The sequence below is a fragment of the Panthera tigris genome, chromosome A2, assembly GCF_018350195.1.
Source record: "Panthera tigris isolate Pti1 chromosome A2, P.tigris_Pti1_mat1.1, whole genome shotgun sequence".
NCBI lineage: Eukaryota > Metazoa > Chordata > Mammalia > Carnivora > Felidae > Panthera > Panthera tigris.
Genome location: NC_056661.1, coordinates 84,136,024 through 84,208,112, shown reverse-complemented (window position 1 = coordinate 84,208,112; position 72,089 = coordinate 84,136,024). Strand labels below are relative to the sequence as shown.

The 72,089-nt window shown below is 34.7% G+C and overlaps 1 protein-coding gene and 1 long non-coding RNA gene across 3 annotated transcripts; one reads left to right on the top strand and one right to left on the bottom strand.

Annotated features, from left to right (window-relative positions):
* Positions 1-14,209: 14,209 nt before the first annotated feature.
* CD36 (CD36 molecule) lies at positions 14,210-67,398 on the bottom strand. 2 transcript variants are annotated; one of them, XM_007076785.3, is made up of 15 exons: positions 67,319-67,398; positions 44,851-44,944; positions 44,159-44,364; positions 34,489-34,649; positions 29,927-30,074; positions 29,308-29,487; positions 27,899-27,990; positions 25,541-25,587; positions 22,837-22,906; positions 21,273-21,460; positions 18,617-18,735; positions 17,528-17,601; positions 16,885-16,939; positions 15,916-16,080; positions 14,210-15,064 (listed from the first exon to the last, which is right to left on the bottom strand). In XM_007076785.3, exons 3-14 carry the CDS (start codon positions 44,276-44,278, stop codon positions 15,916-15,918), a joined length of 1,419 nt encoding a protein of 472 aa, XP_007076847.1. In that variant the 5' UTR covers positions 44,279-44,364; positions 44,851-44,944; positions 67,319-67,398; the 3' UTR covers positions 14,210-15,064. The 2 variants fall into 2 exon arrangements, with proteins under 2 accessions (XP_007076847.1, XP_007076846.1); XM_007076784.2 differs by lacking the exon at positions 67,319-67,398 and adding an exon at positions 52,471-52,845.
* LOC122233289 lies at positions 19,093-34,490 on the top strand. The gene is made up of 3 exons (XR_006210837.1): positions 19,093-19,326; positions 19,417-19,568; positions 34,339-34,490. It is a non-coding gene; the product is annotated as an uncharacterized LOC122233289 (long non-coding RNA).
* Positions 67,399-72,089: the final 4,691 nt, after the last annotated feature.

Genomic DNA, 72,089 nt, shown 5'->3' with positions numbered 1-72,089 from the left:
AAGGACTTTTTTCCCCTTGCTGATTTTATGATTCTTTTCTTGCCTGAGTATTTTGTGAATTTGACTCTGATATGTCTTGTTGATGGTTTCTGTTGAATCTAATGGGAGTTCTCTGTGCTTCCTGGATTGTGATGTCTGTGTTTTCACCAGGTTAGGAAAGTTTTCTGCTATGAATTGCTCACATAAACCTTCTATCCCTTTTTCTGTCTCTTCATCTTCTGGGAACCCTATGATTCAGATGTTATTTCTTTTTAATGAGTCACTGAGTTCTTTCATTCTTATGCTCTTTTGCCTGAGTTTCTCTCTTTTATTCTGCTTCATTATTCTCCATAAGTTTGTCCTCTATATTGCTGATTTGCTGCTCTGCTTTATCCCTTCTTGCCGCCATGACATCCATTTGAAATTTGCAGCTCAGTTATAGCATTTTTAATTTCGTCCTGACTAGATTTTACTTCTTTTATCTCTGCAGATAGGGGTTCTATGCTTTTTTCAACCCTAGTTAGTATTCTTATTATTGTGATTCTAATTTGTGGTTCAGTCATCTTGCCTGTATCTGTTTGATTAATTCCCTGGCTGTCATTTCTTCCTGTTCTTTCATTTGGGGTGAATTCCTTCATTTTGTGATTTTGAAGGAAGAGAAAGTATTAATAAAATAAAAATAATAATTAAAATGAAATTAAAAATAACACAAAAAATCAAATAAAGGATGCTAGCTCCTAGGTGTGTTTTTGTCTGGTTGTTGAAGAAGCTTGATAGAATAGAGAGAGAAAAAAAGGTCAGGGGGAGAAGATAGGAAAAGAAAAGGGAAGGAAAGGAAAGGAAAGAAAAAAATAGAAAGAAAAAGAAAAATGTGTGAAAATTTAAAAAAATGAATACAATAAAATAGAATAAGATGAATAAATAAAATAGGGTTTAAAAAATTACCATAAAGTAAAAATATAGTAGAAAAAATCAAAGTCTTTTTTATAAAAATTGAAAATGATAATGAATTTTTTCTTTCTGTATTCAAGAATAAAAAAAGAAAAAGAAAAAAATTGGATTGATGGACCAGCAAAAAGAATGAAATATGATTGAAAGTACATCCAATTTCCCCTAGTAGTCAAACTATGAAGCACTTTATAGTCCTTATACTAAGCAGGTGAAGAGATTTGTGTGTTCCAGTAGAGCATGGTGGCCCAGTTGGGAAGGTCTTGGTGTAGTGGCTCCATTCTCCAGTAGATAGTGCTACTTAGTTTACCGGGGTGGATTGTTGTGGCATGTGTAGGCATGTGTGTGCATGTGCAGGAGGGGTGATAATGGCTTCACACAGCCACCCAGTCTCTAGTATCAGAACTCTGTGCTCTTGCCCACTGGCAATCAAGCGCCCCTCCTTTTTCTCCTGCTTCCGTCTACTCCCTGCTTCTACACTGTCCATGACCAAGCCATCAGCCTGCCAGGCTGCACTTCCCTCCAGAGTTTTATCTTAGACGGGGCTTTGTTTCCAAACCCCTCATTTCTGAGTGCCCTGTAGCTTTGGCCCACTCAAACCCTCTGGGGAGCATCTCTCTGAGCAATGGCTGGGTGCCAGCCTCCCCCCTGGAATGTTCATTTGGCTGTGCTGCTCTAGATGCACAGAGACTGTGGCCGGTGGAAGCCCACCCCAGAAAAATTTCGTGCAATTGTGTAGCAGCTGTGGTTCAGGGATTATGTAAATCACAACACCATCTAACTCAAGGCTTCAGTGAACCGTTAATGTCCTTGTTCCAACCCCAGAGAATGTGGCTGTTCTCCGGGGTCTGCTGAGACCTCTGCCTGGGGGAAGGCCGCTCGGCCCCTACCACATGTCCTCCCAGCAGGGAAACCACCTCTCCTTGTGTGTTCTAAGAACCCCTTGGATCTCACTGTCTGCTCCTGGGGATTCACCCTTCCCACCAGTGGTCCACCAGGTATTGAGCTGCCAAGTTTCAGACTCTGAGCTCTCCTGTTTATAGCATCTTAATGGAATTTAAACCTTCTCCTTTCTCCTTTATCCCTTTTTTGTTCAGTCCCTTGAAGTCCCTTTCTCCTTTTCCCTTTTTTGTTCAGTCACTCTTTCTCTTTCTCTCTGGCTGCTTTTGGCGGGGGGTGGGGGGTGGGGGGAGGGAGAATGCTTTTCCTATACTCTCCCCCAGTCTCAGTCCTCTCTCAGTAAGTGAACCAGCTCCCTAAACTCTGTGGCTTCTCTCTCCTCCAGTTCACCTCTCTGTGCCAAGTACCTGCCAAGTTCTGTGGTTCAAGTTGTGCAGGTTGTTGTGTTAATCCTCAAATTAGTTTTCTAGGTGTGCAAGATGGTTTGGTGGTATTCTAGCTGCATTTCAGGGCTGAGAAAGGCAAAAAAAAAAAAAAGTTCCACGCTGCTCTGCCTTCTTGGCCCCTCCCTCCTGAGCCCACCCATTTTTAACACTCCTGAATATTTTCTTCTTATTTTGCATGCTAAGTTACTCTAAACAAACAAAGTTGTTTGTTGTGTGTTGGGCTTTTTGTTTGGTTTTTGTTTTTGTTTTTGTTTTCATATTACAAGAACTCTAGTGTGTAGGAAATGATCTTGATGCAATAGTTTCTTCTGAGTATACATCCAGGGGCAGTGCCACAGGTCTTAAAACAGAAAGTCTCAGAAAATCTTAGCTTATCAAATAACCTAATTTATCTATTTAAAAATACACAGTGAGAAGTTAGGAGAAAGTGAGTGAGTACGTTTACAAACTTAGGACAGAGTGGAAGCCCTACTATTCCTGAATCATATTGCCTCTCATTTTGTTGCAATAGCTTTCCCTGTTGATGGTAAAGATAGTAAGACCAGAGCTGGGGTTTGAGCAAGGGGGTCCAAAGTACAGAGGATGCTTGGTATCAAAATCTTCCCTTGTTGTATTGGAGAGTCACAGAGGAAAGTATGTCTAGCTACAGCTGTGGAGAACCAGTGACCTGATAGATAGCCAGGCCTTTGGTTTTTGTTTTTTTCTGCATGCTATTGGCAGGGGAAAATGGGATACTGCTACGTCTCATATAAATGTATTACACATATGTAGGGACTCATATGTGCCTTCCTATTTTGGCAATTTTGTACCTTTCTGTTTTGTACCTTCCTATTTTCACCAAATTCTCTAGTTTTTGTCTAACATGTCACACAAACTACTTCCTTCCTTAACACTTAGTTTCTCTCCCTGTTATCTCTCTTATAAGCAAAGCTGAATATTCTTTTTTGTTAATTGAAGTATAATTGACATATATCATTACATTCGTTTTAGGATTACAACATATTTGTACATACTGTACTTTAAAATAAGTCTAGTTCACATCGGTCACTGACATAGTTACAAAACTTTTTTCTTAGATAAGAGTTTATAAATTTATATTCATATCAGCTTTAAAATATGAAGTACCATAACATTAACTCTAGTCACCATCTTGTACATTACATCCCCATGACTTAAGCATTTTATAACTGGAAGATTGTACCCTTAAACCTCCTTCAGCCATTTCAATAACACCCCCCATACACAACCCACCTCTGGCAATCAGCAATCTTTATATCTGTGAGATGGGCATTCATTCATTCATTCATTCCACGTATAAATGAATCCTACATTGTTTATCTTTCTCTGACTTACTTATTTCACTGAGCATAATGCCCTAAAGGTCTATCCAGGTCACAAATGCAAGATTTAATCTTTTATGATTGAAAAATATTCTATTATATGTGTATATATCTTCTTTGTTCATTCATCCATTGATGGACACTTAGGTTGTTTCTACATCTTGGCTATTGAAAGTAATGCAGTAAACATAGGGGTTCAGATATTTCTCATTAGTATTTTTATTTTCTTCAGAAAATATCCAGTAGTGGAATAGGATCATGTGGTAGTTCTATTTTTAATTTTTTGAGGTAACTCCATACTATTTTTCATAGTGGTGGCACCACTACCAACACAGTACAAGAGTTCCCTTTTATACACATCTCTCCAACACTTATTATTTCTTGTCTTTTCGATTTTTGGGTTCTGACAGGTGTGAGGTGGTATCTCACTGTGGTTTTGGTTTGCATTTCCCTGATGGTTATGGATGTTGAGAACTTGTTATGTACTTGTTGGCCAGCTGTATGTCTTCTTTATCAAAATGTCTATTCAGATCTGTCCATTTTTAAATTGGATTCTTCATTTTGTTCATGTAGTTGTTGTGTTATTTATTTATTTATTTCAAATTTGTATGTAAATTCTATTTAGGTAACATATACTATAATATTGGTTTCTGGAGTAGAATTTAGTGATTCATCACTTACATAGAACACCCACTGTTCAACATAACAAGTGCCTTCTTTAATGCCCGCACCCATTTAGCTCATGGGTGGTGGTGTCCCCCCCCACCAACGCCCCCCTTTAGCAACCCTCATTTTATTCTGTATAGTTAAGAGTCTCTTGGAGCACCTGGGTGGCTCAGTTGGTTAAGCATCTGACTCTCAATTTCAACTCATGATCTTGTGGTTCATGAGTTTGAGTTCCATGTCAGGCTCTGTGCTAACAAGGAGCCTGCTTGGGATTCTCTCTCTCCCTCTCTCTCTGCCCCTCTTCTGATTGCTCACTCTCTCTCAAAATAAATAAAGAAACATTAAAAAAAACGAGTTTCTTATGGTTTGTCTCCATCCTTTTTCCCCCTTCCCCTATGTTCATCTGTTTTGCTCATTAAATTCCATGTCTGATTGAAATCATATGGTATTTGTATTTTTCTGAAGAGCTTATTTTGCTTAGTATAATAGACTCTAGTTCAATCCATATCATTGCAAAAGGCAAAATTTCACTCTTTTTGGTGGCCAATATTCCATTGTGTGTGTGTGTGTATGTGTGTGTGTGTGTGTGTGTACACACACATACATACATGTATACTACATCTTCTTTACCTTTTCATCAGTCAGTGGACTTTTGGGCTCTTTCCATAATCAGGCTACTGTTCATAATGTTGCTATAAACATTGGGGTGCATATGCCCCTTCAAATCTGTACTTTTGTATCCATTGATAAATACCTAATAGTGCAATTGCTGGACAATAAGGTAGTTCTATTTTTAACTTTTCAAGGAACCTCGATACTGTTTTCCAGAATGGCTGTACCAGTTTTCATTCTTATCAACAGTATAAAAGGGTTCCCCTTTCTCCACCCTGGCCAACTTCTATTCTTTCCTGTGTTGTTAATTTCAGCCATTCTGACATGTGTGAGGTGGTACCTCATCATGGGTTTGATTTGTATTTCCCTGATGATGAATGATGTTGAGCATAATTTCATGAGCGTATTGGCCATCTGGATGTCTTCTTAGGGAAAATGTCTATTCATGCCTTCTTCCCATTTCTTAACTGGATTATTTGGTTTTTTGGGGTGTTGAGCTTGATAAATTCTTTATAGATTATTGGCACTAACTCTTTATCAGATATGTCATTTGCAAACATCTTCTCCCATTCCATAGGCTGCCTTTTAGTTTTGTTGATTTTTTCTTCACTGGGAAGAAGGTTTTTATCTTGATCAAGTCCCAATAGTTCCTTTTTGCTTTTGTTTCCCTTTCCTGTGGAGACTTGTCTAGTAAGAAGTTGCTGCAGCCAAGGTCAAAGAGGTTGGTGCCTGTGTTCTCCTCTAGAATTTTCATGGTTTCCTTTCTCATATTTAGGTGTTTTATCCATTTTGAATTTATTTTTGTGTGTGGTATAAGAAAGTAGTCCAGTTTCATTCTCCTGAATGATGCTGTTCAATTTTCCCAACACCATTTTTTGGAGAGACTATTTTTTCCATTGGATATTTTTTCCTGCTTTCTGGAAGATTAGTTGACCATATAGTTGGGGGTCCATTTCTGGGCTTTCTTTTCTCTTCCATTGATGTATGTGCCTGTTTTTGTGCCAGTATCATACTGTCTTGATGACTACAGCTTTGTAATATAGCTTGAAGTTTGGAATTGTGATGCCTCCAGTTTTGTTTTTCTTTTTCAAGATTGCTTTGGATACTTGGGGTCTTTAGATGTTCCATACACATTTTAGGATGGTTTGTTCTAGCTCTATCTGTTGGTATTTTGATAGGGATTGCATTAAATATGTAGATTACTTTGAATGATATAGACATGTTTGCAATATTTGTTCTTCCAATCCATGAGCATGGAATGTTTTTCCATTTCTTTGTGTCATCTTCAGTTTCTTTCATAAGTGTCCTATAGTTTTCAGAGTACAGATCTTTTACCTCTTTGGTTAGTTTATTCCTAGATATCTTATGGTATTTGGTGCAGTTGTAAATGGGATAGATTCCTTGATTTATCTTTCTGCTGCTTCATTATTAATGTAGAGAAATGTAACAAATTTCTATATGTTGATTTTATATCCTGCAACTTTGCTGAATTTGTGTAGCAGTTTGAGCAATATTTTTGGTGAAGTCATTCAGGTTGTCTTTAAAAAAATTTTTTTAATGTTTATTTTTTAGAGAGAGAAAGAAAGTGTGTGTGTGAACAGAGGAGGGGCAGAGTGAGAGGGAGACAGAGGATCCTAAACAGGCTCTGTGCTGACATCAGAGATCCTGATGTGGGCTTGAACTCACAAACCACAAGATTGTGACATGAGCTAAAATCAGATGTTTAACTGATTGAGCCACCCAGATGCCCCATTTAGGTTTTCTATATACAGTATCATGTCATCTGCAAATAGTGAAAGTTTGACTTCTTCTTTTTCAATTTGGATGCCTTTTATTTCTTTATGTTGTCTGATGGCTGAGGCTAGAACTTCTAGTACTGTGTGTTAAATAACAGTGTTGAGAGTGAACGTAGGTGTCTTGTTCCTGAATATAGAGGAAAAGCACTCAGTTTTTCCCCATTAAGGATATTAGCAGTGGGTCATCCCTATATGGCCTTTTTGATGTTGAGGTATGTTCCATCTATCCCTACTTAGTTGAGGGTTTTTATCAAAATGGATGCTCTATTTTATCATATGCTTTTTCTGCATCTATTGAGAGGATCATATGCTTCTTATCCTTTTTGTATTAACGTGGTATATCACCTTGATTGATTTGTGAATACTGAACCAGCCCTGTAGCCCAGGAATAAATCCCACTTGATCATGGTGAATAATTCTTTTAATGTTCTGTTGGATTCTATTTGTTAGGATCTTGTTGAGAATTTTTGCATCTGTGTGAATTAGGGATATTGGCCTACTTCTCCTTTTTTAGTGAGGTCTTTGGTTTTGGAATCAAGATAATGCTGGCCTTGTAGAATGAGTTTGTAAGTTTTCCTTTCATTTCTATTTGTTGGAACAGTTTGAGAATAGTAGGTATTAACTCTTCTTTAAATGTCTGGTAGAATTCCCCTGGGAAGTGCTTTGTTTGTTTGTTTGTTGCTTGATTTGTATGAGTTCTTTATATATTTGGATATTAATCCCTTATCAGATAAATGATTTGCAAATATTTTCTCCCTTTCTATAGGCTGCCTTTTGATGGTTTCCTTTGATGTGCAGAAGGTTTTTAGTTTGATGTAGTTGACTTGTTTATTTTTGTTTTTATTGCCTTTACTGTTGATTTCAGATCCAAAAAAATCATTGTCAAGACTTATGTCATGGAGCTTTTTGTCTATGTTTTCATCTAAGAGTTTTATGGTTTTAGGTCTTACATTCAAATATTTAACCCATTTTGAGTTAATTTTCATGCATGTTTTAAGAAAGCAGTTCAGTCTCAATTCTTTTGCATGTGGTTATATATTTTTCTCAACACAGTTTCTCTTATAAAGAGACTATCCTTTCCTTTTGATCTCTATGTTTGTTTTTATGCCAATACCATACTGTTTTGGTTACTGTATCTTTGTAATATAGTTTGATATCAGGAAGTATGATGCCTTCAGTTTTGTTTTTATTTCTCAGTATTGCTTTGGCTATTCTCTGGTTCCACACAAATGTTAAGATTATTTATTCTATTTCTGTGAAAAATGCCATTGGAATTTTGATAGGTAATTCATTGAATCTATAGAATGCTTTAGGTACTATGAACGTTTTAACAATATTCTCCTAATCCATGAGCATGGAGTATCTTTCCCTTTGTGTTTCCTTCAATTTCTTTCATTAATATCAGATAGTTTTTACTGTACAGATCGTGCATCTCCTTGTTTAAATTTATTCCTAGGTATTTTACTTTTGTTGATGCAATTGTAAATAGGATTGTCTTCTTAATTTCTCTTTATGATAGTGAATGTTTTACTTCTTGCTTCTAATTTGGATGCCTTTTATTTTTTTTCTTGCCTAATTTTGTGGCCTGGACTTCCAATACTGTGTTGAATAAAATAGATGAGAGGGGACATTCTTGTATTGCTCTTGATCTTAGAGGAAAAGCTTTCAGCTTTTTACTGTTGAGTATAATGTTAGCTGTGCTGTTATCACATATAGCCTTTGTTATGTTGAGATATGTTCCCTTTGTGTCCACTTTGTTGAGTGTTTTAATCACTAATCAATGTTGCATTTTGTCGTGTCTATTGAGATGATCATATGATTATTATTCTTCATTTTGTTAATGTGCTATGGCATATCATATTGCTTGATTTGCAGATGTTGAATCATCCTTGAATTATTTAAATAAATCCCACTTGTTCATGCTGTATGATTCTTTTAATGTATTTTTGAATTCGGTTTGTTGAGGATTTTTGAATTTATGTTCATCAGACATTTGGGCCTATATTTTGTTTTCTTGTGGCATCCTTGTCTCGTTTTGGTATGAAGATAATTCTGGCTTTGTAAAATGAGGTTGGAAGTGTCCTTACTTCTTCTATTTTTTGGAAGAGTTTGAGAAGGATTAGTAATAATTCTTCTTGAAATGTTTGGTAGAATTTACCAGTGAAGCTGTCTTGTTCTGGAATTTTGTTTGTTGGGAGGTTTTTGATTACTGATTTACTCTTCTTACTAGTAACCAGTCTTTTTACACTTTGTATATCATCATGATTCAGTCCTGGTAGGTAGTATAGTACTAGGAATTCATCAATTTCTTCTAGGTTTGTCCAATTTGTTGACATATAATTGTTAATAATAGTCTCATGATCCTTTGTATTTCTGTGGCATCCGCTGTAAATTTTGTCTTTCATTCTCATTTTGAGTTCTCTTTTTTTAATTGGTTGATCTAGCTAAAAGTTTGTTAGTTTTTCTCTTTTCAGAGTACCAGTCCTTCCTATCATTGATTGTTTCTATTTTATTTTTTTTCTTTATTTCATTTATTTATGCTCTGGTCTTTGTTATTTTCTTTCTTCTGCTAATTTTTGGCTTTATTTATTCTTTTTTTAGTTAAGATGTAATTAGGTTTATATTTGAGATATTTGTCTCTTGATGTAGACATTGGTATGAACTTCCCTTCTAGAACTGCTCTAATTGCATCCCATACATTTGTGTTTGTTTTATTTCCATTTTCATTTGTTTCAAGGAAAATTTTTAAAAAATTTCTTTTGATGTCTTTGATCCATTGGTTGTTCAGTAGTATGTTGTTTAATTTCCACATGTTTGTAAGTTTTCTGGCTTTCTTCTTATAATTGATTTCTGGTTTTATACCACTGTGGTCAGAAAAGATATTGATATGATTTCTAAGTTTAAAATTTATCTACACTTGTTTTGTGGCCTAACATATGTCTATCCTGGAGAATATTCCATGTGCATTTGAGAAGAATATGTGTTGTATTTCTTTTGGATGGAATGTTCTGTATATAAAAATTAAGTTCCATCTGGTCTAAGGCCAATGTTTCTGTCTGGATGACCTATTCATTTAGGTAAATGGAGTATGAAAGTCTGCTACTTTATTATATTGGTGTCTATTTTTCTTTTTAGGTCTGTTAAAGTTTGTTTTGCATTTTTATATGTTCCTATATTGGGTGTATAAATATTTGTAAATGTTATATCCTTTTGTTGGATTGACCCCTTTATTATTATATGATGTCCTTCTTTGATGTTTATTATAGTCTTCATCTTAAATCTATTTTGTCTGTCTAGGGGTGCCTAGATGGCTCAGTTGGTTAAGCTTCTGACTTCAGCTCAGGTCATGATCTCACGATTCATGGGTTCAAGCCCTGCATTGGGCGGTGTGCTGACAGCTCCAAGTCTGGAGCCTGCTTAAGATTCTGTCTCCCTCTGTCTCTGCCCCTCCCCTGCTCATGCACGTGCTCGCTCTCTCTCTCTCAAAAATGAATAAACATTAAAAAAATTAAAAATAAAATCTTTTTGTCTGCTATAACTACTTCAGCTTTCTTTTGGTTTCCATTTGCATGATGTATCATTTTCCATCCCTTCATTTTTAGTCTCTGTGTGTCCTTATATCTGCAGTGAATTTTTTTGTAGGTAGCCTGTATCTTGGTCTTGTTTTTATTTTTTAAATCCACTCAGCCACTCTGTCTCATGGTTCTAAAATTTAGTCCATTTACATTTGAAGTATTTATTGATAGGTATGTACTCTTTGCCATTCTGTTCATTGTTTTCTGGCTATTTTATAGTTCTTCTCTGTACCTTTCTTCTCTTGCTCTCTTCTGTTGTAAATTGATGACTTTCAGAATGGTATGTTTAGATTTCTTACTCTTTATTTTAATGTGTGTCTACTAGAGGTTTTTGCTTTGTAGTTATCGTGATACTTACATATAAAAACTTCTATTTATAACAGCTTAAGTTGATAAGAACTTAAGTTTGAATGCATTTTTAAAGCTCCATATTTTTATGTTTTTTGGCATCATGTTTTACCTCTTTTTATCTTGTGTGCCCTTTAGTTATTATAGTTTTACTTTTGACTTTTAATCTTTATACTAGCTTTAATAGTGAATAATCAATTACCTTTACCATCCATACATTTATCTGTGTGGTTTATACTTTTATAAGTTTTCTTGTTACTAATTAGCACCCTTTCTTTTCATCTTAAAGTCCCTCTCAGATTTTTTATAAAGCCACTTTAGTAGCGATGAATTCCTTTAGCTTTTGTTTGTCTGGAAAATTCTGTATCTCATCTGAATGATAACTTTGATTTTAGGTAGAATATTCTTGGTTGGGATTTTTTTTCTTTGAGCATTTTGAATATATTGTGCTATTTCTTTTTGGTCTGCAAACTTCTGCTGAGAATTCTGATAACTTTATGGGGGGAGGGGACAGTTCCCTTATACATAACAAGTAGTTTTTATTTTGTGCCTTTAAGATTCTCTCCTTGTCTTAAACTTTTAACATTTAATTGTAATGTACCTTAGTGAGAATTTCCTTGAGTTCATCTTATTTGGAACTTTATGGGCTTCCTGGCTCTGGATGGCTATTCTTCCCTAGGTTAGGTTGGTTTTAAACCTATATATATATATCTTAAACTTATTTATTTTTGAGAGAGATGGAGTGAGCGGGGGATAGGTAGAGAAAGAGAAAGAAAATCGCAAGCAGCCTCTGCTCTGTCAGTGCACAGCTCAACATAGGGCTTGATCCCACAAACAATGAGATCATCACCTGAGCTGAAATAGAGAGTCAGATGCTCAACCAACTGAGCCACCCAGGTGCCCCTAAGCCTATATTTCTTTAAATAATTGTTTTCTGTACCTTCTCTTTTTCCTTTCCTCTGGGCCCCCTCTAATGCAAATATTAGCCTGCTTGATGTTGTCCCTTAAGTCCTTTAAGGTATCTTTCCTTGTTTTAATTTTTGTTTTTCCTTTTGCAGTTCTGATTAGGGTGAGTTCCTCTGCCCTGTCTTGGAGTTCATTGATCCTTTCTTCTACTCCATCTTATCTTCTAGTCTTCTGTTGAACCCTTCTCATGTACTTTCAGTACACTTACTTATTCTTTACTTCTGTAACTTCTGTTTGATACTTTTATCTTCTCTTTGTTGAAGTTCACTGTGTTCATCCATTTTTCTGGGTTTTTTGAGCATCTTTATGACAGTGTCTTTGACCTCTTTATCAGGTAAATTACTTATCTCCATTTTATTAAGGAATTTTTCCTGAAGTTGTATTTTTTAAAATTTGGAACATATTCTTTTGTTTCTTCATTTTGCTTGACTTTCTGTGACAGTTTCTATGCATTAGATGAAATAGCCACCTCTCTGATTTGAAGGAGTATCTTCCTGTAGATGACCCTTATTGTTCAACCCTGCCCCTAACTTTTGGTTATCTCTTAAATCTTTGTGATTTTCCAAGGAGCCTATTTTATTTTTTAATGACTCCCAGTAGATGAAGGTGTGCCAAGACATGTCAGTGTCAAAAAGGGGAGGATCTCAGTAGGCATCTGTATTCAGGCAGACTGGACCCAGATCCTCAGGCAGCAGCAGCTTTTAAGGTCTGGAAATATATACAGTCTTGTGGAACTGCAAATGTATACACTGCTGGCCCTGAAGCCAAGTACTCTAGGTATCAACTGGGCAGCAGCCAAAAAAAAATCTCCAGATGGATTTTAACATAGCACTAGTGGGCCTGCTACTCTCCAGGGAGAGAATCTGGTGGGTGCTATCTTCGTGTCCTCTGCCTTGCTCTAGTCAATAGGCATCAATTTCAACCTCCTTGCCATGCCTCTGAGTGCCAGTATCTCCCAGAGGGGAGCTTTTACACAAATCTAGTGCCCTGATTTCTGCAGCGCTGCCCAGGAAACACCCTTTGATTACCTGGCCTGGTGTCTGGGGCAGTTTATGTGCCTAGATTCCATAGGCCTGAAACAATCGGGAGACATTTGTTGACAGATTACCACTCCCAGAGCATTGGACAGACAACAGGCTGACATGTAGCCCAGTTTATCTGAGAAAGAGCTCAATTTGCTTGTCCAGGAGCTCTGGCCTGAGGGACAAGCTTTAGGTTTGGCACATATCTAGGAGCTTATGGAGGTATTCTCAAGGAACACGCCAATGAAGGTCAACTTTGAGTTCTCTCTGCCTTTCCTTTAATTACAAATAATGTTGTGTAGCTCAGACATTGACAATAGGTTAAAAGATTGACTGATTATTGCACTTGCACATATCAAACACAGACATCCAGTACTTTCACAGTGGATATTTAGGGATGACCAATTTGTCTGTAGCTTCATTTTTTTTCTCCCTAAATGATATCCCCTTTATCTTTTTGTTCCTGAGATAAAAGCTATAGAGATTTTATTTCTTCATGCACTTGTCTGCAACAATAAGCATTAACACATTTTTAGATGTTGTAGGTTGTCTAACTTATGTTAACACTTTTGCAGATGCTGTAGATTTTCAAATTTAGGGTATGAACAACCATGCTTTGTGTGGTGGTGAGGAAAGATAGTTTGGAATGAAAATGTATAATTATAAATATTAGAACACACATGCGTTTAAACAATATTAAAGACCCAGAAGTGAAAATATTTTCCTGATACCTAAATGTGGTGAGAGGGTATTCTTTATGAAGATTTTAAAGTCTGAATCATTGATTGGATATCCAGATCTTGTGTGAGGTGGCTACATATGTTTTTCATACAATTCTTTAGTCCTACTTTGTTCAAGAATTAATTTCCTTCCTATATCTCTTAGATCAACATGTCCACTTTTACATATAAGATGTCCAGAATCTAATCTTACATGTCACTAGCTTACAGGGATGCCTTCCACCCACCCCCCACCCCCCCCCCTTTCAATTAAATGTAAAGGCACTAAATCAGTACACTTTTGAGATTTTCTAATGATCCCTCCAAACTGGCAGTATCTTTGGATTTTCAGTATTTGCCCTGGAAGGTAATGTGAGGGAAACAAGTTACTTTTAATCAATGTTCATATCCAAACCAGTTACTACTACTTTGTCCTATAAACCACTGTGTATAAAACACAAGACAATGTGGTGCATCTTCCCTTTCTGTGAGGAACTTTTTCAGAGGACTAGTTCTCTCCAATAAGTGAACCCTTGCTGAAGAAAGCAGGATTACTTACCAGTATGTCTCCTCATAGAAAGGAAAAATCCTTCAGTTTAGAGCTCAAGTCCTGCTTCTGCAGAGGATGAAACAAAATATCTTTTTGTTTGTTTGTTTGTTTTTCCTCCTATTCGCTTAAAAATTTAGCCTAGGAGAAAGTTGTCATGATTGAATTCAGAAAGCATATGCCAGAAGGAAATAGAGATTCAGATGGAATATTAAATTAGGGTAAATGCTTTGTGTCACAAGAACCATGAAAAACACAGGAATTTAAGGAAGAACATATTTTAATGTTTGAGACCAGTCTTTCCGAGGTGACAAGGGAAATAAGAACTATTACAACAAATAACTATTAACACAATTCAATCCTTGATAATCTTTCGTATGATAATTCCTTTATTGTCATTTACATCTCTTAATGCTAGCACAAGATTCTGAAGTTGCCAAGCGTAAGTTGCATGTAACTGAGCAGAAAGATCACAATCTCCCCGTATTGCTAGAAGAGCTTCAGGATGTGGAAGATGACAAAGTTCTTAAACATGAAGAGCCAAAATGTGCTAAAAATAATGTCCATTTGCATAATTAGTGATAAAATATAAGCCCATTTGCTATAAAGTAAGAAAATGGTTACAATGCCTGCTGTTGCTGTACAAAGGATTCCACAGAGAAAGAAACTTAAGTAATATATAATGAATGGCTCTTAAGGCCAATCATTTACTTTCCATTCTTAAATGTCTTTCACAATTGGTGGCACTCATGAAATGTGATGTACTGACAGTCCTGGCGTCAGTCTATTGCAACGAATAGGGATGCTGATGTTTTCCCTTGATAAAGAAGACAAGCGTTCAGGGTCCAACATTTGTTGAGAATGTGCACTGTGCTGAATTTGCCACCAGGGAACCAGTTGGTGAATCAGTACCAAATAAAAACAATTGGTTCATGCTTGAGCCAGGTCCATAGAAACTGAAATCAGTTTGTGAACATGAAGAATTTTAAAAGGCTCCAGTTTTGTGTTCAAAGTATAAATTTTTAATAATATCTTAAAATCAGAAATATGCTGCTGCTTAGTGCAAAAATAATGCCACCATTTCTTCAACTAGAAGCTGTGTTTTGTAAAAATAAAGCATATTTAATCTTCATTTTGTAGGTCAATAGTAACAATGGCCCTGATGTAGCTGGTACATAAAGGTTGAAACTCATTTACTGCCTGGAAAATAGAAGAAATGTTATTAATCAGAAAGCAGTGGGAAAATCCCTTACGGATTTTAATCTCGGGGTGCCTGGGTGGCTCAGTTGGTTAAGCTTCCAACTCTTGATTGAGGCTCAGGTCATCAACTCACAGTTGGTGAGATGAAGCCCCGCATCTGACTCTGTGCTGTCAACACAGAGATCCTCTCTCTGCCTCTCCCCCACTCATGCTCAGGCTCTCTCTAAATAAATACATATTAAAAAAAATAATTTCAATCTCCCATAACCTGCCCTAGACAATAATGTATTAATTACTTGTGACTTTTTGTTATAATTAGCTAGAAATAATCAAGAAACAAAATGTCACTGGGGCACCTGGGTGACTCAGTTAAGCCTCTGACTTAGATCACGATCTCACAGGTTTGGGGTTCGAGCCCTGCATGGGGCTCTCTGCTGTCAGCAAAGAGTCTGCTTTGGATCCTCTGTCTTCTCTCTCCCTCTGCCCCTTGCCTGCTCACATTTTCTCTCACAAAAATAAACATTAAAAAAAAAATAAAAAAAATTAAAAGTCAGGATTTTGCACTAAAGCTATATTCGTACTTTCAAAGGTGATAATTTCATTTTTTTATTCCATTCCTCCCAGAACTTAAGATGCAATGTAGTAATCTGCTTGATGCAATGAGTAATCTGCTCATAGGCCTTATTTACTCATTCAGTCTTTGTGTTTTAATTTACATTAGCTATCTCAAAACTTGGAGGATATATTGAAAATGGTAGTTGGGTAGACAAATCTAAAAATGTTTGTAGGCTAATTTTATAACCCCTCTTTGGTAAAATGAATACAGGTAATAATTTTTGGTATATACTTACTTATTTTACTTTCTTTGATCTGCACGCACAGTATGAAATCATAAATGCAACAAACATCACCACGCCAACACTGAGTAAGGTAATTTCTACCAGGCCAAGAAGGTTGATTTTTCCAGTCACTCTTTTTCTAAACATTTCTGCCTTCTCATCACCAATGGTACCAGTCTGTAATAAAGTTAACGATTAACATGATTTGAATAGATGAGCAAAGCAAAAGACTTAAAACCTTCCACTTACATATCACTCTTTCCTCCAAATGCTTGCATAGGTGTTAGTCATCTGTATGTTTAAGATAAACTAGGATAATTCACTTTGCATGTCAAAGGCGGCAGTAAATGCCAAGGTAGAATACTTAGAGAGTGAAATATAATCCTTCCCCCACTTTGCACATGTTATATAGCACTATTGAACATGCTAGGCTTCACTGATCTTCAGAATGACCTTATAACATCCTTTCCAAAAGATGCTCCCTTTAACCAAGGGAAGTGGCAAGGTTTCAATAGTTTCAATCGCTCTGAAGTTTTATGTACTGCATTCCCCAATTCTGGGGCTAATTGATATCATGGTTTACACTAAAATTATGTCATCAGGGAATAGGATAGACTGCATACACCTATTCTAACCTGGCCTTTATAAGTTTGGTTGACTTTTATTACCAGTATAATATTCACTGAGTCTTGAGTTATTTGGAGTTACATGTATGTATGACTCTTTCTTAAAATAAGCACTATGCCAAGAAAAAGTGCCTAAAGATGCATTTTGAAAATAATCTAAAATGATAGAAATTGCTTTGATTTTCTAAAAGAAAAATACTGAAAACTGATACAACTATGTGATTGGGTTTTCTCAAATATATATATATATTCATCTATATGGGCAATGAAAACATATACAACTTCAAAAACTATACATATATATTTAATTTTGAAACACCAATGAAGTTTACTGTTTACTGATAAAAATACTAACCTCATTAAGCCAAAGAATAGGCACAATATAGTTCCGCTTAAGACCCTTTAATGCCCTGTAATATACATTAAAAGTAATTATGAAAATATATACTAATATATTACACATACACAACAGAAATTTCAACAAGTACTAGTGTAAATATATGTTCAGAAATTAGTTGCTTTTGCAACTTGGTTAAGTTCCTTGATTTCTGTTCCCTGTAACAAGTCATTTGAATGTTAATATAGCTGTTCCTCAGACATTTTCCATGCTTACAAATCTGTTTAATACAGATATATAATTAGATTAACTTTTTCTAAGCACAGATTTTCCCTTTCAACAAATTCTACCCAGGAAGGTAAAATATGAATTCTGGAAACTATGGTCATGGAAGTATCTGGACAGCTAGCAAAATGAGAGATACCACCAAATACTTAAATTAAAACATATCAAAATATGTGTAAATATCATTTCTATAAACACTAGGCATAATTATAAATTTAAAAAATTATCATAAGCATTTAATAATTATTTAATAACATTAAGCAAAGGGAAGTTGAAATTTTATATTCTTTCCACTTCTTATAAGAATGTGAGTTAAGTCTATGAAAAGAAAATACTACAAAAATCATGCAGTGATAACCTCACTTAAGAGACCTACTCAATTTTCTTTGCTGGTTTGACCAATATGTTGATTTGCAGCCGTTTTGCAAATCGTAAAGTGAATCCAGTTATCTAAAAAGAGAACAAACTAATTACCAACTTTAAACAAAAAGTTGCAATATCCAAACTTACTTTTATTATTATGTAAAATTTAATATGACGCTACTACTTGAAACTTGTGAAATTAATTGGACATATTAAATTATTACATATCTATAATTACATGTGTATATGCAGGCATATATATGTATGCGGGTATGTGCACACATAATAACTTTGTGCAACAAAATGTCAGGTCTTTAGTTAGATATGTGATATTTAACCAAATAGCTATCTATAATTACATGTGTATATGCAGGTATTGCATACACAATTTCTTTGCCCAACCAAATGTCAAGGCTTTAGTTAGATTCGTGATAGTTACCTAACATGATTTTGGTAATCAGCAATATGGAAACACAGAGCTCATATAATTAGATTCTTAAACTACACAAGGCCAGATATATATTCAGTAAAAATCCATGTATCCTCAGTGTAATTATACTAGTTGTATCATTATTTAAAGTGACACATGACTATTAAAATTTTGACATTTCATTTGACTTTTGAAGAGGAAAATATCAAAATCATTTAAAACTTTAAACTGTTGAGTTACAGGAATTTTTATTGATTTTTCTTGACCCTAAGTGAAATAGATCTTGCCCTGAATTCACATAATACCCATAAAATATCTTTTAATTCCTCATAATACACAGTATCTCTTCATATAAGCAGTATTTACAGTTATAAATTACTATTTGATGATTATTTTATACATCTCAAATTGTTTTAAGCCAATTAGAATCATTCCCATCATTGGTATTCCTGACCTATGAACCATTAGATAGGCATATAAATTTCCATATGCTGAGAAACTGAAGTTTAATTACCTTGACATTTCATAAGCAACAATAGAAAGAAATAATGTCATTTTGACTGAAATAATAGTAATATATCAAGATTGTGATTCAGTAACTGCAATTAACAAGGAGAGAATTTACTTTTTCCTTCAATTTAATGAAATCAGATCAATAATATGTTTGCTTACAGGTTCAACATCTAAGTATGTGCTATGTTCGTCTTCATTTGGATTTAAGCCTTCAATGGGTTCTGCAATATCAGGACTTGAATGTAGAAAATGAGGAAGTGAAATATACACAGGTTTTCCTGAAAACATTTTAAGAGATATTGGAGATAAATAATTTTTCTCATTTCGCATACCACCCAAAAAATATTTCCTTAAAAATAAAACAAACTTTTTTTAATGTTTATTCATTTTTGAAAGAGAGAGAGGGGCAGAGAGAGAGAGAGGAAGACACAGAATCAGAAGCTGGCTCCCGGCTCTGAGCTGTCAGCACAGGGCCCGACACAGGGCTCAAGCTCAGAAACCACAAGATCATGACCTGAAATTAAGTCGGATGCTTAACCAATTGAGCCACTCAGGCAGCCCAAATATAAAAATTTTAAATAAAAGAATGCATAACTAGGCTTGAACAATGATTGGGGAGTGAGGGTGGGGGAGAATTATATTACCTGATCACTATTGTACAAAAAGAAAATAAAAATTTATGCATCATCCTATTAAACAGTAAGTTAATGCCTGCTGTTCTTCCTTAGATGTCAATTTTCAATATGTAAAGATGAGCTGCTGAGCATAAAATTTCAATCATGTTCTTGTTTCAGGCAGTAATAAGTCTGTGAATGAGAATTAATTTAAGAGGTCTTCTTTTTTGCCTTCACATTGACTCCAATATGAAGGTGAGCTAAATAAGATTCCAAGTTTTGTTTTTAAGTCAATTCTTCTTTCAGAGACATATTGAAAACATATTTTTATATACCAATTTCTAGGGAAGAAAAATCTAGAAATATGGCAGATGGACAAGTTGGGATGTTCAAAGTACTCTAGGAATTATTCTTGTTTTACCATCTATTTGAAAGGAGCCCAGGAAACCAACAAAATGAAAAGTGTAACTGTGGAATGGATACAAGCCACATATTCAGTAAGTAGTTGATATAAAAAACATATAATGAATTCATAGAACTCAAAAAAAAAAAAAACCACCAGATAACAAAAAATGGGCTAAGGACCTAAATAGACATTGTCCAAAGTAGCAGGGAAATATCAGTATGGTTTTACCTAATAATAACTAAGTTTCACAACACTGGAACACAACTGGGACCTCAAAAACAAAACAAAAATCAAAGCAAAATTATTCTATTACCACGCTTCCTTAACTGTCTTCTTGCTTTCTCGCTTTAATTTTAAATTTTGGTTGAAAGGGATCTTGGGTAAAAGTTGCATTTTTTAAAAAATGTTTATTTATTTATTTTGAGAGAGAGTGTGTGCACAAGCAAGTGGTGAAGGGGCACAGACAGAGAGGGAGACAGAGAATCCTAAGCAGACTTTGTCAGCACATAGCCCCACGAGGAGATCGATCTCACAAACCTCAAGATCATGACCTTAGCCGAAATCAAGAGTCAGGTACTTAACTGACTGAGCCACCCAGGTGCCTCAAGGTTGCATTTTATTTTGTGTATTTTTTTCAGTGTTTATTAAAATTCTATTTATTTAACATGTAGTGTAAAACTGGTTTCAGGAGTAGAATTTAGTGATTCATCACTTACATGTAACATCCAGTGCTCATCAAAGTGCCCTCCTTAATACCCATCACCTATTTAACCCATCCGCCATCCACTTCCCCTCCAGCAACCCTCAGTTTATTCTCTGTACATAAGAGTCTTTTTGGTTTGCCTTCCTTTCTTTTCTTGTCCCTTCCCATATGTTCATATGTTTTGTGTCTTAAATTCCACATATGAGTGGAATGATATGGTATTTGTCTTTCCCTGATGAACTTATTTTGCTCTGCACAATACCCTCTAGCTCCATCCATAGCACTGCAAATGGCAAGATTTTACTCTTTCTGAAGGCCAACTAATATTCCATTGTATATATGTGTGTGCGTGTATGCATATATGTGTGTGTGTAAATGTCCATCTAATGATGAATGGATAAAGAAGTTGTGGTATATGATATATCTTTATCCATTCATCAGTCGATGGATATTTGGGCTCTTTGCATAGTTTGACTATTGTTGATAATGATGCTATACACACTGGGGTGCATGTGCCCCTTCAAATTTGTATTTTTATATCCTTTGGGTAAATACCTAGTAGTGCAATTGCTGGGCAATGGGGTAGTTCTATTTTTAACTTTTTTAAAAAAAGTTTTTTAATGTTTGTTTATTTTTGATAGAGAGAGAGAGAGAGAGAGAGAGTGAGAGAGGAGAGCATGCATGAGCAGGGGAGGGGCAGAGAGAGGGGGAGACACAGAATTCGAAGCAGGCTCTAGGCTGTCAGCACAGAGCCCGATGCGGGGCTCGAAACTCACGAACCATGAGATCATAATCTGAGTCAAAGTTGGATGCTTAACCAACTGGGTCACCCAAGGCGCCCCTATTTTTAACTTTTTGAAGAACCTCCAGACTGTTTTCCAGAGTGGCTGCACCAGTTTGTGTTCCCACCAACAGTGTAAGAGGGTTTCCCTTTCTCTGCATCCTCACCGACATCTGTTTCCTGTGTTGCTAATTTAGTCATTCTGATGAGTGTGAAGTGGTATCTCATGGTTTTGATTTGTATTTCCCTGATGATGCTCACTCATCAAGGCTTCAAATTATATCATGGACTGTGACACTGAGAACACTTACCTTCTTTGCATCTGCCAATGTCTAATACACCATATGATGTACAGTTATTGGAGATAACGGTTTCTGTGCAGAAACAATGGTTATCTGGATTTTGAAGTGGAGATGCAAAGGCCATGGATGGAAGAACAAATCTATAGACAGGGATTCCTTTCAGGTTAATTTCAGCTCCAAACACAGCATAGATTGACCTAAACACAGAGAAAAAAGAGCTTTATTCCAGGAACCTAAACTACATTCTAGAGATTATTTTTTCCGCTTATTTTTAGATTATATTCTTGCTTTAAATAAGAAAGATTAGATACTTGGGGCGCCTGGTTGGCTCAGTCAGTTAAGCAATTGACCTATGGCTCAGGTCAGCAAATGACCTATGGCTCAGGTCATGATCTCGCAGTTCGTGGGTTTGAGCCCCACATCAGGCTCTGTGCTGACAGCTCCAACCCTGGAGTCTGCTTCATATTCTGTGTCTCCCCCCCCCCCCCATGTCCCTCCTCTGCTCGTGCTCTCAGTCTCTCAAAAATAGATAAATGTTAAAAAAAATTAAAGATTGGATACTCTTGTTAGAATTTTAAATCCTCATTTAATTCACATGAAAAAAACTTTCTTGTGAAATTTTAAGGCATACCAGGACACAATACCTGAGCGTGAACTATTCTTTGTTCTCAAAAGCTTCCAAGAGCAATTTTTGCTTATGTATTACCATGGATTATTTACACTGAAGATGTTTCTCATAGTTCATTTCCTCGGTAGATTAAATATTTATATGACTTCCCTCAAATCCTTTATTTGTGCCCAGGTTACAGGAAATACAATTAAAATTTCTTTCTTTCAAAACTTAATCCTGGAGAGAAACACCACATACTCACTGAGGTACTTGCATGTGAGTTCTTGATATACATCTCATTATTTACTGAGTGTGCCTCCATCGTTTACTTAGTATTCACCAACACCTAGGCAATGTGCGGGGGCTCTATACCTATTTCTTCTAATCCCCACATAACCCTATATGAAGAAACACTGCTCTCTTCAATTTTACAGATAAGGAAAATACGGAGATATTTTAAATGTTTGCCCATAAACATATGATCTTTAGGAAAAGGGCTAAGAGTGAACTGGCGTGGGTTCCAATGCTTATGTGATATCTACTGGGTTCCACCGTTTTTAAAAGAGGCTGTTAATGTGACATTAACATAGTTCTGTGACAATGGCATCATCTTCTCTGGACAACATTAGAAAGATGGGGATGACCTTCTAGACATAATTGCTATTGAATATACTACTAGTTTAGTTTTTTTAAAAAAAATAGTTCACGCTTCAAAATGAGAATAAAATAATTTGCATTATGTAAAATATCCTCCTGCAGCCCTCAATTTTTAGAAAAGTTAATAAGCACATTATCAATTCCATATTGTATTTATCCTGAATAAATCAAGAAAAATTTCCCTATGTGTATTTTAGTCTTCTCAGAAAACATAATTATTAAGTATAAGCTTCTTGGTCTGTGCTTTGTCACTTGAGGAAAAAAAAATTCTAAGTTACAGAAATACATTGAGCGTCTTGGTCTTACCTGCAAATGTCAGAAGAAAAGAAACGTAACACTCGCGTCTTCTCAACAAAAGGTGGAAATGAGGCTGCGTCTGTTCAAAAATCAAGCCAGTGGCAAGGGATTAGATGTAATGTGTATCCTAGAAAAATCTAGAAATCTCTATTCCAGTATGGTCAATAGAAATATAATGCAAACTGTAGATGTACTTTTTAAATTCTTTAGTAGCCAATTTCTTTTAGGAAAAAAACAAAACAGATATATATTTTTTTTAACCCAATGTATCTCAAATGCCATCATTTCAACATGTAATCGATCTAAAAATTAGCAAAATCCCATGTGTATTTTATATTTATAGCACATTTCAATTCCTTAATAGCAACACAGGGCTAGCAGCTACCATATTCAGTAAGTCTGTATACTATATATATTCATTGGTATTTAGTTTCATGTTAAATTTCCCCACACCTTAAAAATAAATATTTACAAAAATAATAGCAAAATCACATGTTGTTAAAATTGTGATTGTGTTTGTTTTTGAAATCTCCCCACCCTTTAAGGAGAGTGGCACTTTTATTTCTATGAAATTCACTTAGGACTTCAGTTAGAGTTATGTTTTTCTTACATTTTATAGGGATTCATTCGTCTGTCCTAATGGTTGAGTAATATTTTAAAAATTTATTAAAATTCTCTCACTAACTAGAATTTCCTCTAACTGCTTTGAAATATATCCATCACCTTACAAAAAGGATTTTGTTGTATTTATTGAATTTCTACTATGGTTATGATCCATGGAACACACTGGATATATGAAGAAATCACTCGATAACTCCTCTATTAGCGTCTCAAATAAGTATCACTAAAATGAGCCACAGAACTGAATGTGTTTGTTGTAAACAGTGCCCATCCTTCAATTACGCTTCAATCTTGTGATCTTATTACATTTCACTTATACTCTTGTGATCAATGAAATAGAATATCACAGTGAATTTGATTGTGGTATTGAGAGCATTGGATATTAGAGTTTAGTTTAAACTCCCCAGATAGGTGACTCAGTGGACATCATCTCCAACTTGCCTTTCCAACACTTTAACCATTGAAGGAAAAGAATACATTAAAAAGCTGTAAGAATTATTACTGAAATATCATTGAAGATTATGCCATAATTATTTCTAACAAGTACCATGGAAATAAGTACAAGATTGCAGACTTTTTTTTTAAACATTCAGATGTGTATCAATATTTTCATGTTCTGTCTCTTACTCACTGAAGGTGGAAGGGACACTTCTATACTATGACTTTTTCAGTTTTGTTGGTTGCTTTTCCCTGAGGCCATCAACCAAGAATCTCTCTCCCAGTGATCACATCTGAGTCCTCTGCTCTGTCCAATCTCCCTCTGATCCTCATTTGTTTTCCTTCTTTTTTCCTCTTAGATACTTTTAACTTTATGCCTGATGCTCATGTACTTATATTTTTGTGATTAATGAATCCTTTACCTCCCCTTTTAAAACTTTTTAGCTTTGGACAGAATTGTTTAATAGCTTTTTTTTTTTTTTTCTTTTCATTACCATTAAGAATCCATTACTATTAAGGAGCAGTACAATCTGTTTCTCTGTATTTAAAGTCTGAAATACTACACTTATGTAATTATTGGAGTTAGTAGTATTAGGACACTTGACAATTTATTTGCAGAAATGCTTTGTTTAGGGATTTCTTGAAACTTGCTACAAAGCAAACTCAACTGTGTTTTTGCTGTTGTTTTCTAGAAGACAGTGGTAACAAAATTAAATAGGCATGTAAAGCTCAACAATACCTTTGGGAAAGTAAATACCCTGTGTTTTGTTCTTATTCCCCACCCTTTACATAACTTTGTATTTAACTTTCTTCATCTTTAATATATTGTTTTCCTACAGGGTACTGCCTTTGTAAACATCATGCTTCTCTGTCTTTGCTTCTGCATTGCTGAGAGCTCACCTTATCTCAGGTTTTAATTACCTCATGGTATTGATCCCCATTTGCTTTTTAAAACCTTAGTTCTTAAACTAATAGGTCTACTTGTACTTTGCTTTTCTTCATGGAGAAGAAGCAGCCAAATCTAACCATGCTGCAAATCTAAGTTCCTTCTACTTTCTTTTCTCCCCACTTCTAGTTCAGAATATTCATTTTTGTACACATTTTTCATGGTTAGTGGGCATGAAACCTGTTAAGTTTTTGTTTTTCTTTTTCTTTCATTCTGATCACCTTATTCGGAAATACAGGGCTGTCTTGCAACTTCACAGTTTCTACTTCTGCTTGAAATCTCACTTGAAAGTAGATTTTACCTTTTGTAATTATCTTCATTTTTAAAATGTTTCAATTTTAAATCATTTTCTGTACAGTATTTATAAAACATGTGAATATTAACTACTTTTCTAAGTTTTTCTTTTTGCTCTTTTACTTCTGTTGCCATGAAGATAGTTCATGTAGTCAAGGTTTTACTAATCAAATGTTTCCCTAGTAATGCAGTAAAGGCTAATCCTCAAGGATTAATCTTCAGAAATCCCATCACATTAGGCAGACATTTACTAAGCCTGTGTAACAATAGACACTCTCAATTATGTCCTTGGGATATAAAGATAGGTAAACGCATACCCTTAACACTCAGAACATTGTAAGTACAGTGGTGGAATTTGTGGGAGAGAGGGAGGTGGGTTCATGGTGATTATTACCACAAAACAAATGCCCTTACCTGTACCATTAATCATGTCACAATAACTTGGCCAATAGGAGAGATTCCTTTGGAATAAAAAGAAAGGAAATGAATAAACGTTCTTTTTTCTAGAGTACCTTTCTCATATTAGTCTATTATGATTCAATATTGCTAAAATAAAGATTAGATGTGTGACAAATGCTAAGTTTAAGCAATGTTCTAAGTCCTGTGGTTTATGTTTTGTTTGAAGGTTTCATCTTGTTGAGATAAATTAAGTGCCCAATACCATTAAGTGCCAGATTATAAAATAAAAAGTGCCAAATGTTAACACAACTTAGAATAGAAAGCAGTTCTGAAAAAAGAAAAAGGAGAAATACCTCAGAAATTTATATCTCTACATAGCAGAGAATTTTTTTTTCCATTTGGAGAAATGAACTATTTGGTAATATGTTGAGTTTTCAAAATATATAGGTAAATATGAAGTGGTTTTCTTCATATTTGAGGGAGGGAGTATGAGGGAGAAGAGGGGTGTAGGGAAGAAAGAAAAGCTGATGTCGAAGAAAGAGATGGAAACATATAGATCATCAATTTATACTTTTCTCCCTTTTAACTCTTGCATAAGCTTGCATTAAAGTAGGACAGAGTTGGGGCACTGGGGTGGCTCAGTTGGTTAAGCGTCTGACTTCAGCTCAGGTCATGATCTCACAGTCTGTGAGTTTGAGCCTTGTGTCAGCCTCTGTGCTGACAGCTCAGAGCCTGGAACCTGCTTCGGATTCTGAGTCTTCCTCTCTCTCTGCCCTTCCCCTGCTCCTGCTGTTTCTCTTTGTCTCAAAAATAAATAAAAACATTAAAAAATAAAGGACAGAGTTTATTAATTTATATACTGATGTCTAAGTAAGATATATGTATATATAACTGGAAGCAATAAAAATAGTAGTAAAAATTTCTCTGTATCCTCAGCCACTTTTTGGTGATGCAAAACCAGGTTTTTCCCCACTGATAATGTATCATCTAGCGAGATGTCAAGGGAAGTTGTTGCTTCTTTTTTATTAAAAAAATTTTTTTTTCTAATTAGTCTCACTGTTTATTTATTTTTATTTTTTTAATATGTTACTTTTTTTTAAACGGAATAAACTGTTAACCATGCTCAGTCTTGCCATGATCAGTTACATTAAGCTTATCAAATCTTAAACTGAGGTGGAATTCTTACTCCAATTAGAAGCACTTAGTAACTCTCCTCAAAATATCTCTGTAATATTGAAAAGGCAAAAATGCTTGTGTTTCTCAATATACAGTGATGTGATTTCATTGCAATAAGCATTTAGGAGTGTGAGTTTTCCTCCACTATACTTTTCTATAAAAAGATGTTAGTATGGAATCTATAGAAGAAAAACTACTACCTAAGTGAATATTTAATGGTTGTATGCAATTTTTAGATAAGGACTCAGTGTGAGGCAGTGGTTACTTGTATTAATTAATAAAAACCTTTAATCTCTCTGAATTTTGATTACTGTATTCTTTCCAGGAAATAACTGATCCAAAGCATATTTATTAACCTTGATTAAAAGAGAAGATGACTTTCTTCCCTGACATTTATTGAGATTCTTCCTTTGTTACATGATAAATTTACATGATAAATTATGTGTACTCTAGATGATTAAGCAGGAGCTAAGGAAAAAAGCAAATCATGACTATCTACTATTCATTCAGAATAGTAGCATAGTAGTAATCCAGTAGTAACAAGATAGAATAGTAATCATTCTATTACTACTTCAGAGGAGGCCTGGTCTTTATTTTCAAGTTTAATATGGCAACTTCAGAACTATATTTGCAGTACTAATTCCACTTTTGCACTGATAAAGGTATAAAATGCTGATTTATCAATATAGCAAATTAAGAAATTTTGAAGGAAAACGCCATGACAACATCTGCATGGATTCATTAAGTTTTCAACTTAATAGAGACACATGAAGTCATGCTGTGGAATGAACAATTTTTATTTGATAGGCTCAATATAACAAGTTAAACACACCCAGAAAACTATGTTTTTCTATCTGCTAGTTGATCAGCTGATGTAATGCTTTTCTTCCTTTCATTTGTGGCCGTATGAGTGTACTGTGATGGTGGCCATGCAACAGAGATGGAATTCACTTTGGATTTCTTTATGTAAGAGAACCTGTGTACAAAGGTAAAGCTAATTCTATAGTGAGGCTGATATTTAGCAACTATGCACTAGTGACCAGTTGTCACAACTAGAGGGTTAACACCTCAAAGAACACGAAGTTCCAGGGCTGAGATATAGGCAGATCTGGACCATAGTTAGTGCCTGTGCCTTAGCAGTTGTTAAATAAATACCCCTCCTGCTTTGGAGTTCACACACTTTACCTGGATACTTACTTTTTACCTTTGTAAGTGTCAATTATGGCAACTTGGTTTATGTTGTCTTTCCCACTGAAAACTGTATAAACTCCATCTGCAGTGTTGTTGTACTGAAAAGATATGTACAAGAAGAAATTACTTCTAGGACAAGTCATAGTTTCCAAGTTATAAAGTATGTAACTCATGTTCATATTTTTCAAATACCAGTTATCGATAATTAATAATTATTTTATGTGGCCTGAAATATATATGCAATCAAGTTTTAAAATTATTGGTCTTTAACACTTTAAAAACATAGGCTATAAATGGCACCTCAAATTTGTGCTAGGGGTTGAGACAAAGGAAGAAAGACCAATACCAGAAGTTGCCATGATCCAAACTCTGGTCATAACTAAGCTAGTAAGGCAATTTTGATCACTACTCCTATTATATTGAGGTAAGGGGATATTAAGAAAAAACTTTGAGAACAAGGGAAGACTTCTAGAGGTTTTCTAAATGTTATGATATTTTTTGTTTTCTTTCTAAATGTTATGATCTTTAACAAGTGGATATAAAACTTAGGCCTACAAAATTAAAAATGCAATCAGCCAAGGAAAGATGTTAAGAGTTTTTGAGTCAAAACATAGTAACTGAATCTCTGATCCTTTAAAGCTTTCTACATTCCTGTTTAGTGGCATATAACCTTTCAATCCTAAACACTATCTAAAAGTAAAATAACAACAATAAACTGGAGAATATAACTAATATCACATATAGTGCCAAATAAATCAGTCAAAATTCTAATTCAATAGTTAGCTTGTCCTATTTATAATTCAAAATATTAAACTATAAGTACATTGCCAAATTCACTTTTTATTTCATCTGCAAACTGCCATATCTTTGACAAAGTGCATTAAAATAGGACATTGCTGATTTGTCAATCTCACTGTGTTCCAATTTAGGCTAACTTTTAAATTTTTATTAACACAAATTTGTGAGAGTTCTGGAGAAGGAGGAATGTTAAGATGAATACATTTAACACAAAGAAAAATACAGTATTAAACTTGATTTTTTGATAAGGGGAATCAAAACAGAAAATATTATTCGCAGCCTTATTGGCTTACAACCTATTTTAGACAATTGTGTATTTATCAAAGAATGGAAACCTAATTAAATCTCAGTTTATTCATTTTAAATTTAATTGTTAAATTTAGATGAGTAAAATTTTCTAACTACAGAGCCATTTGAGATAGAGACTTTAAAAAATTAGAATAACCTCAAGATAAGTAAATAAATAAATAAATAATAAAAATAATAAAATAAAAAATTAGAGTATCTACTCCCAGATCAGAAATCATGTGAACACACTAAGTTGTAAAATTATAAATTGCCAATGTCATTATATTTATCTAAGATATAAAAAATCAACATTCACATTTGGTACTCACAGGAAAAAACACACCAACTGTCGTGGAAATAGGATATGGAACCAAACTCAAGAACGGATCTTTATAGCCCCACAAGAGCTCTTTCACAGTTCTTTTTTGAAACATGGAAGATTTTGACTTTTTGATAAGTGAATTGAGTACCACTTGAACAAATGTATTTGGGTAGAGATGGGGTGCAGCCTATAAAAAAAAATCAGTTTGAGACATCAATTTTAGTATCATATTTTTAACACATAGATGGATTTAATACGAGCCTTAAGTTTAATAGAAACAAATCTAACCTTATCTTTAAAATTACTGCTCAATCTTGCCAGGACAAAAAGTACAATTTATCTAATCCCTAGATGACTACATTTCTCTGCCTCAGTGCCAGTCACAAGGAGACATTTAAAATTCAACCCTATTTTTTTTTTAATGATAAAGTAGTCTTCCAATTCAGTTGTTATGATTTTGTCATTTTTCCAAATGATGCTAAATCCATTCAAAATAATGACATAGGAACATATTTTTATTAAAATGACAAAATGAAGAATATCTGATGAGAGTTCTAATCATAAGATCCACTACAGTGGATCCTAGAGTATTTCAAAACCAGTACTTTTGTTGTTTGTCTACTTACTGCTACAGCCAGATTGAGAACAGTCCAAGTGTCATTCTCTGTTCCAGCTGATAGTGAAGGCTCGAAGATGGCCTCATTGGGCTGAAGAAAAGAGACTGTGTGGTTCTCAGGATCGTGGGTTATATTTCTTTTGGCTAGATAACGAACTCTGAAAACCAGAAGTAAATAAAATTCAAAATAATTGTCTCAAGTGAACAGGTCTCAAATGCCATCCATTCACATAACAAATAATTTTTGAGTATATAGAATACGTCACAAGTGATGCCAACCAATTGGTTTAAAATGACAAGTAAGCCAGTGCGGGGTCTTTAGTGTATTAGAGGTGATCCCAAATCTTCACAACATAGGAGAAGTAACATGTGTCATTATGAGAGCTTATGCAGAGTCCAGGGGGAAACCCAGAATAAATATAAATCCAGGTTTAGGACTGTCATAGTGGGAGTAATGATAGCCATTTTGGTAGCAATTCCACCCAGGTGGTCTGAATGACAAATAGAAGTTTAGGTGGAGTGGGGTAAAAAGACCCATGGTGTATTGTTAGAAATACAAATTGTTTAATTTGGATGGATTGCAAGGTGAGAATAAGGAGTATCATGGGAAATAGAGCACAGAAGTAAGCAAGATCTCAAGCATAAAAGAGTTGCATCCTATCCTCAAATGTTTGGCCTTGATCCTGAGGGTAAGGAGGAGACAGAAAGGTTTCAGTAGGGGAATGAATATTAAGAGTACATTTTCCTAAATGAGAAAGAATGTTCTAAGTACATAGCGTATTCAGCACTGGCTTTTCCATATTTTCTAGTACTTTAATGAGAATGAAAGATAACTAATGGAATATAATTTCCATTTTACAGGTCAATTCCCCTCACCATTCCTGCCGTATATTAAATACTTATTAGTTCTAAGCTCCTGGCTGTAAAATGTCTAGGCTTATAAGTACCAAATACCTTTTAGGAACATGGGGAAGGGTGAATGAATAATCTTCATTATTATGAAGAAAAATCTTTTCCAAATACAAGATGTTTATTGAGACAAAATGAGGTATATATCATTCATTTCACTATCATATATGTGAATGTCCATACATGAGATGAATAGATAGCTAAGGTAAAGACTGAAAACCCATGGACAAGGAACAACATTTCACTCCGGTGTAATAAAGTTGTAAATTCCTGAAGGGTAGGGATTATGAGTGTTTTGTATCCACAGGCAGAGTGCCTGGCACATATTGAGTTCATGATAAATAATTTTTTGCATGAATAAACAAATTAGTTAATGGCTCACATTCTTTTAAAAGAGTTCACAGTACTATAGAAAATTTATTTTTAATATAATGTCATCAAAGCTTTATTATTTATTCTTCTTGAAGTACTGTAGACATACCAGGAATATACAAATACGAAAGAGCACCCAAGACAGTCTGTTACTAGTCAACTTCTAGTTTTTCTTACATAATTGTATTTTAAATTAGAGAACCTACTATTAGCATTTAAAATTGAAGTACTTTAATTTTTAGTAAAATTTATGTATGTAAAATAATTGAAACAATAGCAAAATGTTACCCAGATTCCAATTTACTTAAGTTGTACTTACAACATTATACCAGTAGATGGCACTAAGAGAAAAATCTTTTAACTGAGGCCTGTGTTTAGAAAATACTTTTAGAAGGAGAACATAATCGCTCAATTCTTTTGTTTAAAAATTAAAATGTACACAGATTTTGGAAAGTGTTGGTTAATGAGGTAAAAGGGAGAAATTTGCCTTAGACTTTGCCCCAAATTGCTTTCTTTGTACTCCTGCCAAAGCCAAGTAACTTAAAAAAATAAAAGATGAGGGGTGCCTGAGCGGCTCAGTCAGTTAAGCCTCTGACTTAGGCTCAGGTCATGATTTCGTAGTTCATGAAGCCCCATGTCGTCGGGCTCTGTGCTGACAGCTCAGAGTCCGGAGCCTGCCTCAGATTATGTGTCTCCCTCTCTCTCTCTGCCCCTCCTCCACTCACACTCTGTCTCTCTCTCTCAAGATTAAATAAACATTAAAAAAATTTTTTTTAAATAAAAGATTAATGTTGGACCTGAGAATATTCTCAAGGAATTAATGAGTCTTCATAGAGACCACGTAATTTACAGTATGTATAATTAAGATCTCAATCCAGGCAATTTCATGCTTTGACCAATGCTGTACCTTGTCAAAATTTCAGTAAACTCACTTTAACAGACATCAGCCAAATAAGCTGTGGTTGTGTTTGAAGAGGGACATCCTCCTACACTTCCAATTTCAAATGTATTCAGGGTATAATTTATAGGGAGGCAGGTTCAGTAAAACTTATTAGCTGTTAGGAAGAATATGAAATTATTAACTTTTTCTGAAAGGTAATCAATTATTTTCTTATTATTTAAGGTATCCAGACAGACACTAATGACTCCATTTTGGTGACATCTTAAGATGAACCCTAGTTTAGAATTCCCTTTAACATTGTTATATAAATGGGATTTATTGTTTATAAACTTTAGCTGCAAATCCCACTTCCCTAATTCAACCTTCCCCTCATTGCTTCTCCAAGTAAATCTAAACTAACCCTTTTGTCCCTTAGAGACATAGGTTAAAGTCTCTAAAAAGTAACTATGTATTAGCTGTCTAGGGCTAGATTCAGTATTGTTTGTTTCTACATATCTCAAGGAATATCTTTAAAAATAAAAAAAAAAATACCCCTGCAAAATAAAAGTGAAAGAGTTCTCAAATTCTAACAACTATTCAGTTTCCTCACACGCATGCAGTTCAGTCAAGTTATACTTTTTTAAACATTTTTTCTTAGATTATTATTTCTTAACAATTTTTTTTGGAGTAAGATACTCGCATAGGCTTTTTTTTTTTTTTTAAGTTTACTTGTTTATTTTGAAAGAGAGAGCACAAGCAGGGGAGGAGCAGAGAGAGAGGGAGAGAGCAAGAATCCCAAGCAGGCTCCGTGCTCTGTGTTAAGCCGAGCACCGGGTTTGATCGCATGACTCAGAGATCATGACCTGAGCCATGAAGCCATGATCAAGAATCAAACACTTAACAAACTGAGTCACCCATGCACACCTCATATAAGTTTTTGATAATAACATGGTAACTTTAAGACCATGAAAAAAACATTTTCCAAGGTTTTTTTGTTTTGTTTTGTTTTGTTTTGTTTTTTAACAATGAAAACCAAGTGTTCTTCAACAGTACTGTGAATAGTCACAGACATATGCACAGAGACAGGAGACTTGGGGACAATTGCTAGGACAGAAAAGTCACCACAGCCCTTTGTAGCTTATATATCACATACTATGGCAGCAGCCACTACCTTCACAACTACTGTTATTTTATTATATTTTGTGTGTGAGTAGTCAATCTAAAAATATATTAATGCATGGAAAAGAAACTATATAGACTATCTAAAACAGATATTAAAACTACGAGTTATATGAAATCATAATAAATATGTAATTTTGTGATAAAAACTGATCAAACTAAGTAACTAGTTGTAATTATCCTTGAGGGAAAATCACACATTTGTATAACAAATGATACAGCAGGACTTAATGGTGTTCCCACATGGATATCACAAATCTAATCCTTGGTTACAGTTAGTGCTTTTAGCACCTCAGTCCCCCCTGTGTTACTTCGATAGTTGGAGAAAACACATAGTGTATAATTTAAATAAGAAATAAAAATACACACAAAAATCTAGGAGGTACCATCTCTTAGGTCTGTGTAAACATAACAATCACTTCATATCCCTTGGTGTCAGTTTTTTAGTATACAAAATGAAAAGTCCTAGCTAATCATTCCCCTCTAGTTCTAATACCCGAACATTCTATTTAGAATTGTGTTAAACTATTAGGGTATATAAGAGAAAGGCATAGCATTTTGGTCTCAGTTCTGGAGAAAATATAAGAATGAAGCCACTGAATCAATATAAACACCCATATGACTTGGAAATTAGTTTCTATAAATCCTTAGCAGGTACTGCGGTTACATAAAATCAGTTTAATTCTGTGGTTCTCAAAATTGAGTAAGTACTGGAATCACCCAGAGGATTTGTAAAACTCATTGCTGGGCTCCAACCCAAGAGTCTCTGATTCATTTGATCTGGGAAAATCTGCAGATTCTCAGAATTTGTGTTTCTACCAAGTTCCCAGGTGAGGCTGTTGCTGTCGGGGTGGGAACCACACTTTGAGAATAACTGATAAAATGTATACAATTTTAGGATCTTAAAATATTCTGGTTCTTAAAATTCTGATAAGATTTTTTCTATTATGCATGCATATGTCAGAGTTGTTGAGAATATATGTCATAACTGTAAAACACCTGTGACTTCTTAAATGTAGGGTTGTTATCTGATACTGCTGAATTTATAATAAAATCTATATTTCTTATTAAATCCTTATCAGGATTCCATATAGGCAGAAACAAAATATTTCATGATATTTTACTGGGGAACAGGAAGAAGTACATCTGAAAACAATGGCATTTTTCAAGTGGAAGTTTTTCAGAAATATGTATGGTCAAGGAAAGAATGCCACTTATTTGTGAGGACTCACCTGTACGTGTAAGGACCTCTTTGTTTAACTTTAATTTTGCTGCTGTTAGTTACCACTTCCTGTGGGTTTTGCACATCATAGATCCAAAACTGTCTGTAAACTTCTGTGCCTGTTTTAACCCAATTTTGATAAGCAATGGTACCTTCCTCGAGTACAACCTCCTATGAAAAAGAAAACAAGTTTGGGTTATTTCTCTGTAGTAAATATGGGCACCTCTGGGAGTTTATAACTTTGTTAGCCAAGGCAAGGACTAAGCTCAAGTACCTTCTTCATGTGAACCTTGCCACACGGTTGCAACAGAAATGTTTTCAAAAAATTACTATAGCAACCTCTTTTTGTCAACCTTTTACAAAGGGAATCAGGGTACAATATTGCAGACATGGCTGTTGATGTAAGGCCAACCATTGGCAAGCTTTAGAGTGACCCTATATTGCAACAGTTATAACTTATTAAGCAAATTTTATTAAACCTAACAAAGTTCCTACCAGGTTGAACATTAACTTCTCTGCTGTCCTCAGATTGATGAGACAAAACAGAAAAAAGAGAGAAAAATCTGGTGGTATTGAAAGCTTTAACTTTTCTTCAAAAGTTGGACACTTCAGAAGATGATCACTTAACATTTATTCAATTTAAAAAAAAATTTCTTGGTGAAAAACACAAATTTGACTTCTTCTCTTCAAAATCCTTCTCAATCCCTAACTTAGTATATATGTGACAACTAAATAAGACATGTTTCCAGAAGCTACAACAGTCTAATGTTATTATTAAAGTTATTACTTACACAATAAAAGGATGAAATGAGGAGATTATCCTATTATTATTTTGTGGAATTTGTTAAAAATCACCAATGCGCCATGTAGTAAAGATAAACAAGTGGGGAAAAAAATGTCAATGAGGTAATCACAAAACCTCATGTTAGAAACGTGTTCCCTTGCTTTAGATGCTGTGGAACTGGATGGAAAGTCACCGAACCACTCAAGGTCAATATCATTATCTATAAAAGAGGTGGTTATAGATGATCTCCCAGTTTCCTTCCCCGGCTTTCACTCTCTTAGCCCAAAGTCTATAAGGCTATAGTAACTAGGGCAAACAAAGGTGATTTGGTAGCAGGCAGTATTCCCAGTTAAGCACCTTGGGAAGAATGCCTAGAATGGAAAGCTCTACCTTTGTGCTTGAGGAAGAGGAAGAAAAGTATTTCACAGAAAATGAATCCCAACAGATCTATGAATACAGGAACAATCTGATCTATTTGTTTCCTTCACCTGGAAGCATCAATTCATAGAATGATGAGTCAGGAAAGGACATTGAACAATATCATATTTTCTAGGAGAGAACACTGAGGCTCTGAGGAACCAGGTGGCTGGCCCATGGGTAACCCAGGCAAATAATAGCAGAACTGTGATGAAAATCCTAGTCTCTGACTCTTAGACTAGTCCTCTTTCATACCATGCTATTACAGTCTTTTAGTTTTCCTGTCACCTCTGCACTTAGTTGGTAGAAGTAAGATTAAGTTTCATATCTTCAGGATATGTTACTTATTGCTTAATCCAGAGAATAAGGAAATTCCTTAGAGATGAACAGGGAACCAAGCTGAAATGCTATTACAAAATCCTGTGCTGTTGCAATGCATTTTCACTGGGTTCACTGTTGTGCTCATGTTGATGTTCGACCATTACTTTTTATGACCAACTGTCTTTGAAAAACTTTTTATTAGTTCCCCAAAAGTCTTATTTCCAATAGTAACAAGCTCCATATTAAGACACAGTTACATGCAGATCAAGCATGTAAATATGTTTGATGAGATCGTTGAAGCTGAAAGCTATGTTAATTTACCAATTTCAAGAGATTTTATGAGGGGAAGATACAGACGAACTTACACATTACTACCTTTGCACTATACAAATCTTAAGGACAATGCAATATCAATCATTTATCATACACCTCTTAAGGCACACATTTTACGTTAGTTCTTAATGCAATAAACTCAATAAATGTTTACAGAATTGAAAAGGAACAGTGATGGAAGATACTTGGCAGGGCAGAAAACCTCCCTAACTCTAATGTGTGTGCATTTAACATCAAAAGACTAGAAGTGCATCATGCCTTTCTTCTAAAGGCCAGGAAACACTTTGCCTTATTTGTTGATCTGGAGATATTTTTTAAATGGCAAAGATGAAACGCAAAAAGTTGAAATGAATGCATTGAATTATTAGCTGTTAGAGTCATCTAACCCCATCTCTATTTATTCAGAGGTAGAAATGAGTCCTAAGAAAAACAGATGATTAGTCAATGTTATAGGACAACTTTGTAGCAGGTAATGGAGAAATCAGGTCTTTTTACTCCAATCTTGCATAGTTTCATAATGCCATCGTTTGTTCAGAGCCAAAGAGAAAAACATTGAAGCAGTCAAAATAGGAATGCATTTCTTCCGATCCTAAGACTACTCTATGTGTTAGAAAATTGGCTAGCCACTCCTTGAGTACCAAGACTAAATCAAGCCACAAGTTCCCTTAATTTTAAAAGGAGCAAAGGATTTTACATCATTTGTGAACTTAAAAGGCCTTAAAGTTAAGTTGGATTTGCACTATCTAGCCAATCTTGCAAACCTTTCACTAAGTTAGAAGTACAAAGCTGATAAATGAGCACATGAAAAAAACAATGTAATTCAAAATCCTCTCATTTGGCTGATGTCTACATCAGTATCTGTCCCTGACTTTAAGCATGTAGACTAGTCCCAGTGCTGACTAGATTCCAAACTAATGACACTCTTATGGTATGGTCTCCAGCTGGGTTGAAAACTATTGACCTTTGAAACTTCTATTTTGTTACATTAATGTGAAAGCAGAAGTTTGGAATAGTAGTATCTTCTACTTTGTCACATACTCATTAGATTATCGCTTTTGCAGGAAAACATTGCCCATCACCACCACTGGCAACTTTAGGGTAATTATTAAAATGTTCTTGATAACTTCCCATGGGTGGAGTAGATAGAGTACCAATGTGGAAAATATGTTGTCCCATTTCTCAAGGATCTTGTAAAGTACTAATAGACAGGATCATGTGTAGCAGATTTTAACCTATGAGTTACATTTCCTTATCCTATCCCTACCCTGAACATATAGAGTGGCTTCTTCCCTCCGGGTACAGAGTAAAGTGTTTAAGAATGAAACTAGATCCTATGGGTTTAATCCCCAGTTGGGTGCCATGGTAACCATTAAACTTGGGCAGGTTATTTAATTTTTTTATACCTCAGTTTCCTCATTTGTAAAATAGGGATAATAATAATATTAGGTTGAACCACATGAGATTAGTATTTTGAAACTCAGCATGAGTTGAATATGGTTTAATTGAATATATAGCCTCCTAGCTTCTTATAGAGATTAATAAATGTGAGCACTTAGAACAACAGTGTTAGCACAGAGCTAGCATTCAGTGAATGTTGGCTATTATACAAATCCTATCTACTCTTTGGAGGAAGAACTCTAATATTTACTCTCCAGAGTAAATGGAGATGTCTAACCCAGTCATGTGGCAATAACTCATGTAGTATATGGTGACACTTCTTTTTCTTTAATCATTTTTACATTTATTTTCACTGCAGTGACATCAAAACTTCCTTAAAATGTTCTGCACTGTGTTTCTTCATATTGAAAAGAGTCTTCAGCCTTTCCAGTTACTACCACAATTTGTTCTGGTTAGGACCAGTTACAAACCATTTCCCCACATTCAAAAAAGTGTGTATTACGTACATGGGCATATGTGTGCATGCATGCTTGCATGTGCATGCTCACGGAGACTGAATTACAATATTAGTGGCAGCTGTGCTGAGAGTCAAAAAATGACTTCAGTCTCAGATATCAAGTCATCAGTTAAAACACCAATTTGGGGAAACTGATTGGATTTAATGTTTCTGAAACCCAGGTCATTAGCCTCCAAAGTTTATGTAAGAACTTAATATGGGAGATTCTGCATTTGGCTTGAGTAGTAAATTATGTTGATATGTCAATAAAAATTGGACTGGGGGAAAAATTATATATGCTTACCTGCTATTTCTTGAAACCCTTTTTAAGTAATTTTATTATTGCAATTAAAATGCTAATGTATGTAGTGTTTAATTCATTTTTATGCCTCTATTTTAATTTAAAATTTACTTTGGACTGTTTCATGTTCATGCTTATGTTCTCATATATTATCATTAGCATAATTTATACAAATTATTTTTTCATATCTGGAAATACAATAAGCACATATTACTGAAGCAATATAAATGTTAATTTATATTATTAAAATATGGACTATTGAGTCCAATATTGGATATTTTAATAAACAACTAATTATTTCAACTTATTTTATCTGAAAGCATGTCTTACAAGTTACTAAAGGATTATTCTTTTCAGGAAGTGTGCAAAGAAATGATGTATAATTTAACATTAGTCTTTTAGGAGGAAAGAAAGAGCTTTAATTTCCTTCTTGGTGTTCTATACTTAATATCATAGGGAAATTAAAATTTATTTAAAATTACTACTGTTATACAATATTCATTAAACATTCATCAAGTAATATTAACAGTGTCAAGTGATAAATTATCTTTTATAAACGGTGGCAGGACTTTGACCTTTTTCCAAAGTGCTGTGCCAGTTTCTATATTTGTGGAAGCTAATGCCACTGACTTTGCTTATCTACATAAGGTTGCATAAACCTGTTGGCTCCACTCTTATCTGTTAGGAATCACAGTCAAAAGTACTGGTAAGAAAGTTCTCAGCTGTAATCCATAAAAAGCATGAAGTCCCTAGAAAACATCCCTTAAAAATTAAGAGTAAAATGAATGCATGTGTATATGTATAGATGTGTATATACATCTGTATATTTGTACACACTATACACACATTTTATATGTATATGTTTTTAATGTTTGTTTATTTATTGTTAATAAATATTGTTATTTATTGTTAATGTTGTTTATATATATGCATATACACATTTTATATATATATATATATATATATATACATATATATGTATATATATATATATATATGAAAGAAATAAATTTTCTGGACTATTTTAGACCATTTTAAATGCCAGTTTCAGGGTGCTCTTTTAGAACTGAAGATATCATACAGTCCCAGCTTTGCTTTATGAATGAGATAACTATGGGATGATTTTCTGATCTTTTTTTTAAATTAAGCAACTTAATAGTTTTAAAAGGTGCTTGTATATAGGTAATAACTTTCCCAATTTGCTGTTAGTCAATTAAATGAAGAAAGTAGTCTTCAGTGAGTTTCAGCGGCAAACAAAACTGACTGGTACTAAAATTATTCTTTATTTGTAAAATAACAGCTTTACCCTAAATGACTTGGCTCTTTGGGTTTACACATAATTCAGAGATTTGACTCCGACTGTATTTCAAACAGATATATATTCCAACCTTACTTTTAGAACAGTTTTGTAAACTAAAGAAAAAAGAAATACCCTGTATAAAGAAAGAACAAGTCCCAGCATCTTTATAGGACTAAAGTTGATAAGATCAACATGACTATATGGAAATCTGAGAGCAAAACCAGGCTTAGTTTTAAATGTATCACAGATTCTGACCATTGGAGAGGTTCTGGTGATTAGTTTTAGGCTATAGATTTGTGGCAGGCATACAATATAAACTATCATTTAATATTTTTGGATACTCATTCTTCCTTAAATCTGTTTTGTTCCTCTTCCTCCTTCTAGGGTCTAGATCCATACCATCCCCTTTTGTCTTGTACAAGATTGGACAGATAACTCTTATGTCAAAAACAAGAAGAGAAAGCACTCTATTTCTTTGTTGCATACCTCTCTTTATTACCCTACCCTACTGAATTTATATTTTCAAGAACATTAGTAACCATGTCCTAATAATTTTTTCCTGAATTTTCATCTGCCTCAGAGCATTTTCTCTTTCTTTGAGCACTAGCCTTATATTAACCTCCAAAGTAATTACACTCTTCTGTTTTTATTTCTTCATTCATAAAATCATTTTTTTTGTTTTTATACCTCTGAATTATGTATAAAACCTATAGTAATCTCTCTGCTTTTTTTTTTGTCTTGACGTTCAAGCCATCTAGATAGCAAATAGATTGTTTAGTTTTATCTGTAATCTCTAGATCAATGATCAAATCAATCTGAGTACTGACCTTTGAAATACTGATGTTCACGTCAAAACACTCATAAAACCTCTTTTATTCTCCTAAGATATACATCTCTCCCAATAATTCAACTGGACATCTTGAAGTGTTTTTACCCTCCCTCCTAATTTAGTTCCATATCCAAACTGCCATTACGCTCCATCACCCATTTTTTTCTATGTACTCCACTACACTAGCCCAGAGTGCCTTTGTTACATAATGTGCAGATTGTGCAAAGATCTTCCTAAAAGGGAATCTTAAATTCTCCTTGAAAATGGCCATGTCCTGCATAATTTTTCCTTGTTTTCCTGTTTTTTGTTTAAACTCTTTTTTTTAATGTTTATTTATTTTGAGAGAGAGAGAGCAAGTGTGTGAGTGGGGAAGGTCAGAGAAAGAGTAAGAGAGAGGATCCCAAGCAGGCTTTGCACTGTTAGTGTAGAACCCAATGTGGGGCTCAAACTCATGAACTGTGAGATGATGATCAGAGCTGAAATCACAAGTTGGATGCTTAACCGACTGTGCCACCCACGTGCCCCCTGTTCTCTTGTTTTTGGTCTCTCCAACTCTTTTTATTGTAGGATCATACTGCACAAGACTGTGTATCATCTAGTCTCTGCCTTCAGATTGTCTAGGTTTGGGAACTGACTCCTTTTGGCCACATGAGTTGGCAAGTAGATTTAAGGTCTTGTGACTAAAGTGGGTACAATAAGAGGATCTCATAGATATCTGCAAAGATTAAATGAACTAGTGTATATGAAGCTCTTCACAGCACTAAATAAATGGAAGCCATGTGATATGAATCGTTAAATGCAGGTTTTCTTATCTCTTACACCTACCAGGAAAGATCCACCAACCACTACTGCCTGTCACATGGCCAATTAAATATTCTTCTTCCTGATGTTCAAAGCTTCATATATTTTACCCCATGTTGTTTTTCTAATCATCTCTTTTGTAGATCCCATATTTTGGGCACAGTTGATATGTTCTTCCTTCCCTTTTTACAGCACTTAGTTGCATTTCATACCTTTTCCTATAATATTCTTCAGCCCTCTGATGCCTTTATTACAGCCCTCTTTTGAACTTCCAAAATCTTATCCTTTTTGAAAATCCAACAGTTTCATCTTTCGGAAGTGATCAAATGTTTTGAGACTTCTCTTTCTAAATAGCAAATTCCCATATAATACCCTAGTTTCATGGTTCTTTATGTTTTGGTATACTATGCTTTCCCCTGGTTAAATTTTATATTGTTGAAGTAAAAAAATTATTTTACTCTCTGTCACTATATAAAAGTAAATTTTTTGACATCTCAAAACTCTTATTTCCTCATGAACAACTATTATGAAGTTAGAGATATACATTAGACAGTTAAAATAGATGTTAGCTCTTTGCACATGATTGAACAGAAAAACTATCTGTACTAATACTGTTGAATGAAGAAGAAAAAGATAAGTGAACAATATTCAACTACTGGACACCATTTGTGTGTTGGAAAAAAACAGTCTAAAATGCTGTGTAGTAGGAGATTATTGGGAATTTCCATTCTGGAGACTTTTCCAGAAGATAAATTATAGCCTGAGTGTTAGTACAGATACTGTATCTGTTCTTTCTCCACAGAAGGCCCAGAAGGGAAGCAGAATTTATAGAATAGCAAGAGCGCTGTGCAATGGAGCTCCAACTCACATGGTTACATAAGCTCCACCTCACCAGCATCTGCCTGTCTCTTTTGAACTGTATCATGAATAATAGCAAGAAAACTGGACATTCCAAGGGAGGGGATGACATTCAATTTCTATCTATATTTATATTTATGTATATATAAATAATATATAAACATAATAAACATATATAATATATAAATCTATATTATTTACATATAATATATATTATATATATGCATATATATATAATATATATATATATATAAATAAATATCTATATGCATCTTCTCCCTTTATCTGGCTTCTCAACCCAAGCACAGCCCCCCACATCCTGCCTGGAGTTTTCCTGTAAACTGAAGGTATGTGGACCCATGTCATCTTTGTCAAATGCTAAGCAAGTAGAGCTGGGGAGAGGCAGAGGGAGGTGGGGCAGAGGATCAAAAGCAGTCTCTGTGCTGACAGCGAAGAGCCTGATGTGGGGTTCAAACTCATGAACTATGAGATCATGACCTAAGCCAAAGACAGTCACCTAACCAACTGAGCCACCCAGGTGCCCCTACAATATATTTTTAAAGTTAAATGCATGGGGTTGAAGATTTACAACCTGTTAGCAAAAGATAAAAATGCCTATGTTATTATTGAGTAAATATATATATATATATATATATATATATATATATATACACATATATATATACACACACACACATACAGGCACACATATATACACACATATATGTGTGTATGTATGTGTATATATACGTATGTGTGTGTGTGTGTGTGTGTATATATTAATGTCTTAGTATCAAAGATAAGACAATAGGATGTTATTGAGGTAATGGTTCCTATCTATCTATCTATCTATCTATCTGTCTGTCTATCTATCTGTCTATCTGTCTCTTCCAGGGCATTGACATCTAAGCAGGCTGAGAGCTGAGGCCAGCACTCAGATAGGTTTTACTTGGGTAGGATTATGTGTAAAAAACCTGAGCATACTAGCCCTGGGGCAGGATACACACTCTCAAAGTTCACAGTTATCCCTGTTCTTATGTTATCTTGTTCTTGGAAAGTTCTTAGAGGCTTCACTTTTTTCTTTTCTTTTTTTTTTTTTTTTAAACCCTGTCTTCAAACTCCTGAAGCTGATTCAATTTGCCACCCACTGATTTAGGACTTCAGCAAATCTGCTTCTTATTCTAGTCTTCCTACTCTCTCTCAGTTCAAGTCGGTGAGTGTGAAGCACAATAGAAGGAAGGAAGGTGGAAGATGAACTCTACTTTGTTGTGCAAAGTCTGGCTATTGAACCGCTCTAGTTTTTGTTAAAACTACAGTCAACTCATTTCATTTATGCTGACATTTGTCCTACATAACATTTCCGGAAGTATTTTGGCAGAATCAGTATAAATGTTTATAAATAGGAATGTTTATAAAACAATATTATGTTATTACATATATTATAAAAAGCAACAGTTTACCAAATAAAAAAAAATTATACCAGCTTTACCAAAGATTCCTGTTTCATTATTAAACACAATTTTAAATTTATATATAATACACAAAATACACATACTTATTTCTCGTTCAGAAGCTCATCAATATAGTCCTTAGGCATAATGAAAAACAATTATTTCTACTAACTTGTACACTTCTAAACACCTTTGATGAGAATTTGGATATTATACTTAAGATAGTGATGCATTCATGTTAAAAGTACATTATGCTTTTAACATTTCTCAACTGTGTGAAGTTGTAATGGCTCATAATCACCTTTGTATTAAAGATACAAAGTTGCCAGTTACCAGGAAATACAAATGACAAGAAATGAATGACAAGAAGTATCCTTTAGAATACTTGTACCTTTTTGATTGTCCTCTCAATAAGCATGTCTCCGACTGGCATCAGAATGCCTCCAAACACGGCCAGGACTGCACCAATGACAGCACCAGCGATGAGCCCACAGTTTCGGTCACAGCCCATTTTCTTAATCAGGGGAGAAATTAAGGTTCAGCACCTGCTTCTTTCAAACTCCCAGGTCTGATTAGGTGGTTTCCAGAGGTCTGGTCCTAGCATTAGAAAGAGATCATAAAAAACAGAAGCTTAAATATCAGTACAAGAAGATCAAAGTACAAAGAAAACACAACTGAACAAGCATTTAGCCGGTTATGAATAAATAATTTTTGTTTGATGAAACTGACTTTCTAGGTTAGGTCCTCTCCTGTCTTGCTTTTCACTATTTACCAGTGGAAGAAATAAAGAACATTGTCATATAGAGTATTTCTTTAAAATTCCCCTTTTAAAATTTTCTTCCTATGGATGATTAACACTGAAATCTTATCTAAGGAGAACTTGCTTACTGTACTTTCTCCCTCATCTATCTACCCTCAGCCCAGGACACTTAGATGCATCTTTGCTCTTTATCTGGCTTCTCCACTCAAGCACAGCCACCCACATCTTGCCTGGAGTTCTCCTGCAAACTGGAGGTATCCTGACCCATGTCTTCTCTGTCCAATGCTAAACAAGTATGGTAATAGATGGTGTCTTTACTATACCTTATTCACAAGTATACAGCAAGATACAAATTTTATAGGAAATGATCTGAGGAGTCTCAGAAAGAATTAATTCTTCTAATCATTTGTAAGCTATCTGTTAAAACAAAACAAAACAAAAAAAAACACGGTTACATTGGGAAAATACATTGTCAGTAAATTAATACCAGAATATTGTCTAATAACACCAAAATTATAATCACTATTAAAAAAATCTTTCATGAATACTGAGCTCATGCTTGAATTTTTTTTATAGTGTTAAAAACAAATATTTTAAAGAATGTACTTTCAATTTCATTGTTAATAATTGGCTTTTGAATACACTAAAGGTGGGAAGAATTTAAAGAAAATACATAATGAATGTAAAGGATGTTTAATGACAGACATTTCTTTGTTACTGGTCTCACAGGGTTTTTTTGTTTTTGTTTTATTTTTACATATGAAACTGCAACATTATTTATTTTGTCATCATGAACATTTGATTCACACCAATTCGGTTAAAATCAACTAATTTGTGCCAGTGTGTATTTCCACTAGTCAGTCTTATTTTTGATATCTTTCTGTACAGTATGTGGCTATTTCATAAAGATTGAAAGGAAATGATTAATGAAACGAGTGGATTCTATTTTAACAAAGTTAATAAGAATTTATTACTTCTAGGATTTTAAAACACCTTCATATTTTGGTTGTAACAGTATTTTTTTTTTAAATGGGGCTGACCTGACGTTGATAAAGAGCCAAAATGTGCTTTGTAGCTTATAAACAAAAATTCTCTACTTTATTGCCCAAGGCCATGGAAAACATAAATGCCAACAGAATGGAGACTATAGATATATATAAAAAAAAAAGAGTCACATGCCAATTATTACTGTCAGCACTGTAAATGTAATAACAAAAATTCTACTTTGTTATGGTCTCAGATTTTCCCTCCACAGCTTTGTTCCAACAGAAGTGCCACTCTTAGGATATTCTTAGTACTTATTTCCACTGGAGGAACCATTTAGTTTTTCAGGAATATTGCTTACATCGCTAAGAAAATAAGGAAAATTAGACTTTTCCTCAATATTGTGAATATAAATGTTACAGAGTTTTCCCATGGCAATTTTATTTATTTCTCTTTACCCTTTCTTATCTTTGTGATCTCCCTTTACCGATGCCTTCTATCTAGGATACTTCCACTGTAAAGGAGGATAAACTGAATTCATTTACACCGAGGTTCTAGCAGCTAAGAAGTGTGAATAGTAGTAATATTACACGTTTTTTGTTTTTTCCCAATGTAAAAGGACTATCTATAAGCTGTCTAAACAAGTAATTTGGTTTTCCTATGGACTTCCATATCTCACTGAGCAAGTGGTGTTTGCTTTGTATTAATTGTTTGGGGATGGCATGTGAGGAACAGCTTTCCTTGCCCTCTGAAATCATGTAACATGCTACCCATCTGGGTGGTCTGTATACTATGGACAAATAGTCATATCCAAGGGAGCCAATTAAGTAATCATTGGCTGAATCATCATTTCAGACACCATCCTCTACGTCTCATTTCCAAGTTATACCTAAAGTAGCAATCAAGACAGGGATCTAATGTAGTGTAGTTAAGACCAGTAGACTAGTAGAGATTAAACCAAAAATTGATGTGCTACTACTCTCTTGCCAGATGACAATGGGCAAATCACTTCATCTCTTAGGACTTGAATTTCCTCATGTGTAAAATGAGATGCTAGGATGAGATCGGCAGTTTTTAATTTAAGTAGCTGAATCAGTTCTTCAGATTCTTACATGGAAGACCAACAGGCAGAGTGACTATGGAGTACAACAGTGGTGGCAACCCTGTGACCTTGAGTCCCAGCCTGGTCTACCTACTCCCACGTGACATACTCCTTTCTCTGAGGAAGCTCTATGAGAATCTCTGTAGAAATCTATGGCTTTGCAAAGCCAATTAAAAATTGGGAAAGGAAATCCCCAGAGTCAAATTGCAGTTTTCTTTATATGATATCATGAATCTATTTTTTTAATGTTTTTAAATGTTCATTTTTGAGACAGAGAGAGAGAGAGAGAGAGAGAGAGAGAGAGAGAGAGAGAATGAGCAGGGGGCGGGGGCAGAGAAAGAGACACAATCTGCAGCTGGCTCCAGGCTCTAAGCTGTCAGCACAGAGCCCAACGCAGGACTCGAACTCCCACCAGATCATCACCTGAACCAAAGTCAGACCTTTAACCAACTGAGCTACCCAGGAGCCCCTCATGAATCTATCTTTTAAAAGCAACTGAAGGGGCGCCTGGGTGGCTCAGTCGGTTGAGCGGCCGACTTCAGCTCAGGTCATGATCTCGCGGTCAGTGAGTTCGAGCCCCGCGTCGGGCTCTGTGCTGACAGCTCAGAGCCTGGAGCCTGTTTCAGATTCTGTGTCTCCCTCTCTCTGACCCTCCCCCGTTCATGCTTTGTCTCTCTCTGTCTCAAAAATAAATAAAAACGTTTAAAAAAAATTTAAAAAGCAACTGAAGGGGCATCTATGTGGCTCAGTTGGTTATGCGTCTGACTCTTGATTTCGGCTCAGGTCATGATCTCATGGTTTGTGAGATCAAGACCCTCGTTGGGCCCTGCACTGACAGCAAGGAGTGTGCTTAGGATTCTCACTCTCCCTCTGCCCCTTCTCCACTCATGCTTTCTCTTTTTCTCTCTCTCTAGTAAAATAAATAAAAACATAAAAGAAACAACTCAAGTATTAAATTTCCCTTTTGGAAAATTATTTTATGTTCTATATAAATATCACTAAAAAACTTCTATTAATGTCATTTGCAACTCTGACATATGGAAATAAAATGATTTAAAAATTACAATTCTATGGCTGCTAAAATATTTTGTGCATTTATCTGCCCTTTTCCAGATTAGGTGCCATAACCTAGTTGTGAATTGGATTTCTGCCAAAATTATTCTCCTTTATTCAAGTAGCCCATGTACGACAGAGGAAAGTTTCTGCAAGGGGCAAAGAGTCCCAAGAATGTCCACTGGAGGACTCAGGCAACAGCACATGTTGTCCAATACTTCCCTCTCTAAACCTGGAAACTCATGATTATGACTTCTGAGGACCCTGAGCCCCAGGCCTGTCAAGTAATGGTCATGCCTGGGTCCTACATAGGCTCTGTCTGCTTTAAACTTAAAACTGAAGTGATATAGTGTATCCATCCCACTGCTGTTGAGTCAAGCTCATCAGAAAAAAGAAGTATCCAGTAACTTATTCTGTTGAATCATGCCGTTAGATGGTTATTGGAATAACACTGGTCTGGATGATATATAAGCAAAGCTGTAAGTATTAATCTAACATCACTTCACACATGTACTAATAGTTTTGAGAGAGACTGTGTTTATGTACTTCTTTCAAATTTTTATTTGATTGACTCACTTTTGTTACTTTGTTGTAAGTTTCCAACTTTTCCCCCTAATAATACGTAAGATACGTGACATTACTTGGGTTCATTATCCTTCAGTGCCTTGAAACCATGAGTAATGAAGTATTGTTATTAAACTCCTCCCTTAGCTTTATGCTTCATATTATTAAATTTAGTTTTATTCACCTGAGGCAAAGGAGGGCCCAACACACTATGTAAGACACACGCTGACTACATAAGAAAGTTCAGGTTACAGCACATTCACCAGTTTTTCCACCCATGTTTATCTTCAGGGAAAAAAAAAAGTGTTGTTTGTCCCCATTCTCCTCTCAAATTTGGTAAGGCTTGTAAATCTGTGTCTTGTGAACTTGGTTTTCTTAATAACAAATTCCTTACATATTAAAATAGTAATTTATTTCACTTGCTAATTTTGGATTACATTTTATTATTTATTGTTATTTCTCCTTCATAGGAATAGACAAGACATCAAAATCTGCAATAATTTACTTCTTGTTTCAAGTAAATAAATTTAGAAAGCAAAGAATCATCACAGGCACAGTAAAGAAAAACCAATTGCTGAGACTTGTATAAAGCAGAGAAAAGAAAAAAAAGGCGTATTTTAAAATATCACTTATCACATACCTTTCTGGAGTCTAGAGGGAGATCACCTGTATCCTATCAGTTTATAGATTATAGATCCTATTCCTTTTGTAGAATTTGTGAGTCTATTTTATTCCCTTGGGTTATCTTTGAAAGAAGGAAAAAAGGGTACTTTTTTTTCTTTACTTTTTTGTTGTCAAATCAGTGGAGTGTTTCCAGAATGAATTTATGAGCATTATGTCTTTCCATTATGTTGGAAACCTGGTGGTGGAAACTGAGAGACTGAGCTATAATAAACCTTTCCAGTAAATAGGTCAGAAAATCAGATAAAATTCTTAGAGAATCTGTAATTCTTCCCATGTGTGATCAAAGCTGTATTCCTTGGGAAACTCCACCCAGAAAAGGCATGACCCAGAGGTAAATTTTCTGGGATGTAAACTGCAAAACTTGAAAAAGCTTCAGATTACAAGAGTATTTGTACCATAAATGAATGCCAGGGCTGGGATGACATTTTCTTACTGATGAGTGAGTACCTCAGATTTCTTATTCTATCCATGAACTTTCCCTCCACATTTTCTTAGAATTGAAAACCAGACCACACACTTCTGTTTTCAAGCACACACACATTACACTGTTCTTTTGATACACAGCCTTCTTTACCTAATAAATACAGTATCTGCCCACAGACCCCATTTTTGGAGTTGTGAGGGGTGATTAATTTAACAAGTTGTGTATAAATGATGAAAGTTAGCTTTCAAAATTAAATTCCTTTTCACTTTCTGGCCCTATACTGTAACTAGGTGTGTTTACAAAGCCATGGTTTCCTAGACATGAGTAAGATGCAGATTCAAATCCCAGCTATTTGTAATGGGTGTAAATCAATAATTTAAATCTGGTTGCATTTCATCATGTGGAAACAGAAGGCCGTTAGATCAGTACTTTATAAACTTCTGTTTAGAGACAGAATTCTTTACATGAAATTCCAATATATAAGCAGAAAACCTCTTCTGATAAAAGGGAGCAGGAACTCTGTGGCCCTTTCCCCTTCATATCACACTTCACTTGGGTTCTGAGTCATCCTCACAGAACTCAAGGGCTCTGCAGAAGACTCTTAAATACCTAGATGAGAAGTTCTCTCTTATCTTTTCTTATTGAAGTTACCACAGTCCTTTTTTATCATATTAGAATAGGTGTAGCTAAAAATTCACAATAGAAAAAAATTATAAACATCTATAATATGAAACAATAAGACACATCACTAAATTATACTTTTAAAACATTACAATTTAAAACTTGGTGGTATTCTTAAAAAATTAAAGCAGTAAGTATATTGTACTTCATGTATCATACTAAGGATCCTTCTAGAAACAAGCCTGTCTTTTGGAGTACTTGATTACAGGGATTACTATAGGTTTGAAATGATTCTCTTTGATTCATGTTGGTTTAAATAAGATTGTCTAGAGCACTTCTTGATCCTTGAAGCTCAGACAGGAATGCTTTTTTTTCCCACCCCAAATTATAGTATAAACAGTAAGATAGCATGTGATCTACAATAGTTCAGATTTTGGAATTTGAAGTCAAGTGATTTAGGTTCAATTTTGGGTCTTAATAGCATAGTTTCTCTGTGGCTTAATTTTCTCTAAAATGCTGTATCACTCAACAGATATGGTTGTAAGGGGCGCCTGGGTGGCTCAGTTTGTTAAGCATCTGACTTCGGCTCAGGTCATGATCTCACAGTTCGTGGGTTCGAGCCCCAAGTCAGGCTCTGTGCTGACAGCTCAGAGTCTGGAGCCTGTTTCAGATTCCGTGTCTCCCTGTCTCTCTGCCCCTCCCCTGTTCATGCTCTGCCTCTGACTCAAAAATAAATAAACATTAAAAAAAATTTTTTTTAAACAGATAAGGTTGTGAATGCCAAATAAAAGTAAATGATATTAGTATAAAATTCTTATCATAGGAAATGTTATTTTGATATGTTATCATGAAATATTATTTTGAACAACCTTACTATTAAACAGTGTAGTGTTATTTCATATTGGTCAAATTTTTTTTAGAAATCTAATAAATACGTATAGTTTACACAAATAGGAATGATTATTTGCAAAACACATAGATTACAATAAAATCTGATGAAATTATTTATTATTTATGTATATAGGAACTCAGAGTATCACCCAAATGGAGAGGCATCTGCTAGCTTAGAAGATGCTATTTGAAACTTTTAGCCATAACTTGGGCCAGTGAACTAAAACAGCTTACAATTAAATCAAAATATAGTTACAGAATTCCTTCAGAAACAAAAAATCTACAAGATTCAAATGTGTTGGAGTAAACATGCCCAAACGTTTTCATAAAAAATAAGGGAGGCAATTAGAAATTCTAAAATTTCCAGTACATTCTGCCCACATATTTTCCAGTTGTAATTATGATATTCTTCCTGGGCTAACCTGTTAGCTGATGGTTGTGTATTTGATTCATCATTGTTTTGGTTTAATCGTGTTTCTAGTAAATAAAAATTTTCCACATATTTTTTCTCATAAAACCCAGTGGACCACTGGACGCTGAATAACAAAACTTTTTAAAAATTTCATTTTGGTTGTTTCGTGAGCCAGTATTGAAAGCAATGTTTATTTTAGACCCAAAAGACGTTACTAACTTAAGACCACATAGAAGAGGACTGAAAAGTACATGCAAACATTTTTAAAACATCTTTCACTATGTTTCTTGGTGATTCTAGAAACTGTATAAGATTTACTCCAGAGAATTTATGCCATTTACAGTTATATATGAATTATCTTACTGTAATTAATTTGAAACTTGTAATTTTTCTAGAGTGATTTATCCTTTAAACTTGGTATCAACATTCAAGGAAATAATTTGCTGATATTTATAAGCTTCCTAAATAGTCAAAAGTAGTAGTTTTGGTTTTTATTTTCTCACCAAATTTTATATAATTTATACTAATTAAATCTAGAATCATTACTTGCAATATAACTTACCATTCCCAGTAGCAATTATAGTATCTTTTTCGTTAGAAAAAAGTACCTAACAAGAACATATCCAAAATACATATTGTGTTTAACCATGTTACAAAGTCAGGTTCATGAAAACTTAATGCAATTGAGATAAAAATTTAAACACACTAATGACTCTGAAAAGTAATTAGTTACTTTTCACTAGTTAATTGCATACTGGAAAGCATATTGACATGAGTGGCAAGTCATTTATAACTAATGTATTATATTTATTTTATGATAATTTTTTATTAATTTAAAAATCAGGTATAAATTGCCTATGTGTACAATGAAAGTTTTACAATTTCAATTGGATTAAAACTCATTTTTAAATATTAAAAAGTAAAGGTTTATAGCAGGCATAAGATTTTAAACATCAAAAATAAAATGTCATTGACCATTAGACAAGGTTTTAATATTTTTTTAACATAAAATGTAAAAATATTAGCAACTTGGAAAACAACACAAACCCAATTTTTAAATAAAGCCTAATGACTTGGAAAAAAAAAAAACAAAACAGTTACAAGCTTACTCTTATACAACTTCTTAAGAGGGTTTATATAGTAGAGTCATCTATCATTTGGGACATAGAAATCTTTTCTGTTAAAAAAAAAAAAAGCATATGACTTACCTTTAAAAAGGCTAAGAGGGATTTTTCAATCAAATGCTCAAACATTTGAACAGACGGTTCTTAGTAGGACCAAATGGTATTCTGCAGAAAAACCCTACACTGAAATCCTCATTACATAAAGTGTGTGAGTTTAAATATGCTTAAAAAAAAAAAAAATCCCATCCCAGTATGTGGTTTGTTGCCAGAGGAATTAGGAAAGAAAAAAAAAAAAAAAAACACACATATCACACTACTGTTATGGCTTTTACTGGTCTATTTTTATAGTTTGGTGAGGACCCATTCCCTATATCTGAGATACTCAGCAGACTTTTTTTTTTTGGCCATTCTCCCATCCAAGTAAGTCAGAGGCCAGAGAAACAAAAGGAACTGACTTGCTGCGCTGCTTCTATTTATTCTGTTTTACTGCACAATCATTATTCCAGATGACGAATAGGGTTCCGGGGGTTGAAACTATAAACTGGGAAGGATTAGCAGTATCACTTCTTTGTCATGACTTAGCTTACAAAACTTCATAATGTTGAATTAAAATGTACCTTGCTATACAGCATTAATTTGACGTGCATAAAGACTAAGAATTTTGAAAACAATTGGAGATACTATCAACAAAGATGACAAACCGACTTTAAAAAAGGAAATAGCATATTGTTTTAACTGGAAATTCTTAACTGTTCATCATTTTCTGTTAGTTTTACAGAAGTTTCATGAGCAGAGCAAAATATCCCTATAAAAACAAAAAAATAAATTTCCCTTAAATTTCTTCAGCCAAAATACAACTATTAAATAGCACTTAAACAGATTACATCTAAGATGACGTTTTAATGTAAAAAACAGCATAAACATAAGTTACTTTAAAAGAAAGGTATTATTTTAAAACCTAATAAAAATAAAAAGCCTTGTGGGGGGAGACCCTCAATACTAAGAACCCATTCTTGCAGAGAAATTCTCAAAATCGTGTAAGAGAGATCAAAATCTTTAGACAGTTAAACTGTCATCTATCAGACAGGCCAGCTGAATAAATGTCTCAAAGTTAGCCTTGAAATAAAGTAAGCTAACAATAACAGGCAGAAATATATTTAGTCCATTAGATCATATTTAAACCAGTTCTTATCATTGGATTGGTCATGTTGGCCCCTTCTGAGTATGTGGTGAATCTTTTCATTTGTTAGCAGTGCAATACAACTGGAAAAGGATTCAAAGTTCTCTTTTTCCCTCAGGCATTACTTTCTTTTTCCCAGGTATTTTTACTGACACATTTATTTAAAAATTAATACTTAGATATTAATACTTTAGATATATTGGGATTTTTTTTTTTTTTCAAATTTTACACCGCTTAATCAGGGTCAAGTAGAAATGGTCTTGGACAATTTCCATGTGATTTATGCTACTCATTTTAAAAGAATAACTTACACAGATTTCAGGTAGCTTGAAAAGAGGATTTCTCTAACTGTGATCTCTGGTATTTGCTGTATTAGCAAAAAAGGTAGAAAAAGGCTATTTTAATGAATATCTTGATTAAAAACATCTATTTTATTGTATTGAAGCTGCTTTGATATATTTTCTTCTCAACTTTAATTCAAACACACTTACTCCCCCACCCCCTGTATGAAAATTGAGAAATAGCTCACCAACACAGGAGTTCAGATAGTACCTATTTTAAAGAGCATATTTTAAACATATTGAAAGGATCATTAAATTATGATGAAATTATGAACACTATTAGAGAAAGATATTTCGGAAAAAATACAAGCACAATACATGCTTTAAGTTGACACTGAACTTACTTGGATCACTCATCAGTAGCCTAATGCCATCCAAACCCTCTGACTGTCTCTGGAGAGGAAAATGTCACACACTCCCAAGAGCAGTCCAAAGAATCAAATCTACATTCCCAGAGGCAGCTGTGTTCAATCCCATAGACAGCAGTTCCTGAGGAACTTTCTGAGTCTCGTGTGGTAATACCCCGAGAGGGCACAGCTAAGTAAAATCTGCGATCATTTCTCTAGATTTGAGCAAAATATATACCTTAAACAACAAGGCAGAAAAATGCTGTACCCATTTCCGAGTAAAGAATGTTGAGGTTTTCATTTTATAAAGCTTACATACCCACAGTATTTTGAAGAGATATATTTTATATGAGTGTACCCCTTGCCTTATGTAAATCCACTGCAGCACTACATACATCTAGTATAATGAAGGATAAAACTTTCAACATAATGAAGTCAGCTTAGACACAGTTTTTTGGGAACCTTTCTTTTGCGAGAGACCACATAGGGTTTGGACCCAGACAGACAAGTGAATCCTGATGTTACTGGCAATGGTTGTATTGAGTGGGGGTTGGGAGTTCAATGACTACTCTTATTTTTCTTTTTTTAGTAAAAAAGTGGGCAAAACTAAGAAGGTCATAATATGAACTAAGTGAGGGCAGTTGACAGGAGCCTGATTACTAGACACTCAAAGTCAAGCCCCTTCCATTCTTTTCTCCCTTCTGGTTTATTTTCTTCAGATTACATAGCACCATCAGCCATCTACTGGGCTATCTGTTTGGTCCTGTTTTTGCATCTGCTAGAATGTTGTCTCCATGAGGAGGGGGACATTTGGTTGGCTCACTGCTGAATCCCCAGAGTGCAGGCCAGGCTCATAGCTGGTAACCGGTTAAGTAAATGGACACATGCAACAACTGTCATAACCATAATAATACCTAAAACGGAGCGAGAATGGCCAGAAGTCAGATGTTACTATGTTGGCTGTCCGTACCACAAATATTCAATGGTTTGATTGGGATGAAGAGCATCTGCTTGGAAAGTCAATGGAGCAGAGTGTGGCTTTGGAATTCGTCACTTCCTAAAGTGTGTTAAGGTTGCTAACTACTTCCCCTCTCTTAGTTACCATGGATCTAATCTGTTGTAAAGACTGACAGTGAGAATATAAAGGATTCATATGTATAGTTAGTAAATACTTGCTATGGTGATGATTAGCCATTAAGCAAATGTTTATTTTAGGGACTTTATTAAACTAATATGGACAAATAAAAAAGTATTGAAAATTATAAAATTCTCCCCTACCCCTCTTATGTATATGGGATCATTCATACACCAAATGATACTTTCTGAAACTTGACTCTTCTCCTATTATGTGCGTTGGAGATATTCTCATGTTTTGGATAGAGTTAATGTGCTTTTTCCATCATTGAAAAATATTCCATACTAACAGGTGTATTGTCTGTTAAATAACCAATCTCCTATTTAATGGACATAGTTTTATTTCCAGTTCTTTGATCTTGCCAAAAAATGCTAAAAATTCCTATGTAGTTTTTAAAATTTTTGAGTATAGCTGACACACGAAGTTAGTTTCAGGTGTATGACATGGTGATTCAACATCTATGTTATGCTGTGCTCACCACAAGTGTAGTTCTCAGCTGTCACTGTATGACACTATTACAATATCATTGCATGCATACATAGTTTTGTTTACCTGTTCTAGGACACCAATAAACAGCAGTAAGTGAAATTGTTAGTGTGTACTAACAATGTGTGAGAATGCCTGTCTACACTGTTTTATACTGAACTTTAAGTTTCTAACAAGTACTTTTTTATTGGTAAATATTCAATTGAATGAAGTTGTACCTATTTTCCCAAGTATATTAGCCATTTATATTTTAAAATACTCGTGATAATATCCTTGTTCATCTTTTTTTTCTTTAAATTTGTTTGTCCTTTCTTTGTTAATTGGTAAGGAACCAACCAGCCTTCTGCATTTGACAAAAAAAAATTTTTTTTTTACTATTTTCATTGTATTATTATATTACTACAATTTAAAACTTGTATGCCATTAACTTTCACAGTAATTTCGTTTTAAATATAGTGTCATGCTTTCAAAGGCTCTCTTTACTTCAGAAGTATTAAATATAATAAAACTTCTTTTAGCATTTGTATGGTTTACAAAATCCTTTGTAACAGTATTTTTTAGAGAAGCTGATTCATGGAATTTAACATTTACGAAGTAAAAGAGGAAGAGTAAAGTAAATTGAATGACAAATATTGCAACATATTTGAGAAGCAGATGACAGATGAATTGTAAGAGTTCTAGAAGAAGGGTCACATGGCCTGAGTTCTGATCACATTATTAGTAACAGCAGGATTTGTGAACTCAGTAAGTAACACACAGTCATTGTATTTCTGATTTTCTTTCTTGCCAAAGAGGATCATCATACAGAGTCCATCCACACCCTCAAGCTGCAGATCAAATCACATGTTAGGTTTACCTAATTTAAATCTGTATGCATTTCTGTTAGGAGATGGAACTTTTTAAGTGATTTTTTTTTTTTTTTTTTACAGTTCAGGAAATGAAAAAAAGAATCTTGATATAATATACATTGCATTTGTGGACTGTATGGATAAGCAATGACTTACAAATTATGATAATGATATAATAAGGGGGTTGACACATACTGGAGGCTTACTATCTGTCAGTTGTTGAACTAAGTATTTCACCTGTGTTACTTGCTGACCTATCATACCACCCGTTGGGCTCCTTAGACAACTAGAGTAGGTCACAAAGCTAGTATGTGCCAAATCAAGGATTAAAACCCAGAGAGACTAAGTGAAGAGCCTATACTCTTTTCTGAAAGAAAAAAAGCAGATAAAAAGTTCTTGAACAATACCTAATTTTATATACTTTTCTCAACACCTTTGTACAAATTGAGTAACAATTTTAAATAAATTGATGTTACACTGAGAGGAAAATGATATCTAATCATAACAAAGAATCAACAGTGAACATATTCTGTAAGTAGTAACAGAATTATTTTGAAATTAAATCCTTCTAAAGATGTGTAAACTATCTCAAAACATTAGTTACCAGTGTCAAACTGTAAGTAAAATTTGTTTTCTCACTTTAATCCTTGGGGATAACTAACCATAGAGATTGATGTGCACATACATATGCACATATTTATGCACATGTTACACACGTGTGTGTGTGTATAAACATCTATCATTTTCAATTGCTACCTTGTTTATTTGTGAAAGTATGAAATCAATGGCATGCTTTACCTCTTTTCTATGGTGAGGAAGGACTTAACATGCAGGAACAAAAATAAATAAATATATATGTACATAACTAAGATATAACAGTATAATGTAATGCCAGTAAAACTTGAGAGACTAAAATACAGGCTTCTAAGATGGCCTTTAAAAGAGAATTTCAAGGACATTAATAAAGGTAAAACATAGGATATCAGGGTAACTAAAGTTTAGACTTAAACCATGTGATCTAATAAATTGAAACACAGGACACAAGCAAACATACTGAATTAAAATTATAAAATAAACTTACCCATATGTTTAATAGAAGCCATAGTAGGAGCTGTGTGTGAAAGAGATTTAACAGAGAGCACCTCTGTATATGTGGACAGTGCTCACGTGGGCAGGGCCAAATCAATATGTAAATTTCACAGGCCATCTAAAAATGTTGACAGACCTAATCTTTACTTGAACACTGCAAAGCTGACTCAACTCTCTAAGGGGAAGTAGAGTAAGTCAACATTTAAATTATACTACGAAACATAAGGACATGGTATGATCAGCATAGTTGTCAGGGTAATTTGTATTTATACAGTTGATAGGATATTATTTGGGGGAAAACCAGAAATATTCAGGTAAAGTGATAACAAGGCCTGAAAACATGGCATGGTGAAATAGTAGGAAAAAAAGCACAATAATCAATAAAGAAAACAAGCAGTTAGTTAACAAATGCCAAATTTAAAAAGGTTAAGGAAAAATATAATCAATGAATTTGAAATTTCACAGGACAGGAAAAATGTAAAAAAAAAAAACTATTCAATTGAAATACAAAAAAAAATCAAAACAAATTTTATCATTAAGAAAAGTAACCTAAGATACTCCCTGAAGTGGGGTCTTAAAAATTAAATAAAAAAAATAATTTTAAGAGGGGTTAGGGACATCAGTTTACATTTGCTTTAGCTCATGGCTTGATCAAAAGGATGTACTTTAAAATCCTAAAATATCAGGTTTTTTAACTCTGTTTAAACACCAGTAAAAAGCTGAAGTGTGTGATGAATGTATAAAAACAAAATACATTTAATCAAAGAAAAAAGATGGATAATGAGAATCAAAGTGATTTTATTCCATTTAATGGAGACATGCTAATCACACTAGAGACAATGAAAAACCTAATTATATGGACATCCGTGTCATCTGACAACCTGTTACCTTAAGTTTAAAGATACACACTTGGACATCAGATTCCTACAAGACTTAGGTATACATACTGTATGCACGTGTGCGTGCACTCACGCGTGCATGCACCCACACACACTCTCCTTCAGGGACATAGAAGGAGACCGACCTAATTAGGTTTCTTTTTAAAGATAGAAAAAAAAAAAGGTTTCTAAGAAACATGTTATACAATAATAATTTATTTAAAAAATCACTACACAGGAAAAACTATATTCCCGATACCTTTCTTTTTCTGTTTGTTTGAAGTGGGATAAACCCTGCATCTGAGTGACCCGGCATTTTAAAGAAACATAAAATAGTTTGCGGACCATCATTGCCCAGGTTGGTTCTTAGTGGGCTTAAGGGAAGGGTTTGCCCTTCAATGAGCCTGAGTTTTCTGTCTTCAAAGAGACCAGCAAGTTTGGTTTAGAGTGTTACTTATCAAATGAACTCCTTGGAAGAACTTGAAATAAATTCTTAAAATTTCAAAGAACCCATAGGATTCCAAGAGGGAACATTTTACTTTAAATGTATTTTTCTGTTTGAATAAAGCCTCACGTTGTTTGTAAGAAAAACAAACAAAAACATTGAAAATATATACATGTAAAATTTTCAGAAGCAAATGTTTACCCGGAAATGTTATGGATCATTTCAATCACTTTCTTTACATATTTCAATGGGCATATTCCAGATGCCATAAACATTAGAATCCAGACAGAATAAAAAGTGGTACACCAGCACTCTATGTTGCATGAGACAGATAGATGAATTCAGAATAATTCTAAAATGTCAGAATCCTGAAACTGTCCTCTATGTGTCTCTGTGATTGCTGGGTACCTGCTTACATGAAAGAAATTGCAACATATCAGAGGTAGAGTGAAACCTTCCCTTTGTGATCTCCATACTTCAGTTTTGAATCATAAAGAAGTTTCACTTGCCTATTAAACTTCATTACTTTAGCAGCAACTTTCGCAGCAGCATTAAACCTTGCTTTGCAATATAGGGCACTGACAAGGGAACTGATAAAGGAATTGACCTTGTGGTAACTGTACTAGGGTAGGTTTAGGTGGGTTCAGGCAGCATCAGCACCGTCTCTGCAATTATCGGTCATCCTTGAGCTCGCCAGCAAGCAACCAAGGACTCAAAACCTGTTTATCATGACCATCCCTTTCAGATTCCTGAATGTAACTCTTGTCTTTTGTTCTGAGGTTGTGATTCAAGGAACCAATAGTAGGTTATGGAGTCTGAATTGCTACAGAATGTCCCTCATACATGACTGAACTAGTCCTGCTAGTTCTGCTCTGCTTGATTAGCTCACTTGTCCTCAGGACAACTGGGACACAACTGTTTTCTTGGCTATTAGGGCCCAAGGTCTCTCGGTTGTGTTATTTAGGTAAGCAAAGTATCCTCCTCCACGGTGCCTCCAGTTCATGGGTAAAGGTACGTATGTGAATTGGAGTGCTTATATTATCTGAGTGGGTTTCAGTGGACTCTGTGATGCTCCTTTTGTTAAGAGCACAGTGCTTTCCTGTTCAGGGTGAATGCTGAGAATATTCTTGTTTTCCCAAATTGCATGTACAAGGCTTGAAGCAGCATCCTCCATGTGTTCCAAGGACTAAAGAACATTTTCTGGATATGATCCAGGAATGTTGCTAGGCCTGTTTTTCCTCTCATTTTCTACAACTCCACAGGGAAAACTGGGTCATCACAGTAGGCTGGAGAAAAGAAGGCTACTGTGAGTAAAATTGGGAGGTGAAGTAAGTCCATAAAAGCATGTAAAACCATACCATTTCATGAATTAACTCAAAATTAAAAACGATTACAGTGTTTCCTATGTTATAAAGAGGCATGTCACAAAATACTGTTTTTATAGTAAGGCTCCGTATAGACTCCTCTCTTTCACATGCTTCTTTTCTTCCTTGGTTACCCTATGTGTATCTGTCCTGATTGATTTCTATTTGACTATTTGACATTTCATTTTTATCTTTCTAGTATGCTCTCAAAAGGGTACATGATTTGGGATATGTAAATTTGGAGTTGCATTCACATGACTTATTGCAATTGCATTTACAAAAGCATATCTATCCCTAAATCAGCAGAAACCATGAATTCATTTGGTCCTTCACTCCTTTTACAAACATGCTTACATCATCCACTTAACAGATATTTCTGTTTTGAAAGGCGTCCAGCCTCCAGTGGCAGTTCAATGTACAATTACAGGTATCAAAATATTACCAAAAAGTATTCTAGTCAAAACTTCATCATATTCTGCAACTGATTCTATTAGCCTTGCATTTACTATTCTGTATAGTAGGAAATATTTAAATTCTTCAAGAAACTCAAAAAATGAATATTAAATTACATTTATGCTATTTACTAAACTTTCTCTGGCTTGTCTGTTATGTCAGCCAGGTTATGGAAAAAAAATACAGTGTGATCTTCTTTTTAAGTCTTTTGGTGCAAATCCATTACTTGGGAAGCTTTTTATCTCTAGGATATAATATTCTACCATCATATGTATCACTCTTTCAATATTCATCCGATCCTATGCAAATACAATTAAAAATGAGAACAATGTCTTTTGTTTTTTGTTTTTAAGTCCATTAAATAAGTACTAAGATGTGTTTGAGGGAATTGGCTTCAATCTTTAAAGATGGAACACAATGAATTTAGTTGATTATTTAAGGGATTTTTCACTATGCCTGAGAATTTCCCAGAGGAAAGAAAGAGAGTAATGTTTCTTTTTTTTTAATTAAAAAAAATTTTTTTTACTTACTTATTTTTTGAGAGACATAGAGAGAGCACAAGTTGGGGAGGGGCAGAGATAGAAGGAGACACAGAATCCAAAGCAGGGTCCAGGCTCCAAGCTGTCTGCACAGAGCCTGACGTGGGGCTCATACTCACAAACCGTGAGATCATGACCTGAGCCAAAGTCAGACGATTAATGACTGAGCCACCCAGGCACCCCAAGATAGTGACGTTTCTTCAGGGACTTCACACCCTAGAACCTTAGTCCCTTTTGTATAGGGAGGAGTGACTTGTGATCTAGAAGCCATGAGTGACTGACTCAGCATTTAGAGATGTCCTTCCATACTGAGTACAGAAGATTCAAAAACTGCCTCCATATTTTGATTTATAAAGGTTTTGATTCTAGAGACATTGCCTCTAAGAATGCCAATGCTCTGTTTAAAATTTTCCTTTGATTAAGTAGGGAGTGTTACAAGAACATGCATTTTCCCTCAGGACTCACAAAAGGTCCTTTGCTCAACATTGGTATGAATCAGTCTTTCTACTATTATCTACCCTCCCCCCCAACGCCATCCCCATCTTCTATGTAGAAGAATAAGGAAACACATATTCTTCCTGCTGGGGGACTTTTAAAAACTCAGGGTAGGTCAGTCTGGGTCAAAGCCAACACCCAAACAAGTGGAAGAGAGAAAGTTAAGGAGAAAGAGCCAACAAGTTTGATCCAACTATGCCTAAAGAGTACTAACACTGGGGGCACCTGGGTGGCTCAGTCCTTGAGTGCCAATTCTTGATTTTGGCTCAGGTCATGATCCCAGGGTCATGGGATTGAGCCCAATGTCAGACTCTGTGCAGCCTGCTCAGGATTCTCTCTCCCTGCTCCTCTTCCTCTCTCTTCCTAAAAAAATAAATAAATAAATAAAAATAAAAAAAATAAAAGAAAAATTAAAGTACTAACTCTGGAGTTGTCAATTATGTGGACTCCCTAAAATCCCTCTATTGAGTCAGCTAGTTTCAGTTGAAAACACAATATTCTATGTAAAATGTGGATCTTAGATCACTGCTCATTTACACAAATAAAATATCTAACCAAAGTTCTTGTTCATTAAGTGTCATCAAGAAACACAATCAGGAGGGGCGTCCAACTTCGGCTCAGGTCATGATCTTGCTGTCTGTGAGTTTAAGGCCTGCGTCAGGCTCTGTGCTGACAGCTCAGAGCCTGGAGCCTGCTTCGGATTCTGTCTGTCTGTCTGTCTCTCTCTCTCTCTCTCTCTCTGCCCCTCCCCTGCTTGTGCTCTGTCTCTCTCTCAAAAATAAATAAAATGTAAAAAAAAAAAAAAAAAGAAACACAATCAGGAGACCTCTAAAAAAAAGAATCAAGGACAGAAATATGGTTTTTTACACTATATGTAACAGAGATATTAGTATAATATTAAACACACATAAAATACCATGTAACTATATTTTCTTCTACATATGTCCAGAACTCTTTAGTGTTATACTCATAAAATATGTCATAAAAAGCTCAGTTCATTCAGGAGTTGCAAGGGTGCAGGTGACAATGAAGCTCCCTATAATGTACTCATTGGGAACTGTGTTGGTAGCGATTTTTATATCCCAGATTTTAAAATAGTGCCAGACACATAATAGATGCTAAAATACACATTGAATAGATAATGAAGAACCTATACTATAGATATCACAGGATAGATCAAAAAGAAACATGGGTATATTATACAATTTGGTAGGAGAGAAGGTTATCTTTGGTTCTCCATGTTGTCTGATATCAAGTTTAAAAGGAATGGTTATTTTCTATGTATGCCTTTTTATATTTAGTAGACACTGGGCGTGAAGTGCAACAAAGAACAGCTGTGGTCTGCTTTAAGCAAAAATCTGCATGTATTAAACAAACAGTCTGATTCTTTCACATTAGCAAATATTCTTGGGGTGCCTGGGTGGCTCAGTCAGGGCCATTTTTTTAAAAACTGAAAACCATTCTTACAAAGGATTCTGTCATTCTTCAGATACTTCTTGAGTAAGTACAATACAAGGATGAATGACATGCTCCTACAAAATAACCTTTTCCCAAACATTTTAATGTTTATTTTTATTTTTGAGACAGCATGAGTGGAGGACAGGGGCAGAGGGAGATAGAGAGTCTTAAGCAGGCCCCACAGTTAGCCCCATGCAGGACTCAATCCCATACCCCTGGGATTATGACCTGAGCATCAAGAGTCTGACGCTCAATGGACTGAGCCATCCAGGTGCCCCCCCCCAACATTTTAAATGATCTAATATATACTAACTGTGTTTCTGTATCCACATCAAGGAATAGACATATTTATTAAAATGAAGATTCCTAAAATTTGTTAAAATAATTCACACCAAAAACCATGATTCGGTATTAAAGGTAGATCATTATAAGTGGTTGTGGTGTATTATTTTGCCTATCAAATTTTCGCCAAGTCTTCTGAATAGTAATACACTACCGTCTAATTTTTTACATGACCATCTTTTTTTATAAATCAACTGATGCGATCCCTTGCTAATAGTTTGATTCCTCTGGGTTGTTTAGAGGGTTTATTCTGGACTGCTCATTTATTTTGTTAAAAGACAGTGGGTCTTTATCTGACTTCAAAATGCACCTTTGTCAAGAGTGTTAGTATGGCCCAGTCACTAGAAACTTAAGCACCTCTGAGGATTGGCCTTTATGTTCTGATAGCAGTTAGTTCAAGAAAAATGGCTGAAGTTCTGTTTCCGTTTAAGTTCTGTCTTTGTACTTGTTACCATCTGTGACACGAGACTTATCTTTAAGAGGGGCATCGCTCAGCTAAAGAGACATGCTAGAGGATTCCAAACACTGATCAATTTCAGAAGTCTGTAAAAATGAATAAAGTACAAAGAAAAAATCGAAAATATCACCAAATGTGTCCTTCCTTATCCCATGGCAACCTGAGATGGACTTTTTTTTTTTTTTTTTTTACTCTCAAGAGAACTTTTCATACTATGACTATGAACTCTTAAATATCAAAACAAAATGCATAAATGCCAAAACCCAGGAGAAAAGGACAGTAAGTAGAACCTGGTAGCATTTTTGTCTCAGGAGAGGCTGCCAGCCCTGCCTCCGCCACAGACTGTGACAAACATACAAGAGTTTGAGTCAATAGGCAGATAAGATAAATACAACACCTACATGTGAAGAGGTGCAGAGGTTATGGTCTTATAAAGCATGAATATGTTAAAAAAAAAAATTAAAAGGTGTCATTAAAATCGGAAAAATTGTCTTAAATCAGAAAGGGCAAAATAGTTGAAAATGTACTCCAAGGAGCAAATCCTCAAACTGAGGATGAGAGTCAGACTCTAAAATCTTTTCCATTATTAAAAAGGTGTGTTTTTCAAATAAATTAATTCTCTAATACATTTTGTGTGTCAGATTACATGGTATATTACTTAAAGCATAAGATTTTTAAAAATATGGTAAACCACATTTATTCTATTTATATGCAAACAAAGAGTGAATATAAAATGAAAATATCACTAAAATATACTACATTACATAGATAAATTTATAGATTGTTTTTATGGAATTATTAATCTAAGTCAAATTTACAGAAACTTTTTTTTAATCACATAAATAATATACTTTACTAGTCTTGCTTTCTCATGCTTTTAATTTAATGAAAATCCTGTATAAAAAAGTTAGGCAATGGGGTAATAACCAGCAGACGTAACAAATTTGAAGTGTATACTAACGTTACATAGTAAGTTTCAGCTTGATTTTCATGTAGTTGCTATCCATCATAAACTGTGAGTTCCTATGTCAAAATTTGGTAATTTGTAATTGGTAAATAAATATATAAATATGTAAATTGCTAATAAATATAGTTTTATTTATAAATAATAAAAAATACTGATACAATAGAGGATCTGATCTGAATATTCTTACCATCAAAGTATGGAGAGGTGGCACAATGCCAGCTAAACTGGCTTTTCATTCACTGATAAATTGGGTTGCCATAGCAAGCCCATATTCACTGTTTCTAAGCAACCCAAGGCTCCACAGACTTCAGATACTTAGGAATCCACTGATCTTTCATCATCCTTAAGGGAGAAATATGAAAACTTGTGGTACCAGACTCAGTGGAAGATTCCCTGATGACCCAATAGAGCAGTGACCTGCTATAAAACGTCCCTGTGTTGATATCCATTTAAGTTATCAAATAATATTTGTGATAGGGAATTGATTGTTAAAGTGCTAAGTGGATGAAATTAGGTACAGAAAATGATCAATACCTAGTATGTGTTGAGCAGGCAAATGTTTGAGTAAACAGACAAGATACCACGCACAATCCAACTTTCTAAAGACAAAGTCATTTACATAATGCCAGCATTCATAAAGTCCTTGCCTTTTAGTGTAAAAAAATATATCTGTTTAGCAGCATTACCACACAGCAGGTCATTTCAATTTTTTTGTTTTCTAATTATTTATACTTAGGTACCATACATAATTATAGATCAGTAATTGCTTGTGATTTTATATTGAAATGTTTAATTATGGCTTGTCTAGAATGCTTGAATAATTAACCACCCAAACATCAAATAGAATTGTATAGGTCTGAGGTACAAGGAAGGTTAGGAATTCTTTGAATGAGGTAATATTAGCATTTCCCGCCCCTGTCTATGTCAAACACTCTCCCCCAGTCTCCTGTCTTCACACAGTACCCACAGAGGCAAACCACTGCCTCTAGAGCTCTTAATTCACAGGGCTTACTTTCCAACTATTTGAGATAATCAAAGTGAAAGAGAGTTAAGGCACACAGACAGATATCATTTGTTCCTATAGAATACTGTATCACAATGCAGGTCAGAATAAAACACCATTACTAGAAATGGTTATATGTGAACAGTAAAATGATTAGGTCTGAAATCTGTAAAATTTTACCTAATTCTAATACCTGCCTCCCATTATCATTCCATGTGGCTAGCTCTTACCAGGAAAAACATTGGAGGAATGATGTACAAATTGAAAACTGGTTCTAATTTAATGGTAAATTTTGTAACATTACTTCCTGTATCCTGTTAGCTGTTGCATCAAAGATTCAGTAACCTGCCAGGTATACAATATGATGATAGAGTTCTGTAACCTGAATGTAAAATAAAGTTGACATGTCACCTCTCATACAAGTCCCAGGAAGCCACCTGTTGACTGGAGACATACCAGGAATTTCAGCAGTAGAAACTCTGCCTGTGATAACTACTGATTACTGTTGATGCTAAATGGGAAAGGATAGATTCTTCTTCAAGACTGGGAAGACACCCACTCTGCGTTACAATCTTCATATAAGAGAGTCCAAAACTTGCATAATTATATTACAATTGCCTCTTCAGGCAATTATAAAAATTCATCTGCAGTTTAACAGTCTCCCTGGGCATAGATATTCTTAAGAATAAAAGAACCGTGCATGAATTTGTCCTTTAGTATGTTGTTGCTCTGTTAAGATACTCCTCCACTGCTGCATGTATATAATCACGTTTGTTGGAGGGTTTCAATACTTCTGAGTATTTTTTAATACCCTCTTATCACTTAGTATTGTATTTATTACTGGCAAGATCATACATGGTAAAGTTACAACTCCTTCTATTTTCTTTTAGATACAACTTCTTATCAAAAAGCTGGGGACAGGGTGCCTGTAGGTCTGTATCTCAAATACTGCCCGAGAGAAGAGAGAAATGCAGGTAGAGCTTAAACTGGATAAGAAGAAAGCAAAAAACCAGATCAAAGTAAGATTTTAGTATTAGAGGAACCCGTCTTGCATCCTATGTTGTTAGGGTAGAAAACTTCACAGGGATTACATAAGCATAATTACCAGTTTGAAGTCCGATGAAAAAGTGCAAATCCTCCAATATTAACTCACTTGCAAAATGCTGGTTGGAAGACAATGGAATTAACACTGATAACTGTGGTTGTGTTTGCCCCAAGTGCTGGGTCAAATCACTGCTGACTGCTGTGAGCCCCACCTTCAAGTATCCAAGAATGGCTGTGGAGTTTTGAGTGACACTCCACTGAGGCAGTATGATTTCTAAACCAAAGTTAGGCTCTGCCGCCAGTGTTTGCCAACTTCCCCAGCTTGCAAGTGAGCTGCTCCTCACCCTGGTTCTTTCTTTAAAAAAAAAAAAAAAAAAAAAAAAAAAAAAAAAAAAAAAAAAAGGATAGAAAGAAACAATTACGTTGTGACGTTTAAAAGAACACAGAAGCAGATCCCTCTCCAGGGATATTCCTACTTATTTTCTTAGAGCGGTTCCCTTGACTCTTTTCATCCTGTGTCTTTGTTATAGGAACCTGATAAAAACATGCACACTTCTCTTAGGAGAAGAATCAAAGCATCGATGAATATTCTAGTTTGTAAAAGCTGGAGAGAAGAGGCTTCTTGGTGAGGGCATTGCAAAATCAACAGGTTGGGGTCTACAATGGTTATGACATTCTTTTGCCATGTAAGAGGACTAAGATAGCAATATTTGGTGGGTGTACTCTTATTTTTGCAACTCATTAGAATAAAAAAGTAAAGACACTCCAAAAATAAATCGAGCCATTATAATATAAGCTAAATTAGACAAGAAAATATGATTTTTCTCCCATCATTTAGGCAGTAATTTCCTGGGGATTACTGTTGATGATATGCATCCTTATACATACACATATTTGGTGAAGATTTATCATGTGACCACTGTGTTCCAAGAACTCTGCCACAAAGAGGAAGAAAGCATGTTTCCTACCATGAGTTTTTCTGCAATGCATTACAAATATTTCCATATAAAATACAATGTGTGCACTCTATGTTAACTAGAATTTAAACAAAAACTTGAAACAAACAAAAGAGAATAAATACAATGTGTGAGTACTGAACACTTTTAATCCACCTTCTAAAGTGGGGTGCTACCCTGGTTGTGAACATTCATTCTAGAGCTATTTACCATGTAATCAAAATCTGTAATTTAATTACCTTTATTTCGTAAAATCTGAAACTTTCCATAAAAAATAATAATGAGGTTCCCAGTGGTGAAATGAATGGCTTCAAAGATTTATGAGTTGGCTAGAAATATGGCTAACTCCCTACTCTTACATCACAGGCTATAAAAACCCACCAAGCCCAGATGCCTAAGGCTCAGTTGAGAAATGGCCCATTGTGTAGCTTTTGATTTGGGGGCATTCCCCATTGTCTGACTATGACGGTATGGTTAGCTGAATTCCATGGTTAGCATGTTAAGCATATGCCTTTGAATTGTCCACGTAAGGACTACTGAGACACTGAAAAGTACAGAACATGAAAGCTTTGTGGAGCATGGGCAACAGGTTGTTCCTGCTTGCTGCTCATCTGCTTCAGTTAGAAGCCAATTTGAGAGAGCTTTCACTTTGTCTGTTTTAAGAAGGAGATTTATAGCTCTCCCTGCTGTTAGTTGTTGAAAGCTACCAATATTTACTAAGATAAACCAATAATAGAATATATTCAAATCAGCTTGGATAGGTTAGCAACACCTCCCTGCAAGGAGCTCACATTCTGGGGACACACCTCACATACAGAGGACAATTCTATAGAAAGATTCTACAGTAGAAGATAACAGAGTTTCCTAGGCTCCCAGAACATCCACATTTACTCAGATATAAATAGCTGTTACTCTTAGTTCAAAGACCTTTCACCCACTTCTACGCATGACACATTTCTTCCCTCTGTTCATGACCTTTATACTGCAGAAATTGAAGGAATCTTAGGAATCATCTGGTCCTGATAATTGAGCAAAAGAGGTCACAGAGACCCAGAGAACTGGAAATGCTTATTCTACATTGCCCTAATGGTTTTCAAAAAAACATTGCTTTCTTTTTCTCCTTATGCTTCTGTTTTCTTAGTTTTTACCTCTTGTCACATATCTTCTTCTAGGTTCTGGTTTGATATTTGCTAAAGCATTGCTTTCGTTTTGTGTATATGTCATTATTCTTTGTTCCTCTTTAGCAATGCTCACCAATTTAAAGTTCAATTCCTGGATAATTAGAATAACTTTTACCTCTTTTTGATTGCCATGCACTAGATACTATCACTAGAGTGAAGTTGATTTTTTAAAGCTATTCTGGTTCCTGCTCTTTGGACTTCTCAAATTTATTTTAAATATTTAAACATCTTCAACATAATTTAAATTTAGTTATTAAATATGAAAATAAAAATTTTCTACTTGATTAATATATTCTATTTCTTCCCTTTCACATAGAACACTTTGAAAAGTTCTAGGAAAGAGTAAGGGAGAAGACTTATTTGTTAACATTATACCATGGGCCAGGTGTCATACTAAATGCTTCCATTTGTCATTATTTAAGTCCACAAAAAATTCTCTAATTGGGTATTATGAGCCACATTTTTACAGAGGAGATAACACAAGGAAAACTAAGAAAATTATATAAATGCTAAAATTTTCAGCATCAGTATGGAATGGATGACCTTGAGTTTATGCATCCATACAACAAGCAATAGCAAAGATTAGTAGGAAGACATAAGGATACATGGTCACATACAAACATTTCCTTGCCCAGATCTAAATCTTTACCTTTTGCCAATATAAAGCTCTCAGCAGACACATTTTGCTATGCTACCCTGAGGTTTTAAAATTATTTTCATCACTCTTATATAGAGATTATAGTTACATTAAATAAGAATGTAAAGAAATTTCTTATTAAACTATTTCTCTTGGCACTGGGTATTTCTGGGTCCAGAGTTTATGAAGGTAAATAAAACTTATCTTCATGGAGTGAGAGATAGACATACAGAAAAGTTATTATAGTAATATAATAGGTGGCTTAATGGAAGGTTTATGGCACAGTGGAGGACATACAGAGGGGGAAGTTTCAGCAGGAGAGATGCCAAGCTTCACAGAGGGATTAATATTTCCAGCTACGTCCGCAAGCATAAGTCAGAGACTGACTACCATGTATTGGCCAACACAGAGAAAGGTTAAAGGCAGAAGGTATTTCTCCATCTTTAAAAAGAGCAATTTCTACCAAAAAGCTAGTGACCTCAAGGAAGAAAATATAAAAAGTTGTTGCCAGCAACATCAAAATAAGATTAGAGGAAATTAATTTCAAATTAATTGGATGCCTGCTAAGTTCAGGCATTGTTAGGGGAAAGATGTGGTTTCTTCTTAAAATTCAAAAGCAATTTGTATTAAGCTGCCAAGAATTATAACTTTGCATAAATAAGTCCGAGAAGGAACTAAAAATTCTTCCTCAAAGCCCCCAAATTTTACTTAATGCTGAAAAAAAGAGTAACAACATACTGGATACATTTTATAACATCTTTGGTGTTTCCATACCTTCACAGATAGTGGAAGGTCATTTAAATTTAGAAAATGAGAGTAAATATGTTGACATACCAATAAATTGGTAAGCATACCAATTTAATTTGATTCATTGATTTGATTTGAAAATAATGAAGACTGAAAGTTAAGGTGTATATATAACTTTGGAAGCATTTAATGATTTTTAAATCTAAAACTAATCAGGCTGAACATATCAAAAGGTACATGCTTATGACACTTAGAGATCTCTTTGTTGTATTAAGTAAATTTTAAGAAGATCTTAGTATATTTGTGTATGTCTTACTCTGGATAAAACATATCCTCTTACTATGAATGTTAGGCTTTAAAGAAAGCAAACAGTCATATTCATGCCTCGGGAAACAAGAAACCTAAGGTTGTACAAATACTGATTCACAGAAGATAAAAACTTCAATGATGCATTCCTATATAAAGAAATTAAATGCAGTAGATGTGTTTCCACTTAAAAGCAGAGGAAAAAAAATGTTTTTAAATAAAAATTTCTCAGTCCTTCTATTTTTGACAGTAAAACATTCTTGAAATTGTAAAGTCTAGATCATAGCATTAAGTCAGGGAAATTGGCTTTCTAGAAGCACTGATTATCCTCTTATATCCTTTATTTCCCCCACTTTAGAAGTCTTTTCCCAATCCCAGATTACTCATTTTAAAATCTACTCCTACAGATGCCACTCAAATATAAAGCCTTCTGGTCAGATTCATGTCAAGGCTCTCCTTACAAGACACAGAGGCTATGTGAGGACAGGACACTCTCTCACATGCACCCCCTACTCTGACCTCTGTCAGGCACTTTATCCTGGAGTCTCTCCCTGTTTATTGCTCAACTGGATTAGGTAATAGGAAGCCAAGTCTTGCTTCCTTCTATCAAATAGGTAACTCCCAAACTCCCTGGAGGCAGGGACTGGACTCCTCTTTCTCTGAACTATACCTAGCTCAATGTTTAAACCCACAATAAGTGTCAGATATATGGGTAAGCTCCTAGAATGAGACAACTGGACAAATAATTATTCAAATCTAGTTTTAAATACCACTGAAAGGGTATCTTGTGCCCCTTCCTCCTTTGGGCTACATACAAGCAAAGTTCTTTCTAGTGAGTCCTTTCCAAAGTCACTGCACTTATCTCCAGAATCTGATTGCAGGGCAGGTGATGTAGCATTGATGTGTGTTGGTTGACTTTTTAAATAATCACATCACAGTTTTTATTTCTTGCACTATCACATTGTATTTACTTTGTGAAATGATAATCTTATCAGAAGCATGTTT

Excerpts from the sequence above, each read along its gene's own strand:
- CD36 (XM_007076785.3), bottom strand. The coding sequence starts at position 44,278 with ATGGGCTGTGACCGAAACTGTGGGCTCATCGCTGGTGCTGTCATTGGT. Across the intron at positions 17,602-18,616 it reads CATACTTAGATGTTGAACCT|ATAACTGGATTCACTTTACG; the intron begins GTAAGCAAACAT and ends TTCTCTTTTTAG. Across the intron at positions 16,940-17,527 it reads AAACCAGCAAAGAAAATTGA|GGCATTAAAGGGTCTTAAGC; the intron begins GTAGGTCTCTTA and ends TGTATATTACAG.